We start from the raw sequence: 60948 nt of genomic DNA, 5'->3' as shown, positions 1-60948 counted from the left end.
CTGTGGCCCTGGCATATCCCTGCCTCAATTCTTTAATTTTCGTGCACACCTGTTCTTGGGTGCGCATGTGGCCTTTAGTGGCCATGGTGGCAGCTATGCGGCTGTAGACGGCCACATTCCTCTGTCTAGTGCGGAGATCATGGACGGTGGAGGCCTCCCCCCCAACCCTCAATGAGGTCCATGATCTACGCCCTAGTCCAGGATGGCGCCCGCCTTCTCCAGCCCCTGGCCGGCTCTTGGGAGTTGGGGGACTGGGCGGTGGAGGGCTGGCTGGATCTGGCTGCCCGGCTCATCTTGGGGCCGCTGTGTCAGGGTCAGTGACTACTGGCTCTGTGCTTGCAGGCCTGGAGCTGGCACATGCAGTTTGGCCAGAGTCTACCCCTTTAAGGGCTCCAGGGCTGGGGGAGAGGAGAAGAGTTTTCCTGGTTTGGCCCAGAGTGGCCACCAGGGCTATGTCTACACTGGCGGCTTCTTGTGCAAGGGTTCTTGTGCAAGAAGTCTTGCGCAAGAAAACGTCCACACTGCCATGTGTGAGCTGTGCTTTTGTGCAAGAGCACCCATGGCAGTGTGGATGCTCTCTTGTGCAAGAAAGCTCTGATGGCCATTTTAGCCATAGGGCTTTCTTGCGCAAGAAATCCCTGCCAAGCGTCCACATTGCCCTCTTGCGCAAGAGGACTTACGCCTGTTAAAAAAGAGTATAACTCTTGCACAAGAAGCCCTCCCTTACCATGCTACACTGTAAATTTCCATGCGCAAGAGGGGGCGGGCAGTGTGGACGCTCTGTGGATTCTTGCGCAAGAACGGCCATACTTGCACAAGAAGCCGCTAGTGTAGACATAGCCTAGGGCTCCCTAGGAAGGGCTGGAGGCACCCTATTTCAAAATTAGTATCTATACAGCACTTATTTCGAATTAGCTATTTTGAATTTGGCGTTATTCCTTGGAGAATGAGGTTTAACTAATTCGAATTAAGCGCCGTACTATTTCAATTTTATTTCAAAATAGCTGTTTGCCTGTATAGACGCTTTTAAAGTTAATTCAAAATAACGGCTGTTACTTCAAATTAACTTTGATGTGTAGACATACCCTGAGACTACATCTACACTTCTGCAAAAACTCTTCCAGAAGAGAGCATCTACACTGGCATGTGCTTTTGCGCAAGAGATGTGCTTTCACGCAAGAGCATCCATGCCAGGGAAGACACTCTCGTGCACAAGAAAGCTCTGATGGCCATTTTCACCATAGGGCTTTCTTGCGCAAGAAATTCATGTTGCCTGTCTACACTGGCCTCTTGCGCAAGAACAGTTGCGCAAAAGGGCTTATTCCTGAGTGGGAGCATCAGAGTTCTGGCACAAGAAGTCCTGGTTTCATACATTAGAACGTCAGTTTACTTGCACAAGAACACACGGCCAGTGTAGACAGGCAGCAAGTTTTTGCGCAAGAGCAGTCACTTTGGCGCAAGATCGCGCCAGTGTAGACACAGCTGAATGTGTAACCCACACCACTCCCTTACTGCCACACCGTCACTACTACTGGCTGGGTGCTAACTCCAGTAGAGTCAGCAGCTATGTCTACACTGGCAGCTTCTTGTGCAAGAACATCTTGCACAACAGTTCTTGTGCAAGAAGTCTTGTGCAAGAACACATCCACACTACTGTGTGCAAGCTGTGCTTTTGCACAAGAGCAGCCATGGGCAGTGTGGATGCTCTCTTGCACAACAAAGCTCTGATGGCCATTTTAGCCATAGGGCTTTCTTATGCAAGATACTCCTGCTGCGTGTTCACACTGCCCTCTTGTGCAAGAGCTCTTGTGCAAGAGAGCTTACAACTGTTAGAAAAATGTGTAGCTCTTCCAGAAGAAGCCCTTTCTTACCATGCCATACTGTAACTCTTCTTGCGCAAGAGCAGGCGGGCAGCATAGACACTCTGCGGAAGAACAGCTGTTCTTGTGCAAGAAGCCACAAGCGTAGACATAGCCAGCATGTGCACAGTTATCAAGCTAGGAACTTCTCCTCCCAAGGGCTGTGTGGATGTGCCTGCAATTGAACTAACACATTCTTAACTCACAGTGAGGGCATCCACAGCCACACATACACACTTGCACCAAAACCACAACAGATAGGAACTCTTAAAATAAGGGACAAAGGATCTTTCGGAAAAGGCTTTATTTGCCAAAAGATCTGCATCTACACTGGTGCTTTTTTCCGGCAAAAGTCTGTGCCGAAAAAAAGTGGCAGCCATTTTTATGCTAATGAAGTGGGGGAGATTTAAATCCCCGCTTCATTAGCAATTGTGATACGTCTAATTTGCCTCCCTTTTACGAAAAAGGGATGCAATCTAGACGTAGCCCAGATGTACAGTGCCTTAGAACCTAAGAATGGCCAGGCTGGGTCAGACCAAAGGCCCATCCAGCCCAATGTCTTGTCTGCCCACAGTGGCCAATGCAGGTGCCCCCAAGGGAGTGAACAGAACAGGGAATCATCAAGTGATCCACCAGGTTGCCCATTCCCAGAATCTGGCAAACAGAGTCTCGGGACACCCTCCCTACCCATCATGGTTAATAGCCCTGGATGGACCCAACCTCCATGAATGTATCTAGTTCCTTTTTGAACCCTGTTGTAATCCTAGTTTTCACCACATCCTCTGGCAAGGAGTTCCACAGGTTGACTGTGCCTGCATGAAGAGCTTTCTTTTGTTTGTTTTAAACCTGCTGCCTATTCATTTCATCAGAGACCCCTAGTTCTGATGTTATGGGAACAAGTAAATAACTTTTCCCTGATCAGATATTGTCCTTCCCTTTTAACTTGTGTACCACGAGGTTTATTTGAAATATTCACTTTAATGCGATATTTCAGTCTGTTCTTACCAGTTGAATATCGGCTGGGTTCTCCACCTCATCTGAGAACTTTATGTGAAATGATTTTTGGAACACAGAGGGGGTTTTGTTGTTGTTGGGGGAGGGGTGTCTGTTTGCCGTTCAGTTTATTACATTCAGCAAAATCAGGGAGAGGAGCCTGTGGATTCATTTCCGGACTCAGGCGCCGGAGCAGCGGGGCGCCTGTCAGCGCAGACACGCGTGGGCGGCCGGGCCGGGCTGTTTCTTTAAGCGAAGAGGGGAAGCTCCCCACGTGACCGGGTTTGAAAGTTACAAAGTCACTTTCACTTTCCATCAAGCGGCCGCCGCCCGCCGAGCGCTGCAGCCATCGGGTCCCGCGGGGCGCGCTGCGAAAATGCAGGAAAAGCCCCGAGAAGCGCCGCGCGGGGCCGGTGGCCGGGAGTAGGGAGCAGCTCGGCTCGGGGGGCAGCCCGGGGACATGTCGCTGCCCCAGCCACGGGCCTGGCGTCTGGCCGCACCCGCCCGATTTTAAGGTTCAGAGACGATCCCCCGGGACAGGTGCGTTTTGCTTCGGAGAAAAGCGGCTTCAAACCTTTAACGCGCGGTGCCCGGGCAGCTGGTTGGGACACAAGGGCTGGAGAATCCCGGATCGTTCGCTTCGCTCCGTCGGGAAACCGCAGAACTTCTGCGTCCTGGGGATTCCGGTCACACCGCGCCGGTTGCTTGCAGGGCCGAGTCTCACAGGAGACTCTTCCAGCTTCTTGAACTAGGGATCTGTGTCCTTTGCATTGTAGTCAGGATGAGTGCGCCCTGCACGGTTATCGGGGGAATTTTGTAACCAATAACTTCCGGTGTCTTGAATGCTGGTAATTCACTGAACAAAGCCAGTTTTCCGCCTCCAGACTGGGGAGATGAATCCTTTTGCTTTTGTAAAAACGAAAATCCTGCTCAGAATTAATAAGAAGAGAAAACTGCAGCGTGTTTATTTTCTTTCCGAAATCAGTTGGAACTAAGGATGTGCCTAATTCTGATCACTGGGTAGGGCCATACTAGAAAGGTGAAATGTACACCTCCTGTAACAGATCATTTCCCTCTGTATGCAAAGCCACTTAAGGAGCAATATCATAAGGAAACTTATAAGAGTACAGCTATTCAAAAATGTGGTGTGAAATAATATTTTATGCTTTTCTCTTGTGTAAAACACTTGGCTTATTTTTCAATTTTAATCGTATTATTGAACACATTTAGATTCGTTTTTTCTTTTTTTAAGTTTTCTGTTTTTCTCCCTTTTTCTATTTAGAAAGGATAAGGAATGGGTGAAATGTTTTTATTCTGCTTGATTAGGCTTTCTCACTTTGAATCAATTTGATTTTTTTTTCCATTTAGCATCAACTTAATTGAAAAATTAGTTTTAAAAAATTCTAAGAGTGGTGGTAGTCAATGGCTCAGGGCCTAGAACCAGAAGGGCTCAGCCAGTTTTAGAAAGCAGTAGCCTCTTCTGCAGGTGTGGAGAAAATACTTTCCTCATTTCAATGTACCCAGCTAGCCCAGTTCCATGACTCATCCATTCACTGATGAGAAGCCAGCTGGGAGCTGAAAAAGCAGGCAAGTTTGTTTTCATCTTCCAACCGATCAATAATAACAAGATAAGATCTACTTTCCCTAAAATTTTGAAGGACGTGGTGACCAGAAACAATCAGCTCAGTTCACTGACTAGAGAAAATAGTCCCTTGTCTAGCAGATCTGATTTAACTGCAAAATATGTTTTGCTAGAGCATTTTTTTCTTCCCTGTCCCCTTGCTCAGATCACGTGACAGTGAAGATGAAGGTTCTTTCATTCTGCAGTAGCTCTGCAGTCAGCTCCTGTCTGCCTGGTTTCATCATTTTCTTCATTACTTATCACATTCAGAAGCTGGAATCAGGTAGGAATCCCAGTGCTCCTCCTGCTGCTTATAGGGTCTATCTGTCTTGTAGTCTCTCATATATTTTGAAGAGTGAGTTTGTGCAAAATAATCATACTCCACAATTACCTACAGATACCAAACTTTGCATAAACAATCCCGCCACTTAAATTAGTTGGATGCACTACTTTTTACATTGGGATATGCTGGATGAAAGGTTTACATCAGTATTTCTCAGTGGTCTGCAAACCCACTCCGAGGAAAAACCAGAGTAGCCCAGTAGCAGCTTTCTCAGAGTAGGCTGTGGACTACTTTGAGAAACACTGCTTTAAATAATTATTCTTTTTCATCATGTCTATTATGATTAGAGTTCACAAATATCTGCTAACAAAACTAATATTGAGTCACTATCCTATACAACTGTCATTTTAGTGCAAAGAAAATGTTTACTGTTACAAATCACAAAATAATTCCAATTGGTTATAGAAAGAGTAATGGAAGCTTTACAAGTTCTCATTCAAATTTATGAGGTACAGTAATTGTTCAATAAAATGATTACTGTTTGAAGTTGAAATCCTACCAATTTAAACCAATTTTTACTTTTTGCAAGCACATTAATAAATAATTCTATTCTGTATATTTCATTTCTTGAACTTTCCTGTAAGTGTAATCTATGCAAAATAACTTTGCCTGATCAATGAAGGTTGACCAGGCAAAGTGATTTATAAATCAGGCCTTTTCCACTGTTTTGTACAAAATTGGGTAAGGGGGACAAAAAGAAACCAAAACCAACCAAACAAAACTCCCCCATCTCCAGATTGAATCAGTATCAGTAAAGATTAGGGGAACATCTACACTGCAACACTATTTCGAAATAACTAACTCTATTCCAAAATAACATAATCTACATCTACACTGCAGGCAGTTATTTTGAAATAGTGTCAATACACCATCAAGCTGGAGGACTTCTTACTCTGACTCCTGTAACCCTCCTTGCATGAGGAATAAGGGAAGTCAGAAGAAGAGGCTCTATTTCAAAATACCGTATTTTCCGGCGTATAGGGCGACTGGGTGTATAAGACGACCCCCTATCTTTTTAATTAAAAGATAGGGTTTCATCTTATACCCCAGCTCCCCTCCGCCTCCTTTGCTCCCGGTGTCCCTGGTCTGCTGGAGATGGTCCCCAGCAGACCAGAGGCACCGGGAGCAAAGCCGCCAGGAGCGCCTGGGCTGCCCCCCCCCCCCTCCCGCCGGAGCCCCTCCGCGGCTTTGAAAGCCTCGGGGGAAGCCGGCGGGGGGGCATCCCAGGCGCGCATGGGCTGCCCCCCCGCCGGAGCCCCTCCGCGGCTTTGAAAGCCTCGGGGGAAGCTTTCAAAGCCGCGGAGGGGCTCCGGCGGGGGGGCAGCCCATGCGCGCCTGGGATGCCCCGCCGCCGGCTTCCCCCGAGGCTTTCAAAGCCGCGGAGGGGCTCCGGCGGCGGGGCATCCGGCGTACAAGACGACCCCCGATTTTTGGGGGATGTTTTTTAACATCAGAGGTCGTCTTGTACGCCGGAATATACGGTAAGTGCTGTGTCAAACTCAAAATAAGCTACACAAATTGAGCTAAGCCCTGCAGTGTAGACACACCCTAAGGCTGCACTTTTCCTCCACCCCTTCAAAAGGAATAAATCTCCACCTGGTGCTTCTGAGGTAACTTACTTTGTCTATGCAGGTACTTGTATCACCTTAGTATCAGACTGTGAGGATGTATGGAATATGGGTAACCATTTGTAATATCATTTTTTTGTTTTTCACCTCCAAAAAGATATTTTGGCCTTGAAAAGGGTTCAGAAAGGGGGGCAGCTAAAATGATCAGGGATTTGGAACGGGTCCCATATGAAGAGCAGTTAAAGCGACTGGGATTCCTCAGTTTAGAAAAGAGGAGACTGAGGGAGGATATGACAGAGGTATATAAAATCATGAGTGGTGTGGAGAGGATGAATAAAGAAAAGTGTTTTATTAGTTCCCATAATATAAGGACTAGGGGACACCAAATTAAGTTAATGGGTAGCAGGTTTAAAACTAATAAAAGAAAGTTCTTCTTCACACAGTACACAGTCAACCTGTGGAACTCCTTGCCAGAGGAGGCTGTGAAGGCTAGGACTATAACAGAGTTTAAAGAGAAGCTAGATAATTTCATGGAGGTTAGGTCTATAAAAGGCTATTGGCCAGAGGATAGAAATGGTATCCCTGGCCTCTGTTTGTTAGAGTCTGAAGAAGGATGGCACGATACAAATTGCTTGATCATTGTCTTTGGTCTTGCTGTTTTTTTCTGTAAGGGTACGTCTACACTGCATCCCTAATTCGGACTAGAGATGCAAATGGAGACGACTGAAGTAGTTAATAAAGCAGGGATTTAAATATCCTGCGCTTCATTAACATGATCTCGCCTGCACGCTAGTTCGAATCACAGCTGATTTGAACCAGGAAGTGCGCGCCGGGACACGTTAGTTCTGACTAAAGCCTTTATTTGTACAGCACCCCCACTACATCTCACCAGGTCACACTGTGCAGTCATGGTGTATTTCAAATTGATGTCAATCAGGGGTCTCCAACCTTTTTAACCACACAATCACTTTTTCAATTTCAGTGCAATGTAAGATCCACTTCAGCCCAGATGCCCTGCCCCTGCCCCACTCCACCCCTTCTCTGAGGCCTCCCCCTGCTCACTCCATTTCCCTTCCTCCCTGAATCTCATTCATTTGCACCAGGCTCAGATAGGGGGTTGGGGTGCAGGCTCTGGTCTTGGGCCAAGGGGTTCGGCATGTGGGAGGGGGCACCCTGAAGGTAGGAAAGTGGGGTGTGTTCTGGAGTGGCCAAGGGGAAAGGGCATTTGCCTGGGGAAGGCAGGTTTATGGGCTGGAGTCCCACCCCTCGTCTACCCACCATGGGAGAGGCCTAACACCAGGGATGGAGCACTGGGGCTAAGGCAGCTTACTCCTGGCCTGGCCTGCACCACTCCTGAAAGCAGCTGGCATGTTCAGCAGCATCTCCATGGCACCATGTGCTGCCCGTCATCTCCAGGCACCAATCCCACAGCTTCTACTCACCACAGTTTCCCATTACTGATCAATGGGAGCTACAGGAGCAGTGTCTGCAGGCAAGGGCAGCATGTGGAAACCCCCTGCTCTGCCTTGCTCAGGGGCTGCAGGGACATGCCAGCCTCTTCCAGGAGCAGCAATTGCCACAGGGATAATCACTCCAGCCATGGCAGGTTAGGCATTTTACTCAAAGAATTACATGTAAGTGTACAAGAGAAATGAAAAGGATGAAATGCACAGACCAGTCAAAACCCAAAATAACCCATTTTGCAAGCAGTAAAAGTAACAACAGTCCCCACATGTGTGTTGGGTCGGGAGCTGAGGGAAGGTGTGTGTGTGTGTGTGTGTGTGTGTGTGTGTGTGTGTGTAATTTGCATTACCACACTCCCTCCACCCCCTTTTCGCTGTGTGGAGATAGGGTACAGGAGTGGAGAGAGGAGGGACATCCTGACATCAGCCCCCCCACTCCCACACCTTGCACAGCAAACAGCAGGCTGAATTTTTGGAAAATGTGAAGCTCTTGAATCAGTCGTTAATATTTTGTTTCTCCTCTGAGCTTGTTCTCTTTTTGCTTGGGTGTGTTTCACAGCCGAGTTCACAGTGCTGGGTCCTGCTCACCCTGTCATGGCTGCTGTGGGCAAGGCCATCGAGTTACCCTGTCACCTGTCCCCCAGGATGAGCGCTGAGAACATGGAGGTGAGATGGTTCCGATCGGCCTTCCTTTCCTTTGTGCATCTGTACCAGGATGGGAAGGATGAATATGAGCAACAGATTCCCAACTATCGGGGAAGGACGGAGCTTTTGAAAGCTGGTCTCTCAGAGGGCAACGTGACTTTGCGGATTCTGAATGTCAGACCAACGGATAGAGGACAATACCACTGTTTTGTTCAAGATGGTATTTTTAATGAAGAAGCTCTGTTGGAACTGAAGGTAGCAGGTCAGTAGCTCCTGTCTGTGTTACCATAGCATGGTCTGCAGTTTTTATTCCTTGCTACTGCAACAACTGTGACTAGCAACTTGCGAATTGTTTTAGAGTAACACACTGTTACAACCACATTCAAATCCTTTCCATGATATGCAGACAACTTTCCCAGTGTTTGGTTACAGACGTTTTCAGAATGGCCAGGAGTCTTCTTTGCCCAAAATAAATTCTTAATTGACATCACAAGGAATGCTTTGTTAGGAGGGCAAGGACTGCTGAGCAAAGAAGGTCTTCCAGTTTCTCTGCTGTCATTTTGTGGATGTGTGGCCAAAATGACACTGCCAGGTTTATATGGTTTTCTGCTCTGGTCACAGCTGGTTGTAATTTAGGGGGGCAGTCAAAATCAGCTGCAGTTTTCTGACTGACTGAGGGCATATAATGGTGATGGAAGAGTTGTGTACTTCTATTTACAGCTGAGCTATGGTCCCCTTCTGCTCTGACACTTTGACTATGGGGCAAGGTAGTGTTGTTTAAGCAAAGGAAAATAAACATCCATCCAGTACGCTGACCATCAGAGGTTTTTAAACAAAATGGTCAGGTTTCAACACTCAGGTACTCTTGAGTTGGAAGGATGGTATCTCTCTGTGATCCAGTGAAATCATTAGAAATACTCATTGACTTGTTTTCCCCTGTCTGTAAGTATTGGGAATACAGAGATTCTGGTTTTCATTTGTCCCATCTGCATGAGTAAGTGATCTCTAATGAGAACAAGGGAGCCACAATCTGGACCCCATCCCTTATGTTTGTAAGTTCACTCATGGAATTGACACATTTGTTGTTTTTCTGTAGCTTTAGGCTCCAGTCCTCTCATCTCTGTTCAGGGTCACCAGGATGGAGGAATCCGGGTAATTTGTCAGTCAGCCGGTTGGTACCCAGAGCCTGAGGTGCTGTGGAGAGATCACATCGGGAACCTTTTAACATCACTGTCAGAAGCAAAATCTCAAGTGGATAACGATCTGTTTAGAACTGAAAGCTCTATTATTATGAGAGAACAAGCAAACCAAAGCTTGTCTTGTTGCATCAGGAACACCTTTCTCAATCAAGAAAAGGAATCGACAATTTATATAGCAGGTCAGTTACCTTCCTAACCCCACACTTAAATTTACCACTACTAGAAACAAAACAAAATACAAAAACATTGAAACTCTGTGGTGCATATTTTACAACCTACATGCAAACAAAGAAGTTTGGTGGGGGGAGGCTGAAGTCTTCACAGGGGGTCACAATTCAGTCAGTTTGATTACTTAACTTTTGAATCAGTCCGTTGGAGATGATGTTCATCTGTTTGCACTTGGAGAGGAAGATGTTGTCTCTAAGGGTACGTCTAGACGACAGGGTTTTGTCGACAGAAGTTTTGTCGACAGATACTGTCGACAAAGCTTCTGTCGACAAAGAGCGTCTAGACTACATCCAGTTCTGTCAACAAAGCAAGCTGCTTTGTCAACATAATAGTGTGGACGCAAAGGACAGTGTAGATGCAATAATGCCTTCTATCGACAGAACTCTGTCAACAAAAGGCGTTATTCCTCGTAGAATGAGGTTTACATACGTCAACAAAACTGCTGAGTTTTGTCGACGTTGTGTCAACATAACTCAAAGGCAGTGTGGATGCAGGTATAGTTTTGTCAACAAAAGTCCACTTTTGTCGACAAAACCCTGTAGTCTAGACACACCCCTAGGTGTCTGTGCAAGTTTCTTCATGGAGTTGATGGATTTCCACTTCAGATGACTAAATCAGGGGTGGGCAAGATACCTCTTGTGGGCTGGATTCGGCCCACCAAGCCACCAGATCTGGCCTGCGGATCCCCTTGCTGGGACCCTCAGGCACACAGTAGCCACTGTTTTAAAGCAGAGGGGTGCTCTGTGTGACTCTCTACTCTCAAGAGAGGCCTTGGGTGATCTCCCCTCCCCCAGTCCAATCCTCAGATCCTATTGGCCAGAAACAACTGGCCAATAGCACCTGTCCCCAGCCAATCTCTCAGCTCCTATTGACCAGAAACAACCTGCCAATAGGAGCTAAGAGATGGGAATGGGAGCAGGGCAAGCCTCTTTCCCCTCCTGGAGTGTGTCTACACAGCAGCGTTGTTTCAGCATAACAGCCATTACCTCAAAATAACAATGCAAACGTCTCTACAGTAATTCTGTTGTTTTGAAATAATGGACGGATTATTCTGATTTCTGTAAACCTCATTCCACAAGGAATAATACCTTTTCCAAAATGGCTATTTCGAAATAGTGGTAGTGTGGATGTACCACTGCTGCTATTTTGAAATAGCTCCTCCCCTGGGTCATTCAGAGTCATTACTCCCCAGTGCTTCCTGGGGTCTAAATCGAGGTAGCGCGTCCACATTAGGAGAGCCTGTCTTGGTCTAATTTTGAAGCTTCCCTGTAGTACAGACATGCTCTTTCACAAAATAATCTATTTCAGAATATTTCTTCCATAATAACCTAGTCCCAAATAAGTGTGCTGTGTACACGTGCCCTCAGAGCTGAGAGCCACATGAAGGGAGCAGCCACCGTTTTAAGTGATCTGGGGCTGCAGCAGGCAGCCCACCTGCCTTGGAGGGTGCTGCAGGGCTGTTGACCAGGAGACACTTTACTTCACCTCAATGATTTTCTGAATGTAGTAATTTATTTACTTTGGTTTGTTTGGTACCTTTTCCATGTGTGAAATATCACTTCATTTGGGATGGTGCTGTGTCTGATGTTCAATGGGGCTTCTGCTCATACCTGACTTTGCCTATGTCTACACATATAAGTTGCACCGGTTGTCTAGTTAATTAGTGATGAAAGTCTCCTCGTCCAAGCATGCTTATTTCAGTTTCAGAGTGTCTTATACATTTTGCTTAAGTCAGTTTGTTACTGATTTATGCAAAGTGGACATAGATCACTATTAACCTGATTTACAATGGAAGGTTTTGATTGATAATCAATGTAGTTAAAATCCTGCAATCCTTTTATATGGTCAGTTGTGGAACCAGTTTAAGAATGACCACATGAGTGTTATACCAGTTCCACAATACCAGTGCACAAGTCATGTGTGGGGAAGGTCATAGGCATATTTAAAATCCCACCCTGCTTAGGTGACTTAAACATCATAAACAAAATAAAAACAAATCATAGAAACCTAGAATACTAGGACTGGAAGGGATCCTGAGAGGTCGAGTCCAGTCCCCTGCCCTCATGGCAGGACCCAGTACTGTCTAGACCATACCTGATAGACATGAAGATTAATTAATTTGCTGCACTTAATGTTTGATTTAATTGTGATCATGATTCAGCCACATGTTTGGTGAACATAGTGAGTTGCAAAAATATTCTAATAAATCCATCAATTTCTGAATGTTGCTGAACCCTGAAGGCCAAAATATTTGCTGGCATAACTCCACTGAATAGTCAACAGGGTTTTATGGGCTGAAAATGTGCCCCTGAGCTCTTTGAACTGTTGAGGTGCTGTGGAGAAATCACATAGGGCATTTTTTTAACATCCATGTCAGAAGCGAAATCTCAAGTAGGTAACAATCTGCTTGAAATAAATAAAACCTGGCCTTTTCACTCACAGGTAAATCCATGCTGAAGCTGTGTTGATCGGAATTATTTTTAAAATCAATTACTGGGTTTTTAAATCTAGTGTAGATGATGTCCTGCTTTCACTCTTCTCTCACACAGCTCCTGCTGTATTTATGTGCAATTAATTCTTTTCACCCCTGCTTCCAAACTAAGAGAAGTCCTCTGTTTTCTGTGTCTCAGATTCCTTTTTCCCAAGGGTGAATCCCTGGATGGTGTCTCTCAGTGTGATCCTGCCGGTTTTGTTTGGTTTCATGGGCCTCACTGCTTATCTATTTAAAATAAAAGGTAAATATCACAGGGGAGAATGCACAAAGTTAACAAGAAATTGTCTGCTAGGAAATAAAGAAGGAAGGACAGACACTTCACACTGGGCCAAGCAGGGGAAGCACAGAGCTGTACTGCCCTCCTGCCAGCAGCACAGGGAAGGATCAATTACAAAAGGTTCCCCCTCGCTCCAGGGGGCAGTGATCTGTATCTGCCCTTTGTGACAGATTCACACATAAGGGGGGTCTCCCTGGGGCTATCCCCCAATGTGGTCATCATGCCACTGAGCCCTCTTACCTGCCTTCTGGGGTATCCTACCACCCTGTCCCACAGGGCCAGAAGCTCTGGTCTGCTCCAACCAAGGTGCAGAGTTGGGATAACAGCTCCTCAGCAGAGAAACACAGATGCTGAACCAGCTCAGCACTGGGAAAGCTCAGCTATAGGGCTCTGAGAGCCCAAAGAGGACCAAAACCCTGAATAAATGAGATACACGCATCAGTGTCCTGCTGTTGCCTGCAACAAGGAAAACTTCATGAAGATAAGTCTCCTCCCATTTTGTTTTTAAGTCTAGAAAAAGATGAAAGCCCCGATGCTGCACCACTAACCTCAATGAGAGCTGTGACTTTGATCAAAGGGAGTGTAGGACCAAGCACTAAATGCACTTTTTACAAGTATTTGGACATCTAATACCAATTGTAATCAAAATGATTTCTGTAAAAATCCGGCCCCCCTTCCATAGAAAAGTCAAAATTTTCAGACCTCTAAACCCTTGAAAGTAATCTATTACATTTTGATACTTCAGCCTTGAGTAGACACAAAATGAATAAAATGTTTAATTATTTTCAAAGTTCTAGGAATTCACTGAAACCTCCATTTACTAAAAATATTCGAAATTACCTTTTGTTTATCTGTTTGCTTTATTTACTTTGTCTAGGGAACTATCCTGAAAATATTTAGTTCAAATTTTCTCCTAATTGAGCATTGACTATGAAGTAGTTTGCTGCTCTACTAATGTTTATAATTAACAATAATTAAGAAGACAACAATAAGTTTAAAATCACAAGACTTGCCAGACATAGGAACTGATAACAATTCAGTATGGAGGTAATGGAAAGCCACACAACTTTAAAATGTATCTTCTGTGAGGGTGAAATTCCCCGAGTTCTGGAGGAACATGAAATGGGCAGCCAAGGAGGACTCTGTGCCTCAATGTCCTTACCCTTCCTCTGACAAATAAATAATTTGGTCAGAATTGCATCATGCTACAGGCCACGTGTACTTTTATTTTGGGAGCTGTTGTTTCATTTCATTTTAAAAATAAATCCAGAGACTGAGCCTGGTGAATTTCTACTCCCCCACTGCAAAGTTGCTACGTTTCCCCTGTTGTTTCAGGGGCCAGTGATCTGCATTAGCCCTTTAATAGACACCGATAACTTCTCCCCCGGAACTGGATTGAATAAAGTTACTGCAGCATGTGGAGGAGGCAGGAGCAGAGCAGCCAAACCCATGCCCCCTCCCCATCCTGTTCCACCCCCTCTTATTCCATCCTCTATGCCAGTGGGCATAGGGAACAAGGAAAGGCCCTTTTCTCTCCTCTGGCAGATGGTGAGTGTGATTGCATTTATTGTTATGAAGAAACGTGGATGAGACCCAGTCTGATAAATGTTGCCCCCATAGATGTAATCTGGAAAAGTGAGATGCAGTAGAAAATTGGGGTTTGAACAGCAATGAAGCCTCTGCCCAAACCTGAGTATTGACAATAGTGTAAAAGCAGCACATAAGAGATCAACAAAATAAAAACCTTCTGCTCTGGGTGTTGACAGCAAGAAATCCATTGAAGACCCATGAATTGTAGACAGTCAGTGCTTAATGTTCACAAGTCAGATGGCCATGTAAAAATGGGAAAATGCCAGAGTTGTTGACTTGAGTCCCATGACTTGAACTCGAGTCCGACGTAAGTCGCCTAGGTGACTCGACTTGAGACTCGACTCGGGTTCATTGTTTGTGACTTGAGATTCAACTTGAGACTTGCTAATTTTGTTAAATTGACTTGGTGAAAAAATTGTCTGACAATGCCGATATTGATGGCTTATACAAAAATGACTTGACATTTTTTAAATTAAGACTTGAGATTCGACTTGGACTTGACATTGATGACTTGAAGGCAACACTGGAAAATGCTCCTAATAATAGCTTATATTTATTTCTTTTATACTTTAGTTGGTCAGGATTCAAAAATTGCTAAATGTTCTGATCTTCCCTCCAATGAGGAAAACTTTTGTATAAATATGTCCCCTCATAAGGGTGTCTATTAATTTGTGTACTATTTTGTGGGGAGTACTTTAACCATAAGATTAAATCTTTGCCATTGATTTTAGTGTGTTGGTTCAAGCACTAAATGCACATACCACCAAAACAATGCTGATTATCTGACATCCAGGAATACCACTCTTTGGATCCTCGGTGCTCCTGGCAAAGCCGATGGGAATGCATGAGAAATAAGGAAGCAGGACTAAGCTCTAGTGGCTAGATTGTAATAGATGATTGTTTAGCGAACTCTCTCATTAAAATCAGTTAGGTTTCTAAATGCATTGAATACCTGGGCCTGAATTCCATAAGGCATTCCAAGCTTTCCAAATTGTAAATGCCTGAAAATAATCCAATACTCCTGGACACTAAACTCTAGTGTAGCCACATGGTTAGTTAAACATGAATGAAATGTTTGTGATCCAGTTGCTAGGCATTTGTATCACGGAAACACTTCTTTAAATCTACATGAACTGAAATTATTCTTAACCAGCTTGTATTTACATCTGTTTGCTTCATTTCATTTCTGCAGGGAAACAGCATCAAGAAATCAGTAAGTTTATTTTTTTTCCATATAGAACCTTTTCTATTAAGTTCTTTGCTATTTTATTATTGATGATGATGATAAAAGAGATAGCAACTTAAAAATCACATGGAAGGTCAAAGTTAACATATGGATACTAATTCAGTATGTGGGTAGTGGAGAATCATAAAGAAACTATTATCTGAAATGTGTCTTCTCTGAGGGTGAAATTCACACCGTGCCAGAGGAATGTCATGCTCTTTCCTCTTACAAGGAAAACATTTGTATAATTTTTTTCACATCATAAGGGTGTTTATTAGTTTGTGTACTATTTTCATTAAAATCACAGAGCTGGAAGAGACCTCAGGTGTCATCAAGTCCAACTCCCTGCCCAAGGCAGGACCCACCCAACTCAATCATCCCAGCCAGGGCTTTGTCAAGCCGAGACTTAAACACCTCTAGGGATGGAGATTCCACCCCCTCTCTAGGAACGCCATTCCAGTGCTTCACCACCCGCCTAGAGAAACTTGTTTTTCCTAATATCCAACCTAGACCTCTTCCACAGTGCCATCTGTCACTACTGAGAACAGCCTCTCTCCATTCTCTTTGGAATCTCCCTTCAGGAATTTGAAGGCTGCTATCAAATCCCCCATCACTCTTCTCTTCTGCAGACTAAACAGACCCAATTCCCTCATCCTCTCCTCATAGGTCATTTTGGTTGCCCTCCCTGGACCCTTTCCAATGCGCCCACATTCTGTCTGTAGTGGAGGGTCTAAAATGGGATGGAAACAAGGTTTTGGATCCAAAGCACCTGCCCACTTCCCATTCTGTTCTGTCCACTCCCCACCTACATATTCATTTGTTCCTGAGTAGATCCCAGTGGATTTTAGGAATTAGTAAACATCACATGGGCTCTTAGCTCCCGGCATGGCTGATCAGCAGGTTCCCAGGCTCGAGCTCCAGCTGGTTGGCTTCTTGGGGAGCAGGAAGCTGAGAGACCAGGTGGCAGCTGGAGCTGAGCTCCTGGGTGTAAGCAGGCTCCCAGGTTGGGCTCTCAGCCCCACACTGCTCCTCTGTAGTCAGGGTGAGCGCTCCTGGTGAGTTTGTGCACCACTGGCAAGAGGGCAGCGTGCACATGGAAACTGCAGTAATTACCGTGGTGGCTGTAAGTCGACCTGATATAACTTCCTTTTTCAAAAGGAACGTACTGCTCTGTCGGTTTGCAGGGCCAAAAACCACATGGCCACAGTTTCCCCTCCCGCTGTTGCCAGAGGCTCCACAGAGCCCCAGCCTGAGCCACAGAAACGTGCATCAAAGGGAAGTCTTTCGTGTATAGGTTGTAGGGTGGTGGCTATGCAAATCACTTCCTTGGCTTGTTCGGAGGTGGCTTGTGGCTCTGCCCCACTCAAACCCGGCCTTTTTCCTGGTTACACGAAGGTAGCAGAAATCTCCTTGTGCCCCACTGGGGATTCGGTCTATTTCTAAGATGTATTCCTGTATTGGGATGATCAAAACACTTGCTGTGAATGGGGGACCTGGTCCACTGCTCATTCGCACTTGGGTGCGCACAATGAGTAGTCCCGTGGCACCTTAGAGACTAACAAATACACAGAATCATGAGCTGTGATGTGCAAAATATACAGGAGCATGAAATTCTCATCCCCGGATGGCTTTTATCCATGACTGCTCAGGATTCTGTATATTTGTTAGTCTGTCAGGTGCCACAGGGCTACTCATTTTTTAAAAAATTTTTTTTAAAGTTACAGACTAACATGACTACCCCCACTGAGAGATGTTTCTCTTCTGCAAGATAGAATCCCAGGGCTGGAAGAGACCTCAGAAGGTCATCAAGTCCAGCCCCCTGCCCAAGGCAGGACCAATCCCAGATAATTTGACACTTGACTCAATTCTCCGTTTTGACAAACTCCAGGTAGAGCTCAGTAAGGGTATGTCTAGACTAGAAGGTTTTTTCAAAGAAAATTGCCTTTTTTTTTCGAAAAAAATTCCCGTGTGTAGACTGCTGCCACGTTCTTTCGAAAGTAAATTGAAAGAATGCATTCATTTTTTCGGCCATGGTTAAACCTCGTTTTACGAGGAATAACACCTTTTTTTGAAAGTGCTCTTTTGAAAAAAGGCGCTATGTAATGCAAACTGTGCTTTTTTGAAAGAGTATCCAGGGTGCCCTCTTCCAAAAAAGTGCCCTGCTTTTTTGAAAGTACTGGTTGTCATCTAGATCAAGGGTTCTTAACCTTTTTACCTTCACATGTCCCCTGAAAGTGAACTTCATGTTCACACCTCCCTGGGAGTCATTTTATGCGCCCCCTCACCTGACAGGAAGCTAAGGAGCGTGGCTAGGACTATAAGAACTCTGCCAGGGAGCTCAGTCGGGGCCCAGCCTCTGAGGGAGACAGAGGCCTGCCCAGAGCTCCTGGCTGATGAGGCTGAGACCTAGCCAGGCCTCCCACAGCCACCTTCCCTCAGGCCAGCGAAGGCTTCCCTGCCTGGGCCACCGATCTCTAGAAGTTAATAAGAAATTAATGTTTATAATTTTAATTCATAATATTAATTTTGAAGAAATCTAAACTTTAGAATTTTATCCAGTGAGAAGGCAATTGCGATAAATTTTCGGGGAGGTACCTCACACCTCCCCTGTATCCCCTCACCTCCCCTGGGGAGGCGCACCTCACTGGTTAAGAACCCTTGGTCTAGATGCTCTTTTTTGAAAGACATTTTTGAAAGTATCTTTCAAAAGAGGCTTGCAGTCTAGATGTAGCCTTAGTTCCATCCCCTCCCCCCATACAACCCTTGTCTGATGCTCAGGGTCAGGGACGTTCTCACCCCTCTCTCTGTGTTTGGTTGCAGGGTGGAGATGCGCCCAGCTGTACGCAGGTACTGTACACATTGCTGGTATTTTAACCATGGAGAGACCCCCCCCCCCTTCCCCTGGGGTCGGCTCCTTTCCCTCCCTGGAGCAGTTTCCTGTGACATGCAATTCTGAACACATCGCAATATCAGCAGGCGACACCCTAGGTTTGCTCAGAGTAGGAACATGCCCCCGTTGGGAATGGGCTGATGTAAGGAAACGCTGCCGCTTGGTGTCACCTTTCCAGAGCAGTACATGGGCTCTGCAGGACAGATACTCCCAGCCGCCCATCACTGGCACCAAGCAGCTCAGCTCTCTGCTGCCAGGTTCAGCTCAGAATGGCCCACAACTGCCTTCCAGCCTAGCATGCCCAGGCAGGAGCGGTTCAGGGTCCTTGGGGCTCTGGGAGAGGCAGGCCCTGTCCCACAGACGGGCAGACAGGCTGTTTAACCAGCTGTGACACTGCCCTGCCTTCCTACAGTAACCTGCATCCCCAGAGCAGCAGCTTTTTCGCCCCACAGCGCAGGCGGAGCAATGTGGGTGTTCACTCCCAGCCTGCTGGTGGCTGTGTGAGCCCGGGGGCATGCTGGGAGGGCCGGGGCAGCTCTGGCAGGGATCAGAGAGCCCGGGGGCCCTGCCACACACATTGCAGCAACACTGGCCCAGGGGCTGTACTCTTGGGGGTATCTTACTGCCCAGAGCAGGGCACCCAGGGCAGTTCACAAACACCAGTGAGGGGCCTGTGAGGGTCCCCTGCTCCATGTACCTGCCTGTCCCTTTCCTCCCCCCTCCCACCCACCCAGGGCTCTGTGTTTCCATCCCACACTGGCTTGTGTTCCCAGGGCTGCCTCATACACCATCCTCACCAAGCCAGACAAGATACCAGATCTACCCAGCTCCCCCAGTGGTGATCATCCCTCCCCCTCCCCAGCTGGTGACTGCAGTGTGACTGGGCCCTGCAGCCTCCAGCTCCCCATCTCCCTGCTCCCAAACTGCTGGAGCCAGGGCAGCCTCTGTGCAGGCACCCCCTTCCCTCCCTCCTGCTTCCCCCCCCCCCCCCCCCAGCTCCCCTGCTGCAGCTACTGACATGCCCATGTAATGTCACAATTCCCAGGGGAGCATCCTGAACAAAGGGACAATCCTGGGAAACCTGGCCTGTCCTCACAGCCCAGTGACCCCAGCTGAGCCAGGAACAGGCAGCCACATGCCAGCCCTGAACCCTGGTGGGGACATTGAGCTCCCAGCTGTCAGGGTCACTAAGGGTGCGTCTGCACAGCAGCATGACTCCCAAATCACATAGTCCGTGTGTCCACTACAAGCATTTATTTTGACATAATGTTAAACTGGAGGACTCCTGTGCCCCTCATTTTCCCAGGAGGAAGTGGAGTGGGAGGACGAGGGCTCTAACTCAGACATCCTGCTGTGTAGGCAGCACCAAAAGTTGAAATAAGATGTTCTGACTTCAGCGACGCAATTGGTGTAGCTCAAGTTGCGTCGTTTGTTTCAGCTTTAGCCCTGGTGTTCCTGGGCCACGAGCTGCAAGAGATCCAGGGTGGGAGGGGGATGATCCCCAGCTGTGCATGTGTCAGGTGTGTAGAGTTCTCTGGGGGAGATATTTTCACGCTGACCTAGGAGCTGTGGCTGCGAGTCCCACTGCCCAGGGGCTGAGGCTCCCTGCCCTGCCCTGGGGGTGAAGGAAGGGGCCCTGGGGCTGCTGCTCCCCATCCCAGGAGTGGGAGGAAGGTGGACACAGATGATGTGCCCGTGCGCGCTGTGAGGGGCAGACCCAGCTCACCCCGACCATCCCACCTCGACCTGGGACATGAAACTGCTTCTCCCCGACAGTTCCCACCCTAAGTTCTCTCTGCAGCCTGGGGAGAGAAGTCTGAGGCTGGGCTGAGTGAGGCTCTGAAGCCTGAGAAGGGGGCTCAGCAAACGTTGTAAAACTGTAAGGGTGTGTCTAGACTACAGGGTTTTGTCGACAAAACTATACCTGCATCTACACTACTGCTGAGTTCTGTCGACATAACATCGACAGAACTCAGCAGTTTTGTCGACGCTGGTAAACCTCATTTTACGAGGCATAACGCCTTCTGTCGACAGAAAGCGTTATTGCATCTAAACTGTCCTTTGAGTCTACACTGCCATGTCGACAAAGCAGCTTGCTTTGTCGACAGAACTGAATGTAGTCTAGACGCTCTTTGTCGACAGAAGCTTTGTCGACAGTATCTGTCGACAAAACTTCTGTTAACAAAAGCCTGTCGTCTAGACGTACCCTAAATGACGGCTGGTCGGAGCCCTGTCTGCAGGGCTATTCTCAGAGCTGTGACTCAATCCTCAGTCTGTCCCCAGCTCTGGGACTCACTGCCTGGCTGTGTGGCCCTGTTTGCAAAGCCAGGGGCTACGAGGGGAACTGGGGGGGGGCGGAGCAGGGGTTGGGGCAGTTGCACTGGGAGACGCCGGGGCAGCAGCAGAGGGTCTGTGCCGCTCACAGGGCCCAGGGGACACGGCGCTCTGGGCAGAGAGCTCAGGCTGGAGCTGTGTCTCCACTGGCAGCTGGGTCTGTGGGCTGAGATCAGGGCTGGGGGGATTTTCCTGGCCAGGGCACATTTCACAGCTGCTCTGGAGTGTCCCAGCTGGTACCCTGAGCCCGGCCTGCCCGTCACCCTGTGGGGCTGGTGACGCTCCCTGCCGGTCACTGGGGCCTGAGCACCTCAGCTGCTCAGGCAGGTTTGCAGAGGGGCTGGGGAATTGGGTGCAAACAGTTTATTGGCAGAACAATCCGATTTTGGATCTAATGAAACCATTCCCAGTGCCAGGCTGAGTTTGCTGGCGAGTGTCCATGGACAGAGCCAGGTGCCGCCGTTTCCCTTCCAGCCTGTAGCCCAGGGGCTGGGACCCAGCTGGGAGCCCCAGGTCCCATCCCTGTGTGGGGTGGGGCAGGGATGGGAATGTGGGTCCCCCCTCAGGTGGGGGCTGGAACCGCTGGGCTCCGGGGGTCTGACGTGGGGTCCCTCAGTCTCTGCTGCTGCAGATGCTCCCTGGGTCTAAACACGGCCCTGGGCAGAGCGTGGGGGTGAGACTGGCTCTGCAGCACAGTGGGGCAGCCCCACCTGGGAGCCCAGAGTCCAGCCCCCAACCCCAGTGACCTGCAGTTACTGACCCATAACTCAGTGAGGGGAGGGGCGCGGCCCCGGCACAGCAGTGTCTGAGGCCGTGGGAGCCGGGTTCCCTTGCACCGATGCAGCTGCCCCCGTGCAAACCCCCAGTGCAGCCACGTGGGTGTGAACTGGGACTGGCCCCAGGGCAGCTTCTCCCAGGTGGGAGGGGGGCAGGAAGTGGAGAAATAGCCCCTCGCCTCCCCTCCCCACTGCCCTCATTAGCAACAGCCCATTGGTTTGCAATTGCACCCCCGCCCATCCTCTGCTGCCCTGCCCCTCCTAGGAGCCCTCGGGGAGGCGCTAGGCCGGGGAAGTGGAGACCTGTCCCTCCCCTCCCCTTCCTATGTCTGTCCTTGTACTCCACCCCTTGATTGCCCTTCCCCTCCCCTCCCCTCCCCACCCCACATCCTCCTGATGCCTCTTCCTTCCCCCCACTGCTCTCCAATGCCTGACCCCTGCCTCCTTCTTCTCTGTGCCCACCCCCTCACCGCCCTCTGCCTCAGTTCTCCTCACAACCCTCTGCGCCCTCATATGTGACTTGGGTCATGCCCCCCCACACCCCATCTGCCCCGGCCCCCACCCCCCCTCGCCTTCCTCTCCCTTTTGTCTGCCCCTCCCTTCCCCCTTCTGTCCCCCGGCACCTTGCCCCATCTCCTGCCCCTTGTGCCCTCTAGCCCCTGGCATCTGCCCCACTTAGGCCTCAGCATGAGCCCTTCCCTTGCCCCCCTGTGCCTGCCCCTTCCCTCACATCCCCACCCCCTTTCACCTTCCCTTTAATTCTGCCGCTCCCCCCTGCCTCCCAACATCTGCACCCTCCCCCTCCTGAAACCACTGGTGCCAGCCCCTTTGTGCTCCTGTCCCCTGGCCCCCTGGGCCCACCTCTCCCCACTGCCTGCCTGGTGCAAGTCCCCATCCTTGGCCCCCTTTGAGCCCGCTAATGTGTGTCCCTTCTCCTCCCTCCTCTTCTAGCCCATTGGCACCTTCCCCTCCCCTTCTCCTAACCTCTGGGTCCTGCCCCCCAAACTCACCTTCCTCTGCCCCCCTTGCGCCCTCCCTTCTCCACACCCAACTCTGCCCCCCTGTGCTGCCCTGTTCCCTTGTCCCCACTCTGCCCCCTGGCGCCTGCCCCTCTGCTCTCTGCCCTGCTTGCCTCTGACCCTCTGCTCAGCCCTCCCCCCTGGGACTGCTCCTTCCCTGGCCCATCTCTGTTCTCCTGGCACCCACCCCCATGCCCCCCCCTTGATAACCACCCTCCCCTTGCTGCCCTTTTGCCCCCTGGGGTCTGCCCCCCATCCCCCTCTCAGCTCTCTTTTTCTGCTTGTCACCTGCCCCATCTCCTGCCCCCTCCTGCCTCTGGGGCCACGTGAGGCCTGGAGAATGTGGGCAGGTGAGGAGAGCGTGAGTCAGGAAGTGTCATTTCCCCTTCACTGCACACAGGAGCCAGGGGCACCCAGTGACGTGACCAGGCAGCGAGACTGACCCACACAAAGGCAGCGTTTCCTCGTGCAGCACAGTCGGCCGGCGGGGCTCTGCCGGGGGTGGGGTGAAGGCAAAAGTGACAACATGGCTCAGAAAGGGCAAGATCCGTTTACGGGGGGTCACTCCACCAGTGGATCTGAGCCCGGATGGGCAGGGATGCGCCTGCCTGATCTGAGTGTCCCTGACCTCTGTGTGCCAGATGCTGGGACAGGGGAGGGATCACTAGTCAGTTCCCTCCTCTGCTCATTCCCTCTGGCTGCTCCAGGTGCTGCAGTGGCAGGAGGCAGGACACTGGGCAGAGGGACATAACAACATAGTCAACACAGAAACTCCCCCAGCTACTGGCCTGTTGAGCTAGTGATGTTGTGACACAATGACCCTGGCAAATAATGGATTTTAAAAGTCTTGGCCTCCTAGGAAACGTGTTTTTCTATCCGGTTCCCAGGCACAAAGCAGGGCGAAGTCACTGACACACAGTCCCATAGACCCATGTTCTGGCTGCTACTGTTTCTGCGCCACCGTTCCCTCTACTGCTCTGTCCCCAATGGCCCGGCCCTGGCACCGTCTACTGCCCCCCCTCCACGTGCCTTCAGCCCGTCCCTCAAGGTCTCACCAGCTCTGGGTGATGGCAGCTTTGTGTGGGGAATGTTGTGGCTAGTGCAGGCCAGGCTGCCCCCACCCTCCCATACACACTGTTCCCAGCAGGGCTCAGTCCTGAGAGCTCCGTGGCTGCAGCTCCAGCCGTCACTGAACCAAGCCAAAGGCTCCGTCTGGCCCAGGCAGCTCTGACTCTGCATGGGAGAGAGGGGCCGGCAGACCGGGCCTGTGATGCTAGGAAACCCCTAGCCCTGTCCTCACCTTGGCAAATGATGGATTTTAAAAGTCCTGGCCTCTTAGGAAACTTGTTTTTCTACCAGTTTCCCAGGCACAAAGCAGGGTGCTGGAGCAAAGTCACTGACACAGTCCCACAGAGCCATGTTCTGGCTGCTGCTGTTTCTGCGCCACCATTCCCTCTACTGCTCCATCCCCAATGGCCTGGCCCCGGTACCTTCTGCTGTACCCTCCATTCCCAGTGCCCTCGGCCCGGCCCTTTGAGGTCCCAACAGCTCTGGCTGATTGCAGCTCTGAGTGGGGAACCTCACAGCTAGTGCAGGCTGGGCTGCCTCCCCCCTCACACACACACTGTCCCCAGCAGGGCTCAGGCCTGAGAGTTCTGACTGCAGCTCCAGCCGTCACTGACCCAAGCCAAAGGCTCGGTCTGGCCTGGGCGGCTCTGTCTCTGCACGGGAGAGAGAGGCTGGCAAACTGGGCCAGCAAAGCCCTGGGCCATCCGCCCTCTCCTCACCAGCACCCGGCAGCCCCACCCCTGTTCTACAGCACAGAGCAGCTGGGGTGGCCAGGGCTTAACCTGTCACCGGAGAGATGCCGGGCTCCAGCATGTTTGTTGCTTTCCTAACTGATGGGCCGAGCCCAGAGGTGCCAGGGCTGGGAAGCGTTGGGCCCAGAGGGGGCCAAATGCGTCTGTATCTTAAAAACCCTCAAAAACCAATGAGTGCTCCTGTAGCACCTGAGAAACCAACAACAAATCTCTGTTAGTCTGTGGGCGCTGCAGGACTTCTTAAGCCAAGAGGGGCCGGAGCTGAGCCCTGGGCAAGCCCCAGCACAGATTCGGTGTTGAGAGATCCCCTCCCCCAGGCAGGCCCAGCGCAGCTCTGCTGCCGCCCGTCACTCAGACACTAAAAGGGTCCCGGCATTTCCTGACCCCTCATGGCACCTCAGTGGTTTGTGCCCAGCCCCAGGCAGAACGGATCCCGGGCAGCCCAGCTCTGTGGGCCGGGCCCCAGGCAGGGCAGGCGTGTCCCTGGCAATACAGGCTGGGCCTGGCATCATCCCAACCTGGCTCCTTACGAGCTGCTGGGGGGGGGCTCCCTCAGACCCTGCTTACACACTCGTGGGTCGTCCAGGGCAGCCGGAGCAGTCCAACTGGCACCGGCACAGACAGCAGCCGGGAGAGCTCTTCCGGGCCCTTCTGTCACACCTGCCCCGCGCTCACGGGAGAGTCAGGAGCTGCCCAGTGGATCAGCAGAGCGTTCACATGGCCACAGCCCGTGTCTCTCCTGAGCGCGCCTCAGTGCACGTCATAAAATATATTCCACACATGGCTAGGGACAGCTGGAGGGAGCACTGGGGTACACCCCCCCAGGGCTCCTAGGGAAATCCTGGCTGGAACCTGCCCCTCCCTTCACTTCCCTCTGTCCTCATCATGCCTGCTCCTCTTGCCCCCCCAACAATCCCCTTCTGCCCCTCTCATCTGCCCCTCCCCTTTCCTCTCCCAGTATCAGCCTGTCCCCTTCCCCCACCCCACTGAAACCTTCCCATCCCTCCCCCGTTCCTCCTGCTCTTTCTCCTCACTGTCTCCCCTTTGGCCCCTGTTAGCCCTGGTGCCTACTCCTCCCCCTGCCCCATTGCTGTCAGCCCATCTGCTCCTCCTCTTCCCCTGCCTTTAACCCCTCTCCAGGTACCTCTCTAGCCCCCTGGCACCCACCTTTCCCTCACCTCCCCACCCACTGAGGATCAAACCTTCCCTCCCCCCAATCTGCCCTGGTGCCTTCCCCATCCCTGTCCCCCGGCATTTGTCTCTCCCGCACTCTGCCTCTTGCTTCCCCTTTCTCCTCCTGCCCTGCCCCCTCCCCTCAGCACAAGCCCCTTTCCTCTCCACCACCCCCACCCTGGTACCTGCCCCCTCCTCTCACATTTCCTCCACCTTCCCCTTAGTTCTCCCTGCCCCTCTCCCTCCCTCATCCTGCACCCCTCAAGTCCCTGGGACCAGCCCCTCTGGTCACTTTGTCTCTGCCTCCCTGAGGCCCCTCTCTGCCTTCACCTCCGTCAGAATCACAGAACTGGCAGGGACCTCGAGAGTCATCGAGTCCAGTCCCCGGCCCTCACGGCAGGACCAAGCACCATCCAGACCATCCCTGACCGGTGTGTGTCCAACCTGCTCTTCAATATCTCCAGGGATGGAGACTCCACAACCCCCCAGGCAACTTATTCCAGTGTTTCACCACCCGATCAGGCAGGAAGTTTTTCCTCATGTCCAACCTAATCCTCCCTTGCTGCAGTTTAAGCCCCATTGCTGCTTGTCCTGTCCTCAGAGGCCAAGGAGAACAGTTTCTCCCTCCTCCTTGTGACACCCTTTTAGATACTTGAAAACCGCTCTCATGTCCCCTCTCAGTCTGCTCCTTTCCAAACTAAACAAGCCCAATTCCTCCAGCCTCCCCTCCTAGCTCATGCTCTCTCGACCTTGCATCATTCTTGTTGCTCTTCTCTGGACCTTCTCCAATTTCTCCACCTCTCTCCTGAAATGTGGGGCCCAGAACTGGACACAAGACTCCAGCTGAGGCCTCTGTCTGTGCCCCTCTGCTCCCCCTCTCCCTCTGGTGTCCACCCCTCCCTCTCTGCTCTCCTTGCATCTGCTCCTCCACCCAGCCCTCCTGAGGACTGCCCCTTCCCTCACCCCTCTGTCTGTGCCCCTGTACTCCCTTCCTCCCCCTCTGCTCCCTAGTGTCCACCCCTCCCTCTGCCCTCCTTGCATCTGGCCCTGCACCCATCTCTCCTGGGGACTGCCCCTTCCCTCACTCCTCTGTCCCCTTGTGTCTGCTCCTCTTGCCCCACATTGGCCCTATGGTTGCTCCCTCCCCTCCCCCTCTCTCCCATCATCTGCCCCTCCCCTTTCCTCTCCCAGCATTACCCTGCCCCTCCCCCCACTGACAGCTTGCCACCCCTCCCCCACTCCTCCTGCCCTTTTCCCGCCCAGCATTACCTTGCCCCTCCCCCCACTGACAGCTTGCCACCCCTCCCCCGCTCCTGCCCTTTTCCCGCTCTTTGTCTGCTCCCCGGCAGAGGGGCCTGACTCCCTTCAGACAATAACACCCCCCCCCCCCGCACAGCAATTAACAGGGGGAGCAGGTTAATTTCCTGCTGACCTCAGGGACCCGCCCCTGCCCCCGGCCCTGACTCTGTGACTCTCTCCCCAGTGGACGTGACACTGGATCCAGACACGGCTCATCCCAAACTCATCCTGTCTGAGGATCGGAAACGTGTGAGACGTGGAGACACATACCAGGATCTGCCCAACAGCCCCAAGAGATTTGATTATTGTCGCTCTGTGCTGGGCACCGAGGGGTTCGCAGGCGGGAGGCATTACTGGGAGGTGGAGGTGGGAGACAAGGCTGACTGGTACCTGGGGGTCTGCAGGGAATCTGTGCGCAGGAAGGAGGATGTCACACACACACCTGGGAGTGGATACTGGGCCATGTGGCAGAGCTATGGTAAATATCAGGCTTGCACCTCCCCCCCGACACCCATCCCCGTGAGTGCTAGGCCCAGCCAGGTGGGGGTTTTCCTGGACTACGAGGCGGGTGAGGTCTCGTTTTACAATGTGACTGACAGGTCCCATCTCTTCACCTTCACTGACACCTTCTCTGGGATGCTCCGCCCGTATTTCTATCCTGGTTACGACGAGGCTCCCCTGACCATCTGCCCGGTGCCAACCCAGGCGGGAGGGAATCCCTGCCCTTGACAGTGACCCCGCAGCACCGACTGCCCCCCCCCCCCCCCCCAGCGCTGCGGCTCTTCCCTCAGGGCAGGGCTGGTTTCTGCAGGTCCCTGGGGGTATGTCTACACTACAGCACTAATTCGAACTAACTTAATTCGAATTAGTTAATTTGAACTAAGCTAATTCGAACTAGTGCATCTAGACCTAAAAACTAGTTTGAATTAGCATTTTGCTAATTCGAACTAGCATGTCCACATTGAGTGGACCCTGAACCGGGGTTAAGGATGGCTGGAAGCAGTGCCGGCAGGGCATCAGGTTAGGACTTAGAGCGTGGAGATGCTGTCTCAGGCTAGCCGAGGGCTGTGCTTAAAGGGTCCCAACCCCCACCCCGGACAGACAGTTCTCAGGGGTTCCCCGCTTGCAAAGCAGTCCTGTCTTGGAGTGCCCGGAGTGCCCACACTGGGCACATCACAGCACTCAGCCATCAGCCCGACTGCACTTGCCACAGGCTGCCATCCGAGGGGGGGTCAATCGGGGGCTGCAGGAGAGTTTCCACCCCGAGGAGCCTGCAGAGTCAGCCCAGTCCTCCCCATTGGGGGCTTGTACCCCATTCCTCCCTCACCTCCTTCCACTTACCCCTCCCTAGCCCCTCTTCTTGATGTACAAAATAAAGGACAAGTGTGTTCAAAAATAGAAACGCTCTTTATTGAACAGAACTCGGGGAGACTGGGAAAAAGAGGTGGGAGAGGGGAGGGCAACTAAAATGATCAGGGGTTTGGAACAGGTCCCAGATGAAGAGAGGCTAAAAAGACTGCGACTTTTCGGCTTAGAAAAGAGGAGACTGAGGGGGGATATGATAGAGGTCTATAAAAGCAAGAGTGGTGTGGAGAGGGTGCATAAAGAAAAGTTCTTCATTAGTTCCCATAATAGAAGGACTAGAGGACACCAAATGAAATGAATGGGTCGCAGGCTTCAAACTAATAACAGAAAGTTGTTCTTCACAAAGCAAAGAGTCAACCTGTGGAACTCCTTGCTGCAGGAGGCTGTGCAGGCTAGAACTATAACAGAGTTTAAAGAGAAGTTAGATCAAGTCATGGAGGTTGGGTCCATGGAGTGGTATTAGCCAGGGGGTAGGAATGGTGTCTCTGCCCTCTGTTTTGGAAGGCTGGAGAGGGATGGCACGAGACAAATGGCTTGGTCATTGTCTTCGGTCCATCCCCTCCGGGGTAGCTGGTGTTGGCCACTGTCAGCAGACAGGCTACTGGGCTAGATAGACCATTGGTCTGACCCAGTACAGCCATTCTTATGTTTTCATGTTCTAAGCTTAGGGCTCAGGGTCGGGGGTCTCACTGGACCACCTTGATTTTCATGCAAACCTGCTCCTGGGTGGCCAGGCTGGCATCTCTCCTGCCCTAGACGGCCACTTTCCTGTGCCTAGTGCAGAGGTCGTGGATGAGGTCCAAAGCGCAGCTAGTTTCACACACACTCAGCCTCACCCACAGCTGGGAGGCAGTTTGCAGAGAGCTGAAAAGAAACTGGCTGGTAAAACCAAGGCTCAGGATGCTTCTGTGTCCAGATGTGCAAACAACTGGCAGCCAAGTGCTGGTCTGTTCCTGCCCTCCCCAGGCAAGTGAATCCCCTCCTCTGGGTGTTACAGGCTGGACTTTGCTGGTCTGGCTTTTAGCCAGGGAACTTTTCTATGCCCGGCAAACGTGACACCCCCTGCACTGCAGAAACCAGCCCCCTGCTTATTGCAAAGAGGCCCCTAAAAGCACTTAGCCCCCTTGTGGTCTCTGCCTGTAAAACAAAGATCTATCACTGGAGACTGTGGGTATTGATCCCACTGCCGCTCACATGCAAAGCGAGCGCTCTACCACTTGGGCTAATTTCCCTGCCTGTGACCAGGTTTCCTGCCCCACCCACCTTGTTCCAGAGCCCACAACGTCCCTTCTGCTAAACCCTCATCTAAAACTCAGAAAATCTCCAGAGAAGTTGCGGTTCCCTTTACAAGACTCTGCACAGCTCAGTTCCAATCAGCCGGTCTTCCCTAGAGCCCGGAACATCGACCGCGGCAGCGTCGCTCTCACGCCCAGTGTAGACACGGCCTTAGAGTGTCACAAACCAGCCCCGGGCACATTCCTGGCTAGGACCAGTCACAGTCTGGGCTCAGTGAGGGTCCGTCCTGCCTGAGACGTGTGTGACACAAAAGCCTCCTGTTCCCTGCCCAGTCCCCAACACTGGCTGCAGACCCAGCGATATTTGGTGCCTTCGCTGCTGTCCCTGTGGCACAGGACCTCAGCAGGGGGCACGTTTGATGCTGAATTTTCAGTCTTCTGCTCTTGAGACTCTCTGTTGCTGTCTGCAGCCACACGTAGACCTGCCCCTGCAACTCCAGAGCCCCAGCCCCTCCCAGACTGCCAGACAAGAGACAGAGCTGCCAGGGGGCAGGTGTTTTCAGACTCGCAGCAGGGGGCACAAATCCCTCTCTAGGGAGCCCGCAGGAAAGGGAGCCAAAGAAGGTGGATTTTGAGGACTCTGCCTCCCCACAGCCAGCCCCACGCCACAGGATTTGGCAGAACAAGGGGGGGGGGCTCTGCTCACCCCACTGAGCCCCACTGAGATGTTGAGCTTTTGTCCTGCCCCCCTCAGCTTGGCCTCCCTCCTCTGCCCCATTCCTGCCTCACTTTCTCCTTGGGCAAGTCATACAAGGGAGGCAGCAGGAAGAGCCGGCCCCATACACCTGCTTCCGAGGGCAGGGGAGGCCAAGACACAAGTGTCCATCAGGTGCCTGGCCTGACCCATCTGACTTCCCCAGGCTGGCACCAAGGGGCATTCTCAGCTGATGTCACCCGCCCCCCCCCCCCCCCGTTGCATGTGAGTTGGGCTTATCCCAGGCACAGTCTGAGTAGCAGGAGCTGCACTTACCCGGGGCACCAAGGGGAGTGGCAATAAGAGAAAACCCTGTGTTTCTGCCTGGCTTTGAACCAGGGACCTTTTGCGTGTTAGGAAAATGTGATAACCACTACACCACAGAAACACACACCAAGAGTGAAACTTGCTGGTGGAACTTGTCTGACTGTTCTGTTCCTGGCTCTTTCTAACACCCTGCTCTGCGGGGGAGGGGATGCACCTTGTGAACACTCCACCTCTTGTTCTCAGGGAAGCCACTAACCGGAGCAGCCAGCTCCTCATTTCCTCACCAGCCCCTTGAGATCTGTAGCTCAAAGCTGGAGCTGCTGTGGCAGGAGGTGAAGCTACAGAAGCTGACGGGGGACAATCAGCGGGCGGAGGGTTATTTTTCCTCCTCCCTGAGCTACCTTTACCATACCTCAAACTAGCTGGACTAGCCAGCCCACATCACAGTGCGTCGTTAGTGGACCTATCAGAGCTGCCCTCGGCAGCTGCAGAAATGTCGGTGGAACTGTCTGAGGTGCCTTTCTTGAAAGGGCCACTTGTGACCTGTGTTGCCATAGGGCTGGCTAGCTCTGTTGGTTAAATTCTGGTTATAATAACTCCAAAGTTGTGGGTTCAAGCCCTATGCTGGCCATAGGGGTGCTTGGTTTGGTTACTTCTCTTCCTTATGTCACACAGTCAGCTGTCCCTGTGGAGAAGGGTTGTTTGATTTGTTGACTTGCTCTGATTCTGCCTCTTGCTATGGACAGGGAAGCAGAAACAGGGGAAAGGCTGAGAGCTTGGCAGGACTCAGGCCAGAGAGCTGAGCTTATGCTCACAACTCTTCTGGAGGCCACCGCTGGCCACCACCACTTGGGGGATGTTGGACTTGCCAAGGTCCAGCCAGAGGAGGGGCTGGGGTGCCAGAGGCAGGCTCTGGCTGGGAGACTCACCTGGCTGAGCCCTGGCCAACAGCCCAGCACATTTCCCACGCAGCTCCTTCCCTGCACAGGCTGCAGGTGTCGGGTGCCTGGGGCAATAAGAGCCTGAGTGGAGGGGGGCTTCAGGCAGGCAGCTCCCACTGGCATTGGAAACACGCCAGAAAAGCACAACAAAAATAATGAAAGTTTGAATCAGCTGCCACATGAGGAGAGATTGGGACTTTTCACCTTAGAAAAGTGGAGACAAGGGGAGATAAGATAGAGGTTTATACATCATGGCTGTTGTTGAGACTGTAAATAAGGAAAGGGATTGTTCTTGTTCCCATAACAGAAGAACTAAGGGTGCACCATGATATTAGCAGCTTGAAAACAAACAAAAGGAAGAATTTCTTCACACAAGCTCAGTCAACCTGTGGAACTCCTTGCTAGAGGATGTTGTGGAGACCAGAACTATAAGGGCATGTCTATACTTGGAAACTATTTTGAAATTGCTTAAATTGACTTAATAACTTCCAGTCTAAGAAAATAGAAACAGCATGTCCTCAGTATGGGGAAGCCTCACAATTAGTCCGAGGCAGGCTCTGTTAATGTTCCTTCCTGGGGGCATGGAATTAAAAACAGAGAAGCATGGCTGGGAGCAGCTGAAGCCAAGAGCCCTGTTCTTCTGTGTCAACAATCTCTGAGGTGGCATGAAATCCCCTCTCCAGTTTCTAACCCTGAAATACCATCAGTTTTATGACGTCATTCCTGGCTTCTTGGTTCAGCCTTTGAACTCTGACTGTAGATGTTTGCTTACCAGAGATGGAGAGATGCAAAAAGAGACTAAGCCATATTGGCAAAGGCTTCTGCCAAAGCCCGGGATTGAACCAGGGACCTTCAGATCTTCAGTCTAACACTCTCCCAACTGAGCTACTTTGGCAACTGTTTGAAGAAGTCTGATGCTGTCTCTTCTCTCAGGCATGTTTTTCTCCACAGCAGTATACAAGAGCGATGCTGCTGCCAGTGGACCTGCAAGGCAAGATGAGCTTTGCCTGCCCCCCTCAGCCTGACTTGCACTTGGCCCCATTCCTGCCTCTCTTCCCGGGGTGTCCTAGTGGCTGAAAGGGACTGTAGCTGCCTATGTGGAGGGAAGAAGATGGGCAGGGGGGCCGTGTTCCCTGTGAGATTTTCCATCCATGGGAGGAGTTTCATAATGTGCACCACTAGTGAGGTCATTTGCGCTTGTGCGGATGTGGGCTACTGTGGTACCCGCCAGTTACTCACAAACAGCTTAGCTAAATATAGTTTCATAATTTTATAGAAGAAAAAATACTGAACAAAGGGATAATTAACAAGGTACATGACTTCATGTATTTAGTATGAAATCAACTACAAAGAACATTAACACTGCAACACATTCCATAGCCATTCGGTATCTTACACGGATCTGTTCCTTTGAAGCATAAAACAAAATTGTCTATTTTCTTGATTTAGCAAACAAGCTATGATGATTCATATCGCTACATGAAATGAAATAGTTGTTACACTTTATGATGGAACTTAAATATTCTGTTATTTAATGGGCTCAGTTCGGAGTGCTGTTTGTGTACGTCTACATTTGCTTCCTACTTCGGACTAGGGATGCAAATGTAGGCGACTGAAATTGCTAATGAAGCAGGGATTTTAATGTCCCATGCTTCATTAGCAAGATCTCGCCCGGCGCACTAGATCGAATCACACCTGATTCGAACCATGAAGTGCACATCGGGACGCGGTAGTTCGAACCAAAGACCTTGGTTCAAACTAACGTTACGCCTCATTTTTTGTGTAAAAGGTGTTGTCGTGGACCATAAACTGAGCAACCCTGTCTGGGGAGGGCACCATGGCTCAGCTGGCTCAAGCACCTGCCTTGTGAACAGGAGATCCTGGGTGCAACTCTCAGTGGTGCCTTGTTGTAGCCTTTGCTCACATTTTCCTAGGTCCATCTGGGACAAAGAAGAGGCCTCCCCTGGCCACCCATGGAGCTGCTGGTTCAGGAAAAGGCTGATTGGGGAGGAGTCAACCACAAGCCTGAGGCTTCTTGCTGCCATGTTGGGTGGCTTCATGGGCTGGATCCAGCCCTCTGGCCTGTATTGCCCAGGCCTGGCTTAGAGGGAACCTTGGCTCTGGGCTGTGGGGGAGGGGCGCTGTGGAAAGGCCAGTCTCGCCTTCCTGGGCAGGGCATGACGACAGGCTGCCAAACATCCCAGACAGAGAAGTACAGGCCAGAGAACTCCTTGTCCAGCAGCCAAAGTAGCTCAGTGGAGAAAGTGTCAGACTAAATATCTAAAGGTCACTGATTCAATCCCAGGCTTTGGCAGGTGCTGGTATGTGGCAGGAACCTCCCTGGTGTTTGATCCTTATCTCACTGTTTTTGATCACAGCTTGGCATTGACAAATCAAGATCATCTCATTAGCTCAGCCCACGACTTCTTCCTGTGAGTCGCTGCCTCTTTGACTACTGCCCACCCAGTGCTGGCCCTAGATATGGAACAGGGCAATGGGCTGCTGGGGAAATGTTGATTTGTGTAAATCCTTGAGAATTGATCTTCTTGCCCCTCTGGCTCAATTCTACCTTGTGCTTCTTCACTTTCTCAATGTAAGGACTTTGGAGAAAACTCTGAAATGTCTGCTCCAGTGGTGCCATGGGTCAGTGCACAGTATTGATAAAGCAGTGTGTATAGGAGACATGCTGAGGTTGTGAATTCAAACCTCACCTGGAGCAGTGGTTTTCAGTCCCTACTGGGCTGCCCCTTTCCAGTGATCGCTGTGGGATCTGGAATTCTAGCTCAGAGGAGACTGTCAGTCAAAATTCCCCCTTCAGACTTGTCAGACTGAATGGTGGGTGGCCAGGGAAGATCCTTCTTGCTTCCAGGGTCTTGTTGCTGCTCTTCTCCCCCCACCCATTAGCAGCTGCTGTCCCTTTCAGCCATTGGGTCCCTTTCAGGCAGGGAGGCAGGAAATGGGCAAAGTAGCCAGACAAGCTGAGGGAGGCGGGGAAATTCTTATCTCTGCATCTCCCCTATGTGAGGGTTTGTCTGCACGTCATTCCTCTTCCCAGAGAGAAATGCAAATTCAGCTGAGTGACATTGTAAATGAAGCGGAGATTTGCATAATCGTGTTTGGCTGCTATTTCAAAGACGCACTACAGGCCCAAGGTCAGGCTGGAGCCAGGGGAAGCAGGAGGCAGGAAGAGCCCCAGTCTATACAGCTCCTCTTTGTGCAGAAGCCGCTTGTGCAAAAACGGACCCCAATTAATTATGCAAGGAAAATCCCTGGGCTGCAATGCTTAGTTACACACAATAAGAATAATCCACCAGCTCAGACGTGATTTCTAAACCGTCAAACAAGGAAAATAATAAAATCTGATGGACTAGGTAGTCCCCATGGGCTTTGCCCGCACCATGCTCAGGGCCTGGGGATTGTCTGTCAGTTTGCCAGACCAAAGAACTAGTCCCCCACTGCTCTGGAGTCTCTGCCTCTCATGGGCCTTCTCATCCTCAGGCTCCTCTTTGTCTCCAGGCAGACCCTGCTGTCACATTACTGAGTTGGAGGGAAGCAGCCAGATCGCTGCTGCACCCCTAGGTGGGGGTGTTGGCCCCAGAAATTGGTATGAAAGGGAGCCATGTGGGGTATTGAATGGGAGCTTGTTGTTTTCTGATCCTGTGTACACTGTTTATGTGAGTGTATAATGTCTGTGTGTGTAGATCTGTAATCTGTGTAGAAACTGAAGATTTCCCTGCATGTGGTTAAGCATTGGGCAGGGCCGAGCCTGTGGAGCCTGTGGACATGCTAATTACCTGTGGAACAATGGTTCTCAATGGGCCAAAGACACACCCAAAGAATGGGGGCTGTCCTGAGAGCAGCCAGCAGGGAAGACAGAGAGGCTGAGGACCAGGTGACCTGCTACATACTGGAAGAGGCCAGGAAGGGGTATAAAGAGGCCATGTGGTCGATGCCATTTTGTTCTCAGCTCAGCACTTCATCCCAGAGGCAGCACTGCAGGGATTAAAGAGCCCGGAAGACCTGGGAACCCATCCTGATCGTAGGATGTGCAATAAGGACTTTTAACCAGCAGCTGCAACATCTCTGCTAGAGCCTGCATCGAGAACTGGGAGATTCGGTGCATGTAACGTACTGTACTTTAATAACCTTACTCTCAGGCTTTTCTTTCTTGTAATAATAAACCTTTAGATATAGATTCTAAAGGATTGGCCCAGCGTGATTTGTGGTAAGGTCCAGAGGGTAAATTGACCAGGGATCTGTGGCTGGTTTCTTGGAACCGGACAGGACTTGTTCGGGGTAGGTGGGATTGGGTGCTGGGACCCCCCACCTGTGTATGAGGCCCGGGGCCATCTGGGGCACGGATATTGCTGGGGTGTCGGAGGGGTTTTGCTCGGGGGGCTTCAGGCAGGCAGCTGAAGCGCTCTGTGAAACTGGTTTGTGGCCTGTGTGGAGAGGTCGCCAGTCGGGGGCTGTAAGGAACCCCGGATTTAAGCAATTCGCCCTGAGCGGATGCCCTTAGCTGTGCCCAGACACGGTCCGGTCCGTCACAGTGGCGTAGTCGGCAGGATCCACAGATCTTGGTCAATTGAACTTTGGGATCAGGACCCCACGCTGTCTAAATTTGATTTTTGGTGTTGAGAGTTTGGTTGATTAAAGAGCCGCTGCGATGATCCCGGAATTATATGAGAGTCTGAGCAAAAGTGCTCTGAAGGATTTGTGCTTGGGGAGAAGCATTGCCTTTAGGAAAAGGGCCTCTAAACTAGATCTGGTAGTGTTGCTACTAACCAGAGATGTGGATGAAAGGGATCAGAAGCGAGCCAAGGAAGCTGCTGAAAGAAGGCAGAAGGCAGATGAAGAAATTGCTAAGAGACAGAAGGAGCTGGATCGGGAACTTGAGATGAGAAAAGCAGAACTTGAGGAGAAAAAGGCAGAATATGCTGAGAGACAGAGGAGGGAAGAGGCAGAGCATGCAAAGAAGATGGCCCTAGCCAAGGAGGAACATGCTAGACTTGACCTCCAGCTTAAGAGACTAAAAGAACAAGAGAGACTGTATTCTCCTAAAGGTTCAATGTGTAACTCTGTGGGTATGTGGTGCGTTTATGGTATGGCAGACGTATTTTGCCCAGCTGATGTGATGACCCAACCCCAAAGCATGTGTGAATGCAAACCTTTTGTGTTACCTGTAGCTAACAGGGAGGTTTGGGAAGGGGGTGCATGTGGGTATGAAAAGTTTCCTGGAGCTGGTCAGTCTCCCTGTAACCAAGGGGAAAGTGTCTCTACATGTGTGCCTGTGGCAGATGGCTGTGTGTCTGTGCAGGGGGGCAGTGAGCCTGTGGGTGAGGGCCCGTCTGATGCCTCAAAGGTGAGGCTGGAATCAGAACCGGGGCAGGAAGAGCCCAGAAGTCAGGGAAATGTTTCTCTGGGGCAGCCTGGAGTGGCTGGCCAGAGTGAAGTTTTAGTTGAGGAGTTGGTGGCTGGTGAGGTTTGTGGAATTGAACCTGCACAAGCTGAAAGTGATTTGTGTGAAGAAGCACAGTGTGTGCAAGCTGGCAATTTGGAGGGTGGAAGTAGCTATGGGGAAGGGAAGGAAGCTGTCCCAGTGGCTAGCTGTATGCCTAAGATTAGCCAGGGGTGTTGGGACAAGGGAGAAGCTGTCTCTGGTGGTCTGGCTGTGTGTGGGGAAGAGTTTCTTCCTTTGTCTGAGGAAAGTGCCCCACAGCCTGGGTTGGCTGAGAGCAGTGGTGTTGTCCCAAAGTTGGGTCTGGATATGGCTAAGGCCCAGGAAGGGGGTGGCCCAAGGTTTGTGTCTGCTGGGGAGAGGGATGAGGTGACTCGGGGAGAGTCAGTCAGTGTTTTACCAAAACCCCAGAGACCAGACAGTGGTGACCCTGATATTGTGCCTGATGCTGCTGTGTTGCTGGCAGAGGGGGGAGCGACTCTGTGGGAGCAGGGAGACCCCTTAGCCCGGGCACAAGGAGAGAATGAGGGTGTGTTAACTCTGGTGCCTAATGATGGTGTGGACGTTTACAGCCATCTAGAGAGTTGCACAGGGAGTGAAGGTGCTTCTGACCCTGTCTCTTGTGGGTCTGTCTGTGTGCCTGAGAGGGGATTGTCTATGAATCCACCAGAGGGGCCAGAGATGACTCAGGGAGTAAGGGAATTGCAGGAGGAGTTGGTTGTGGCTCAGCAGGGCAAGGCTGCTGCAGAGCCAGAGACGGGTAAACTGCTGCTTAAGGAAGCTCATAGGGAGGAGAGTCCTGGCAGTGCTTGTAGCAAACAGTTTGCAGTGACTGAGGGAGGTGACAGGACCTTGCTTGGAAAAGGCATTCAGGAGAAAGCTCTGCCTGTAAACGGCAGCAGCTTCTTGTGTGAGGCACTTGTTTTGGTGCCTGACAGACAGAATTTGTCTGTTAACAGTGACTCCACTGACTTGGGTTTAGGGAAACCCAGTGTGGATGGTGGTGGAGGGGTCTCAGAGGGACTGAGGGTTGTTCCAGATGAGGCAGGAACATCCAGAGAACTGGAGCAGGCTGCTAACCCAGTAACTGTGGGTGACCAGCTTGCTGGGAAGTCAGTGTGTGTGGGACAGGATTGTTCCCAGGTGAGTAAGGAGAGTGGGAAGTTAGTGTCTCAGATTCAGGAGAAGGGCTGGGTAGCTAAGTATGCAGAGCAGAACAGCTGTGTGGTCACTCTCCCTAGGATGCAGGAGATGGCAGTTATGCTCCCATCTCTGGACACTGTGGACACTCATACTCAATCAGGGAAGTTGATATCTGGTTCCATGTGGAAACAGAGGTTAGAGAGGGACAGAGGAGAGACTTGGGAGTCTACAGCTCACTGCTGTTACCCCACTGAGTGGGGGAAGCGGGAGAATTCCAGGGCCATTGTGAGCCAGGGAGTCACGCCCAGCCAGCCCATTGTCTTGGTCAGGCCAGAGGTTTCAGGCCTGGAGCCCAGAGGACAAGGGGGAGGGGCAGGACTTGCTTTGACAAAGAAGATTTGCAGGTTGAACCTGAAGGGAAAAAACTGCAATGGTGTGAGGCCAGAGAAGGGGCATGATGGGGAATGTCAATATACACCTGATATAGGATTGTTTTTGTTACTGATGTTAATTCTTGTAACCAATGTATTATTGTTGCAGAGAATTGTAACGGTATACAGTGTGCATGAGCTTATGAAAATACCATGTAATCTGTCTGGAGATGTACCAAACGACAGACGGTATGTAAGGGGACATTGTGATGTTGCTATTTCGTGGTTAACACTTGTAACTGGTCTTGGAGCTTCTTACAGTACAAAAAGGGTTCCAGCCAGAAGGTCCTGTGTAAGAAGGGAAAATGAGGCACACCATATTTTGTTGGGGGAGGCCTGTGATGCCCTCAGTGATGTTACTGGCATCACTTCCTGCATCAATTTTGCGTTGGGGGTGTCACATTACTGAGTTGGAGGGAAGCAGCCAGATCGCTGCTGCACCCCTAGGTGGGGGTGTTGGCCCCAGAAATTGGTATGAAAGGGAGCCATGTGGGGTATTGAATGGGAGCTTGTTGTTTTCTGATCCTGTGTACACTGTTTATGTGAGTGTATAATGTCTGTGTGTGTAGATCTGTAATCTGTGTAGAAACTGAAGATTTCCCTGCATGTGGTTAAGCATTGGGCAGGGCCGAGCCTGTGGAGCCTGTGGACATGCTAATTACCTGTGGAACAATGGTTCTCAATGGGCCAAAGACACACCCAAAGAATGGGGGCTGTCCTGAGAGCAGCCAGCAGGGAAGACAGAGAGGCTGAGGACCAGGTGACCTGCTACATACTGGAAGAGGCCAGGAAGGGGTATAAAGAGGCCATGTGGTCGATGCCATTTTGTTCTCAGCTCAGCACTTCATCCCAGAGGCAGCACTGCAGGGATTAAAGAGCCCGGAAGACCTGGGAACCCATCCTGATCGTAGGATGTGCAATAAGGACTTTTAACCAGCAGCTGCAACATCTCTGCTAGAGCCTGCATCGAGAACTGGGAGATTCGGTGCATGTAACGTACTGTACTTTAATAATCTTACTCTCAGGCTTTTCTTTCTTGTAATAATAAACCTTTAGATATAGATTCTAAAGGATTGGCCCAGCGTGATTTGTGGTAAGGTCCAGAGGGTAAATTGACCAGGGATCTGTGGCTGGTTTCTTGGAACCGGACAGGACTTGTTCGGGGTAGGTGGGATTGGGTGCTGGGACCCCCCACCTGTGTATGAGGCCCGGGGCCATCTGGGGCACGGATATTGCTGGGGTGTCGGAGGGGTTTTGCTCGGGGGGCTTCAGGCAGGCAGCTGAAGCGCTCTGTGAAACTGGTTTGTGGCCTGTGTGGAGAGGTCGCCAGTCGGGGGCTGTAAGGAACCCCGGATTTAAGCAATTCGCCCTGAGCGGATGCCCTTAGCTGTGCCCAGACACGGTCCGGTCCGTCACACCTGCTCTGCTACAGCCACCTCCCTCTGCCTGTCACTTCTAGAGCAAAATGCATCCCTTCATTCTGACTTTGTACACCTAGGCTTTTAGCACTCAGATCTGCACCTAACACCAGCATTTGCTAGGGAGGGGTCTGAACAGCTTCTATAGAAAGAGAGAGAGACACAGCCACTGTGGAGCATCTTTGCCAACTGTCTCAGAAAGCAGAGCAATGTAAATTCTTTGTCAGTGTGAGGAAACTGTCACCCCAGGTGGGACATTCCCGGAGACAGAAATTCACCTTCTAAATGTTCCTTCTTCAACTTTTAGCTCCTGATTAAGCCCCTTTGAAGAAGCCAGATACACAGGAAGGGCTGATCACACCCCTCTGAAAATCAGATTTCCATGGGTATCAGTAGCCAGCTCTGAGTCATGGGCCTTGACGTCTCGTCTCCCTCCCAAAACCAGGGAAGTGTCTCCCACCGCTGCAGCCTGCTGAGGCTCTATGGCCCTGTCTGTACTGCAGGGACAGCAACACTCACAGCCCCACAGGAGGGCCCCTGGCCTAGCAATGGGGCCCCCTGAGCAGCCTCTGATGTTCCCTGCGTGAGCCCCAGAACCAGCCCTGAGTGAGGGGGGCACAGGGAGAGCAGCTCACACATGCCAAGGGGCTGGCCAGGGGCTAGACATGAGCCTGCAAGGGAGCAGTGACATCACAAGGAACTTTTGCAGCACCTCAGCTCATTGGCTGGGAGGCAGTGACTTCACAGAGGGGCCATGACAACTGCCAGGTGGGACAGGCTGCAGGGCTGGGGCATCACAGAGACCCCCATGGCCTGGCTGCCTGGAATCTCCTTTGTGAGGTTTCCCCTTGAGGGCAGAAGGGACTGAGGGTCCCAGCTGGGAGTGTCTCGGTGGAGATTTCCCCTTTCCCCAGGCTGCAGTGGGAGGGGCTGGGGCAGGCAGGGTTTCAGGAGGGGCTGGCACGGAACCTCTGGGAGAGGCAAGAGAGAAGGCTGCTAACACTCAATGAGAATGGGATTTGAACCCATGGGTGCAGAGCACAATGGATTAGTAGTCTATCGTCTTAACCACTCAGCCACCTCATTTGAGCTATTGTACTTTGTTTCAAATCACCTGAAGTCAGCACTTCAGGGAACCTTTGTGCCACTTGATGACTGGCCAGGGACACCCAGGGTACAAAGGTTTTGGCTTTTCACAATGTTCCCTGGGCTGTTGTACAAAGCTCAGTGCTGGTAACAAACCCAAACACCCCCTGGCTACATCTACCCTGCAGACTTTTTGCGCAAGAACTGTTTTGTGCAAGAGTTCTTGTGCAAAAGGTCTTGCGCAACAGTGTGTTCACACTGCCATGTGCTTTTGCACAAGAGAAGTGCTTTTCTGCAAGCGCGCCCATGGCAGTGTGGACGCTCTCCTGCGCAGGAAAGCTCGGATGGGCATTTTAGATATCGGGCTTTCTTGAGCAAGAAACCCCTGTTGCCCGTCCACACTGCCTCCTTGTGGAAGACTTCTTGCACAAGAGGGCTTATTCCTCGTGGGGAGAGCAATAACTTCTGTGCAAGAAGCCCTGTTGTCTGATGCTGCACTATACATTTACATGCGCAAGAACGTGCCTGCAGTGTAGACGCTCTGCAAGTTTTTACACAAGAGCAGTTGTTCTTGTGCAAAAAGCCTGCAGTGTAGACGTAGCCCTGCAGTGTAAACACAGCCTGAGAGACACGAGGAAAGGAAGTGGCCAGAGCCTTCCCCCAGCAGGCTGGCCCTCAAAAGAATGGGCACGTCTACACAGCACCCTCACCTCCAAGTAAGCTGTGCAATGTGAGCCCCCAAGGGAAGGTTTGCGGGGAGTTTCCAAGGCAACAACAACTACAAAGTTTCATAATCTACACTCATGTGACTGTGATTTATTCCTCCACTAGCAAGTGTCTCTGAAGGGATGAGAAATGCAGGGCCCAGGTGCAGGGAGCCGGGTCACATTCTCCTGCCTGAGTCTCAGTCCTGGCTGAAGCCTGGCTACAGAGAGAAGAGGCCAATGCAAACAGCCCCATGGCAGCGAGGGAGTCAGTACGTGGGTGGGTGGAGCAGGGAGCTGGGGGCAGAGTTCAGCTCTAACTCACTAGGGGTGCGTCCCATAGCTCAAAATAATCAATGCGCCTATTTTGAAATAGCTTATTTTGTAATTTGACGCTGGCTATACAAATAAATCACTATTCCAAAACATCCCTCCCTCCTCCTGCCATGCAGGGACTTCAGAATAGTGAGCCCGTTATAGCTTGAAATAAGGGGCTTGCTCTTAAGACTCGACAGTGTGATATGAGCACCACGTCCTCTAAACCTCCGAGCTAGCCGGCCCACGGGTGTCAGTCTCACAAGTGGCCCTTTCAGAAAGGAGCTTTGGGCAGCCGCAGGGATGTTGTGGGCTCTGGAACAAGGTGGGTGAGGCAGCAGGGCCTTTCGCATGCAGGGGAATTAGCTCAAGTGGTAGAGCGCTCGCTTAGTATGTGAGAGGCAGTGGGATCGATGCCCACATTCTCCAACTACAGCTCAGATCTTATCCTTTAATTTCAGTGGCCCCCTTCCTCTTCCTACCTCCTCTCACAAAAGAGAGACACGCCCAGCAATTGCCATACTGCGGAGTGGAGATATCAAACTCAGCAACCCATCAGGTTCTGTGGTGCAATGGAAAGCATGTAGGACTTCTAACCTGCACTGGTTAATGTAAGTCCACCTAGACATTCAAAGGTTGTGTGTTCAAGTCCCACCAGAGTCACTTTAGCTGCTTCCTCATTTCCAGGATGCAGTTTTTACAGACCAGTCAATCCTTAGGCTGACACTGGGGTGGGCCGGCATCCAGGCAATTCCCAGCAGACCCCAGTAAGGGGGGAGGGAAGGGCTGGTCCTTGGGGTTGGGGCTGGGGGTTGTTCTGAAAGGCTGCAGGTGCCATTAGACCTACCAGTGCTGAGCAACACTCAGGCTATGTCTACACTGCACTGTTCTTCTGGAAAAAACTACGTGATTTTCTAAACCCAATTTGTGTAGCTTTTTCTTCTGCTATTTTTGGAAGGGGCTTTTCTGACATTTGGCCTGTGGACACTGGGCAAGTCACACAAGGGAGGCAGCAGGCAGAGCCGGCCCAATGCACCAGCCTCCGAGGGCAGGGGAGGCCAAGCCACAAGCCTCCAGCAGCTGCCTGGCCTGATTCATCTCCCTTCCCTAGGCTGGCACCAAGGGGCATTATCAGCTGATGTCACCCCCTGTGTCATGTGGGGAGTTGGGCTCATCCCAGGCACAGGCTGGTCAGCAGCAACTGCACATACCTGGGCACCCAGGAGAGCAGCAATAAGAGAAAATCCTGTCTTTGAACCAGGGATCTTTTGCATGTTACACAAACATGATAATCTCTACACCACAGAAACATAACTCAACATTGGTGGAACTTGGCTGACTGTTCTGTTCCTGGCTCTTTCTAACACCCTGCTCTGCAGGGGAGGGGAATGCACCTTGTAAACACTCCACCTCTTGTTCTCAAGGAAGCCACTAACCCGAGCTGCCAGCTCGTCATTTCCTCACCAGCCCCTTGAGATTTGTAGCTCAAAGCTGGAGCTGCTGTGGAAGGAGGTGAAGCTACAGAAGCTGACAGGGGACAATCAGCGGGCGGAGGGTTATTTTTTCTCCTCCCTGAGCTGATGTGGCTAGAACTGAGGAGAAGAAAATCCTCTTCCCTTCTCCTCAGAAGATGGAAATTGCAGTTGGTTCTCTCTCTGGTTCTACTAAACCTGGGCCCCAGGACTAGACTTTTTCTTTCTAAAACCGTGGTGAAAGCTGAGAGTGAATTGCCTTTAGATGGAGAGTGTGAATTAAAAATGGGCATTACCCAGCATGGGGCTTGAACCCATGACCCTGAGGTTAAGAGTCTCATGCTTTACCAACTGAGCTAGCCAGGCTGTATGTAACAGGCCTCCTCATACCCCATCACAGCATAACAGGAGCCAAGTGTTCTCCACTGCCTGACTCAAGGCTCTTTCTTGCCCCTAATGGGGGGTTCTTGTGTGTGGGGAGGTTTGAGCTCAAATCCCCCTCCTGACACACCCACTTCTTTCCCCTCAAGGAAGGGCCTCATTTCCATCTCTCCAGTGACAGGTGAAGGGGCCGGGTTCAGGGTTTCTTTTAGCGCAGCAGCAAGGGGAGATGGAGGGAATTCAAACCTCTTTGCAGGCTTTGTTCTCATGGCACCAAGTGTGACAGGAGGGATGTGAGCTGGGGAGGATGCCCCCCCTTCCCTGAAGGGGCATTTGGGTGCACCCAGTGGCAGCAAGAATTCAGGCCCTCAGGCCAGTGCATTGGGGACAACCTGTGAGCTCTTCCATGAGCATTTTATCCTCCAATTGGGGAAGGCAGCTGGGCAGGACCAGCCTGCAGCCCACGTCCCTTTCAGCCCCAGGTGCAGGAGGTAACAGAGAGGGGAGGAAAGTCCATGGCCAGAGCCTCCTCCCAGCAGTCTGGCCCTGCGCAGAGTCTGTGCATGATGGAGCCTCTCCCAGCAGGGCTCTGGCCTGTTCTCTGCAAAATGCTCAGCCTGTTTCATTTACTGCAGGAACAAGTGGGATCCATGCGCCCTGTTCCCCAGTGAGAGGTCTGCCTTTCCTTCCCTTCCTACGTGGCCTCCTATAAAGTCAGGGTGAAAAGCTGTTGGGTCCCAGCCCTCCTGGGCCAGGCCGTGGCAGGAGCACTGACTGGAGACAGGTTGCAGGTGGAGCAGAATTAGCTTAAGTGGAAAAGTGCAGCCTACCCAGTGGTTGAAAGGGGCTGCAGCTGCGGCTGCTGCTATCAGGGAAGAAGCTGGGAGGCAAGGTGCTGACAGCAAGAGATTCCGGCTGCCTCTTTGCCCTGGGTCTCAGTGCGCAATGTCAACTGCCAGCCAACTTGACCAAACCTCAAACCAGCTGGACTAGCCAGCCCACGTCAGAGTGAGAAGATCCATTGGCAGCTGCAGTTATCCCAGCAGCTGCCGGAGGCGCCTTTCTGAAAGGGCCATTTGTGACCTATCGTTTTGTGCACCAGCTAGCTCAGTTGGTTAGCGTGTGGTGCTAATAACACCAAGGTCATAGGTTCAAACCCTATGTTACCCACCCCTTAGCAGCCTGCTATGGACAAAGAGGCAAAAGGCTGAGACCTTTGAAGGAAACAGGCCAGAGAGCTGGTAAAAAGAGGCTCCGACCTTCACAGCCCCAGTAACAAAAATGGCCTTGTCTTGGCTGGCTTTCCCTAATGGCAGAATTCTTCTCTTCCCTCCATTGTCCCCAATGGGGTGACCTGATGCCCAAATTCCTGCTGCTGCAGTGGCAGGCCCAAGGCTCCCTGCAGGGGGCAGGCTCCTCCATCCCAAGCCACAGAGACAGATTCAATGGCTGTGTCTAGACTGGCAAGTTTTTCCAGAAAATCAGCTGCTTTTCTGGAAAAACTTGTCAACTGTCTACACTGGCCGCTTGAATTTCCAGAAAAGCAATGATGATCTCATGTGAGATTGTCAGTGATTTTCCAGAAATACTATGCTGCTCCCATTCGGGCAAAAGTCTTTTTCCGAAAGACTTTTGTACAAAAGGGCCAGTACTGTTTTCCGCAAAAAAGCCCCGATCGCTAAAATGGCGATCAGGGCTTTTTTGCGGAAAGGCACGTCTAGATTGGCCACGGACACTTTTCCGCAAAAAGTGCTTTTGCAGAAAAGCATCCTGCCAATCTAGACGCGCTTTTCCGAAAATGTTTTTTAACATAGCCAATATGTCCAGGAGGCTGGGCCCACAGCACTGCTGCCAGTCACCTGTGTGAGTGTGGCCGTGTTCTTGCGCAAGAAGCCGCCAGTGTAGACAGAGCCTTCGTGTGCAGAGCCGTTCCGCTGCTTATTGTCACGGGGGGTTTCTTGTGCGTGAAGGAGCAGTGTGATAGTCCATGTTTAGCCTCATTTGCATATTGCTTGCACAAGAGCCCGCTAGTGTAAACGTGGCCCCTCTGCTTTCTGTCTAAGCTTAAAAAATTTTGTGTGAAGCAGGGAGATTCTAGCACCTTCCTAGGCAAGTGAGTCTGAATCCTGAACCACGACCTCAGTGGGACCTGCAGGTGAAATGTTGGTTTGCTGCAAATCCTTGGTAATGCCAGTGTTTGGCTTCCTTGGCTGTGTCTACACTGCACATTGTTGCGCAATAAGATATGCAAATGAGGCATGGGGATGAATATTGCCACACCTCATTTGCATACCTAATGAGCCCTCCTTTTCGCAGCACAGGCTTTTGTGCAAGAAGGAGCTGTCTACACTGCTCCTTCTTGCACAAAAATACCTTCTTGTGCAGAGCTGTTCCTCTACTTATTTTCAGGAATCCTCATGCTACTTGGCAGGAAAATCCAGTTCTGACCAGTCTCTGAGCTGCTGGTGCCTGAGGGGATCCAACACGGATCCCTAGGTCACAGGCTCCATTTCGTGGCCCCAGTTATTGACCTAAACACTGTCATAACACGATGGCTACATCTACACTGCAACCTTCTTGTGTAAGAACTGTTTTGTTCAAGAGTGCTTGTGCAAAAGTCTTTCACAAGAGCACGTCCACATTGTCATGTGCTTTTGCACAAGAGATGTGCTTTTGTGACAGAGCCTCCATGGCAGTGTGGACTCGCTTGCTCAAAAAAACTCTGGATATTTTAGTCATATGGTTTTCTTGCACAAGAAATTCATGTTGCCTGTCTACACTCCCCTCTTGTGGAAGAGCTTATTGCTCATGGGGAGAGGAATAACTCTTCTGGAAGAAGCCCTGTTTTCCAATGCTGTACTGTAAATTTACTTGTGCAAGAACAGTCGTGCAGTGTAGATGATGTGCACATTTTTGTGCAAGAACAGTTTTTCTCAAGAAACCTGCAGTGTAGATGTAGTTTAAGGGTTTATATTCATTTAAAGGGTTCACGTACAATGGAAGTCCAGGAAAGGTGAATTTCTCCATTAAATAGACACTCTTACAGGGGGCACTTGGATTTAAATCAAGGACTACTTGATCTACAGTCAAACACTCTAACACTGCGCTACACCCTCATGCGAAACATATGTCTGCAGCCGGTATTGAGAAGTGGGCAGGGAACAAGAGGCTTTTGTAGACAACACATCTCAGGTGGGAGGGACCCTCACTGACCCCAGGTTGTGACTGGTCCTAACAAGGAGTTTGTCCTGAAAGCAGCAGAGTTGGGGCAGGACAGAGGTTATGTCCACACAGAAAAGTTATTTTGGAACAATGGCCGTTATTCCAAAATAACAATGGAAGAGTCTACACAGCAATTCCCTTCTTTTGAAATAACTCTGAAATAACAGACGGCTAATTCCAACTTCTGTCAACCTCATTGTACGAAGAAAAATAGCTATTTCAAAATGAGGCCTGTGTAGATGCTCCACTTCTGCTATTTCAAAATAGCCCCTTCCCAGGGCCATTCTAAGTTATTCTTCCTGGGGCTCTATAATGGAGAAAACTTGTCTACATTAGGGAAGCCTCCTCGGACTCATTTTGAGGTTTCCCTGCAGTGTAGATGTGCTATTTTGGACTAACTATTCCAGAGGAGCTTATTCCAAAATAAATGTGCCGTGTAGACGTAGCCAAAGAGTCCTGAGAAATGAAGCAGCCGGAGGAAATACAGGAGTGCAGAGGCCAGGCTGAGACCTGAGTGTGCCAGATGTCCACAGCACCCCCCTCCCCCTTCAACATCTAGGTGCTGTGGTGTAAGGGACAGCACTCAGGACTCTGAATCCTGCAAGCTGAGTTCAAATCTCAGTGGGACTGGGGTGGCTGCTGGGAGGTCCTCAGGCATTTCTGCTTCCTTGTCCTGAGGTTCACCAAGGGCAGTTTTCTTCATCTCAGGCCCGATGGAGCCTTGTGCTCAGGTACCTGATGCCATCACAGCTTCAGGGCAAGTCGCCCATCTGACCCCTGAGCTCAGCCCATGCTGGAGGCAGCCAGAGTGTGAGCAGAACAGAGGAGGGAGGGAGGATTTGTATATTTTGGGAAGGGTCCTGGCTCCCAGCCACATGCCTTGGGACAAAGACCAACAGCCCCTGAACAAAGTGCATTGTGGGAATAAGAGTTGGGGCAGCAGGAAAGGGGCCGGCCCCTCAGCACCAGCAAGCAGGTGGGAGAAGATGGGAGTGAATCCTGCTACCTCTCAGGTGCAAAGGCAGCACTAACCCACCTGCAACTCATCTCTCGTGCTCTGGCCTCCAGCAGCTTTGTGCCCCACTAGGGTGGGGTTTGTCAGAGACCAGGGAGGAAGAGGGAGGGGTCTCTGGATGCGTGGATCCCCTGGCTCTGCCTGTGAAAAGAAAGAACAAGGGCACAGGCAGAAACTTCAATTCCACTTTGTGCTTCTTGACTTTTTCAATCTAAGGACTTTGAAGAAATGTTTTAAATACTTGTTCCAGCGGCGCAATGGGTTTGCTCACAGTACTTATGTGACAATATTCATAGGAGATATGCAGAGTTTGTGAGTTCAAACCTCATCTAGAGCAGTGGTTTTTAGTCCCTCCTGGGTTGTCCCCTTGCAGAGGTTCCCAAACTTTTTGGCATCACGCCCCCCCGCCCCTTTTTGATTTTTGAAAAAACCCTCATGTCCCCCTCCAAAATAGCAGCAAACATGTTGAGCAAAAAAAAAAACAAAAACCACCAACTTGATGTGGGGAGGGCTGGGCCACCTCATGCCCCCCCTGGAATTTCTTCACGACCCCCAGTTTGGGAACCCATGCCTTGCAGTGAACTCTGGGAGAGGTGGAATTCCACCCCAGAGGATGGGATCAATGAAAATTTGCACTTCACATATTATGGCTTCATCACAGTGAATGCTGGGGGGCCAGTACTTGGTTCAATGTCATGTGCCTCCTTAAAAAGTTGATTATCCTAAGTGAAGCATTTGCACCTCCAGGTGTGTCACGTCTTAGCTTTTGATTGAACAGGGATTGTTAAAATGTCAGCAAACCCCTCGTGTGCTCTTGTGCCAATGCACATAAACCAGGCAGATGGGTCCCTCAACTGAAACCAATTCAAACCTGCTGGGTGTCTGGTTTCTATTCCTGTTAGTCGAGAAAGGGGGAGATCTGAATGCCCATTGGCTGTTCTGTACAGAAGAACAAGACCCACGTCCAGCTGCAGAGGAATTGCTGTGATCAATCTTCTGGAACTTGATTCAGCCACTCAAACTAAGACTCACTAAATCAAACCCAGAGGGCACCCCACCAGCTTCCAGTACTCCTGCTCTTTGCTCCCTTTGGCTTCCCGCTGTGGGGACATGGCCAAGCTCAACTGAAGGAAGTCAACTCCAGTTACATATTGAGGGATGGTAGGAAAAGCAGACACATTGGCCAGACACCACTGGGGGCTGCCTCCCCCATACTTGGCAGGTGCCTTGACCAGCTTAGTCATGGATCTTTTCTCCCAGCTGCTCCACATGTTGCCATTGCCCATCCCTTGGGAGGGGAGAAGAGTCACCCTCCATGGCTGTAGCAGCTTTGCACTTGCAGGATCTCTGGGCGCTGACTCCCACCCACCCCAGGGCATCACAAGGGCATGTGTTCCTGGCTTTTCTGTCCCAGCAATTGCAGCAAGAGCCCTGCCTTGCCAGTGCCAGTCACAGCCACAGCAGCCTCTGTACCCGTTCCAGGCTTGTGGTTTTCTTCTTCCCAATGCTCCTCCCCAGTCAGCCTTTTCCTGAACTGGCAGTTCCCTGGGTGAACAGGGGAGGCCTCTTCTGTGTCCCAGGAAGACATAAGAAAATGTGGACAAAGGCCACAGAAAGGCACCCATGAGAGTTGAAACCAGGATCTCCTGTTTACGAGACAGGTGCCTTAGCCAGCTAAACCATGGCGCCCTCCTTGGAAAGTTTGGGGAAACTGTTCTATTCTATGGTCCCAGACAACACCTTTGACTCCCAAAGTGCAGCCATTCCCCATTTCCCTCCAGCCCTGGCAGTGTCTGGCGCCCTGGGCACAGAAAGCTACAGCTCAGTGGGCAGAGGCTCTGACATGCACATCTCCCCCAGCCGCTGGGACTATAGAGTTTACCTTGAGATTTAGTGTTGCTGGAGGGAGGGAAAAGTGAAGCAAACATTGATCATCTGGATTAGAAACCCCCGTGTCTCAGGGTTTGGGTTGAAGTCTCCGGGACTGAAAACCACCCCTGAGATCTTATCTGCCCAGAGCAAGGGCAGCAACTGTGAGTGGGGTTCAGAGAAAGTTTGGGCACGTGAGTGGGACACTTACATGGCTGGACTAACATTGCTGGCAAAGGACACTGCTCAATCCTCTTGAGCGGGTACTTACTTGTGGGTTGGTTCTGAACCCTGCTTGTGCCTAGGCCTGACATAACCTGCCCCACAGAATTCACACAGCAAATGGGGCTCTCAGAACATAGGGGAAGTTTGGGGGCTTATTTCCGGGCTGTGGGCTGAAGCATCAAACCAGCCCCCTTCTGTGGGGCCTGTGAGTGTTGCAGAATCTGGGCCCCCTGAGCCTGGACAACAGCAAAACAAATGTCTCGGGGCCCCACAGAGACCCACCTGGACTGCCTGGGCCTGGGCCATGAAGCAGGAAGTGGCTGAGGCTGCGACCAGCCAGGGAGCTCTCTGGCCCCTGCGATTGCCGGCATTAGGGTTGCCAGATGGTTCCACAGAAATACTGGACTCACTTGACACCACCTCACAATCTACATTCCAGCTTATTTAGAAAATACCCGACATTTCTATTTCCTCATTTACACTTTCTCAGTTTGTTTCCTGAACAGAAAGCTCAAATACTGGACAGTCCGGTTCAGAACTGGACACCTGGCAACCCTAGCCAGCATGGAAGCAAAGCGTAAGGCTGTGAGAGGAGGCCTCCTGTCACCTCCCCCGGCCTGAGGCAACAGGGCTTCCTCCTCCCCTCTGAGGAGGGAGCAACAGAGGCCAGGCTGAAGGTTTTGTGCTGGGGCTGGAGGCTTAAGCCCGAGCTGTCGGCCTCAGTGGGACTTCCTTCTTCTCCCCACTCCTGCCTTGCTGCCTCCTTTGGCCAGCAGCGCACAGGGGGCAGCCGGGAGAGCCGGCCGCCATGGGCAGAGGAGGCCAAGGCACAAGTGTCTTGGGGGTGACAGGCCTGAGGCCTCTAGCTTTCCCAGGCTCACGCCAAGGGGCTTTCTTTGGTGCTGGTAGGAGAGGGATGCCAGGCCCAGGCCAGTGGGAGAAGGGGCAGTGCCTGCAAGGGCAGAAAGGGTTGCTGCAGAACGTGAGACATGGCGTGAGACAGGGGACCTTCCCTTTCTGCTACCGACTCTTCTCCTGTTACCTGAGAGACTGAAATGGGGCCATTCTTGTGGTAAAAGGCCAGTGTGCCCAGGCCTCCCCACACAGACCAGAGCGCCCCACTGGGGACAGGACAGAGCCTTGAATCAAGCATTTGAGAACACGCTGATCCTCTGTCCTGTGACAGGGTATTGCAGGAGGGGCTCTGCACACAGAGTGGCTAGCTCAGTTGGTAGAGTATGTGACTCTTAATTTCAGAGTCATAGGTTCAAGCCCCATGCTAGACAATGCCCTCCCTTCAGTTACATTCTCTGCAAAGCAATTCAGTCTTAGCTTTCTCAGGTAGGAAAAGTCTCTGATTTCTCTAATAGAACCCAGGAGGAAGGACACTAACTGACATGTCCAGCCTCATAGGAGAGAAGAAACAAATTTCCCCCAAGAAGGGGGGGGAACCCCTCTCAGTATCTGATTGCTCCCCTTCAGCACTCTGAAGCTTCCTGTCCTTTGGCATCAGCTCTGTGATGGGACAATAAGAGCATGTCTGCACTGGAGTGCTATTTGGAAATAAAGTGCCTGTCTACACAGCAAGCTGTTATTTCTAATTAAGTACAAATTGGCAGGCTTCCTACTCTGACTCCAGTAACCCCCATATCATGAAGAGTAAGGGAAGTCAAAGGGAAAGGTCTCTTCCTGTCAATAGCACCCAAAGCCAAGTTAAGCTATTTTGACTTCAGCTACACAAGTAAGTAGGTGAATTTGTGTATCTTAGTTTGACTTTTGCCCTGCTGTGTAAACATGCCCTAAATGAGCTACTAGTTAAGAAGCTGGCAAAGGATCCCTTCCCATGGTATTATAGCGCCAGGGAAGGGTACACACCGGGGCAGAAGGCAAAGCAGCTGGGGCTGCGTGAGAGACTGGAGTGGGCCTGAGGGTGCAGAGAAGGAATTGAATGGAGAAAGAGGGGGGCTCTTTCCACCTGGGTTTGACACAGACCTTTTGCATGGCAGACAAATAGGATAACACCACAGAGCAGAAACAAAAGGCAGAGGAAATTTTTCAATGAAAGCTTCAAACCCCTCACTTGCAGGAACCGTTTACATCCATCGACATTTACAAAATGCTTCCCCACAAACATCTTTCCAGCCTGTGTGTCTCTGGGAAAGATTTCTGCCAAGCCCGGTCCCAGCCCACTGGTCAGAACCCCCTGAGAAACAGGACACCCTCACTCCCAGCCATGTCCCCGCCCAGGTGAGGAAGGTGAAATGAGCCAGAGGCTGCTGCCCGCTGGGTCAACAGAAGAGTGGGTTGACTGTTCTCAGGGACACCACAGCAACATCCCTGCTTCCCCCTCGGAGGGGGTTTCCTCAGGGCCAGACAGAGCCATTCCAGCACCCTGGGTAGTCAGGTTAATTGCACCCTGCGTTGGGGAAGGGCGCAAGCATGGCCCAGCCCTTGCCCGGAATGTGGGAGAGGGCGCACGGAGCTGGCGGTGGCAGGAGGCATGTGCCTTGCCTGGCCACCGCTGCTGGTGCTCAGCCTGGTGCCACAGAGAGCAGACCGAGCCTGACCGTGCAAGGGCCTCGTAGCCGTGGGGGGAAGGGTGCTGCTGGCCAGTGCTGCGGGGATTAACACAGCCCCTGTCTTGGGCGGCCGCTGTAGGGTGACTGGTGGGAGCTGCTGCAGCTTGCAATACGGGCGCGTGGCACCTGAAGGCAGTTATCAGCTGTAAGGGTTGCACAGCACCCCTTATATCAGGCGCCCCAGGCAGCTGCCCAGCTAGCCCATGCCTTAATCCGGCCCTGGATTTCCTGCATAGAACAGCACAAGCCCCAGCCTCCAGAAGAGGGGTTCCCAGTTGGGGATCTCCGGTAGCAGCCATGGGATGGTGGGAGCCAGTTACTGCAGAACAAAGGACACCAGGGCTATGTCTACACTCGTGGCTTCTTGCACAAGTACAGCCATTCTTGGGCAAGAATCAGCAGTGTCCACACTGCCTGCCTGCTCTTGCTCAAGGAAATTTACAGTACCACGTGGTAAGAGAGGGCTTCTTATGCAAGAGCGACGCTCTTTTTTAACAGGTGTAAGCCCTCTTGCGCAGGAGCCCCTACTCAAGAGGGCAGTGTGGATGCTCGGCAGGGATTTCTTGTGCACGAAAGCCCTATGACTAAAATGACCATCAGAGCTTTCTTGCGCAAGAGAGCACCTACACTGCCATGGGCGCTCTTGCACAAAAGCACAGCTCGCAGATGGCAGTGTGGATGTTTTCTTGCACAAGAACCCTTGCACAAGATGTTCTTGTGCAAGAAGCCATGAGTGTAGACATAGCTCAGGAGTGGGAGAAACTAACCATCTGCTTTATTTGCAAAGGAGAAACAAAGACAAACTCTTGTCCCCATCTCCACCCCCCTCAGCCTGGCACTTTGCACCCCAGCCAGGGCCGGATTAACGCATGGGCTAGCAGGGGTGCCAACCTATGAAAGCACCTGATTGCAGGGGTAAGGGATGCCGCATCAGGTGCCCCCATAGGTTGCCACCCTGGGGCAGAGATGTGCATGCAGCACGCGCCCGCTGCCCAAGGTGCAAGAACCCTGCAACCAGCCCAACTCTCCCAGGCACCCCCAGAGAGCAGCACTCACATATGGGGGGCAGGAAAGTGGAGAGACTCCCTGAGACACCAACTCAAAAGGAATCTTTCTGGGTATGTCTGCACTGAGATAGCAGCCCAGTGGCCAGGCTGTAGCTAGCCCAGCTCAGCTGTACCTGGCCTGGAGAGTTTTGGTTGGGAGATTAGAAACCTACAGACAGGGGCATCTCTGGGAGGTGGGGGGGATGTCACCATGTCAGGGCAACTGTCACGCCCCCCCATCTTCCTTTGCTCCAGCCCCACCACTGAGATATACTGACCATTGTCATTGCTTAAACTGCACACAGAGCTTGTGGCAAAGGCTAGCATATGGTTAAAATACAATGAACATTCTGGTAAATTATCAGAGGGGTAGCCGTGTTAGTCTGAATCTGCAAAAGCGGCGAGGAGTCCTGTGGCACCTTATGCTCCAACACTTCAGTTAGCCTATAAGGTGCCACAGGACTCCTCGCCGCTTTTATTCTGTTACGTTCTCGTTTGTGTTGTGCTGTCTGCACATCTAACTAACCAGAGATCAAAGTGCATGACCCGATGGCCTTCACAGACAGACAAAACCCACAACACAGGGTAGGTTATTCAACACGTTCACATTTATAAGAGTGAAACATAAGGAAATCTTTTAAGCCTCAGAATCTAGGAAATAAATAAACTTACTCGTTTTCTTCTGCAGTGGCTAAACCTGCTTTATTTCTTGCCTCATTACATGTCTGTGTTAGTTAAAAAGTTCTATAGGTCATTGTACTAAAACAAAAACACAAGTTCACCTGAACAAATGATCTGGAGTAGTCCAGAAAAGCCCAGCAGGAACTATACCCAGAGATGGAACCAGGGCTCTGAGATGGGACCAGTCACACTCTGCTGGGAGGTTCATTGGGATTTCCCTGTCCACACCAGGTCTTTCTCCTGCAGCCCTCAGACGCCGGACTTAGGACCACAGAAACCACACTGGGATTCCTGAGTATGGGGAGCCCAGGCCACTGGTCAGTGACCCTTGGGGTGCATCTACACAGCAGCCTTATTTCGGAATTACAGTGCATGTCTACACCGCAAGCCATTATTTGGAAATAACATCCACCTGGAAGACTTGGTCTTTTGACCAGGCTGCATCTGAAGGAAGGAGCCAAAGACCCCAGGGTGGGGGAGAGCCCTGGTTTGGAGGGGTAGCTGGGAAAGAGGTTTTAGGGGGAGTTTGTAAAAGTTTGTACTGAAGTTTCAGTGGAGCACTAACAAAACATTGTTTGTTACCTTTGAGTCTGTAACCTGCTTTGCTCTGCCTGTTCTCACTTATCACTACTTAACTCACAGAGCTTGTACTTAATAAAACCACTTTTACTTACTATCAAGCCCAGTGTAAACAATTACTACCTATGGGAGCAATCGGTGTGCACTTTCCCCTTTCATTACTAAATGGGGCTTACCCCATTCTTTGGGGTTTGATCCCATTTGGGGAGTGCTATCCCAGGAAGCTGGGCCCTAAACAGCTCTCTCCTCAGACCTGAAGAGGTTCAGCATCTGTAGCACTGCTCAGAGGCGGGGGTGGGGGCAGGAATCTCAGCTCAGGGGAGACTAAGGAGCTGAACCAGCAGGACCAGGTGGTGAGAAGCCCCAGAGAGTAGAAAGGTGAGTGGCAGTGGCCAGGTCAGTACCCCAGGAGGCCCTTCCAGAGAGGTCTTCTGAGACCACAGCCACTTGGCCAGGCAGCTTAAAGGGAACTCAGGTTATATGTTTCTCCCCTCTGTGGCTCCTCCAAAGGCTAAGAAGATTTGAGCTCTGACTGAAGCTTTCCCCACAGTCAGAATAACTGAATGGTTTTCTCCCCTCTGTGGACTGTCTAATCTTTAACAAAGTCTGACCTGTGTTTGAAGCCTTTTCTGCAATCAGAGCTTTTATAAGGCGACACTCTTGTATGTATTCTGATAGCTAGTAACGCAGGAGCACTGACTGAAGCTTTTCCCACAGTCAGAGCAATTGAAAAGTTTCTTTCCTGTGTGGGTTCTCTTATGGTATAAAAGGCTTGAGCTGCGACTGAAGCTTTTCCCGCAGTCAGAGCAACTGTAAGGTTTCTCTCCTGTGTGGATCCTGCTATGGATAACAAGGTCTGCGTTTCTTTTGAAGCTTTTCCCGCAGTCAGAGCAATTGAAAGGTCTCTCTCCTGTGTGGGTCCTCCTATGGGCAACAAGAATTGAGCTACTACTGAAGTTTTTCCCGCAGTCAGAGCAAGTGAAGGGTTTCTCTCCTGTGTGGGTCCTCCTATGGTTAAGAAGGTGTGAGCTTCTTCTGAAGCTTTTCCCACACTCAGAGCAGCTGAAGGGTTTCTCTCCTGTGTGGGTAATCCTATGTCTAACAAGGTCTGAGCTGAAACTGAAGCTTTGTCCACAGTCAGAGCAATGGAAAGGTTTCTCTCCTGTGTGGCTCTTCCTATGGGTAACAAGGTTTGACTTCTGACTGAAGCTTTTCCCGCAGTCAGAGCAATTGAAAGGTTTCTCTCCTGTGTGGATCCTGCAATGGTTAATAAGTTCTCCATTACTACTGAAGCTTTTCCCACAGTCAGAGCAGTAGAAGGGTTTTTCCCCTGTGTGGGTCCTGCTATGTCTAACAAGGGTTGAAATCTGACTGAAGCTTTTCTCGCAGTCAGAGCAATTGAAAGGTTTCTCCCCTGTGTGGCTCCTCCTATGGGCAACAAGGTATGAGCTACTACTGAAGTTTTTCCCGCAGTCAGAGCAAGTGAAGGGTTTCTCTCCTGTGTGGCTCTTCCTATGGGTAACAAGGTTTGACTTCTGACTGAAGTTTTTCCCACACGCAGAGCAATTGAAAGGCTTCTCTCCTGTGTGAGCCATCCTATGGATAACCAAGTGTGAGTTTGTACTGAAGTTTTTCCCACAGTCAGAGCAGTTATGGGGTGTGTCTCTTGTATGTATTTTCTGATGGTTTGTAAAGTGTGAGTGCTCACTGAAGCTTTTCCCAGAGTCAGAGCACTTGAAGGGCTTCTCTCCCGTATGGACCCTTTGATGTTCAGTAAGAGTTTCACAGTCACTACACGTGCAGGGTGACTGTTGATGGGGGATTTCCTGTTGGACGGTTTCTGTATTTCTTTTCTCCCGTGTGCTCCTGGAGGTACCCTGTCCCTCTCCTAGATGATTTCCCTGCTGCTTTTCTGGGCTATGCTGACTCTCACAGCTCTCTCCTTGCTCACGTATCTGGAAAACATGTCCTTCAGATCGTCTCAATAATAGTCCACATGGAGACACTTGCTCCAGTTCTTCCTGCTGAAGACTCTTTTCATGGTTCTCAGTCAGTGTCCCGTCACCTGTTGGAATAGAGGAATGATCCAGACAGGAGTTATTCTCCACGATGAACTGCAAGGAAACTCTAAAAGAGGAATAGAAAAGGGGACACACGCTCAAATAATGGTCAAATTATCATGAGCTGAGTTCGTTGTCCTCCTTCACAACCTGTCCACAGAGAAGAGAACCCAGCCTTTCCTCGCTCACTACACTCTTACTGGAGTTGAAGACAAGCTGAACAGTCAGTCAGACTTCATGAAAACACACAAGTTACATCTGCTATAAGGAGACAGAAATTGGTTTCTGAGTCAGTTTAACTGATTGCTCACCTGTCTGGGTGTTGCTGATGATCTCCCCTTCCTCACAGCTCGGAGGATCTGGGATCCGCAGCTCCTCTTGCTCCACCCAGGAGATCACATCAGCTTCAGAGACTGGAAATGCTGTTTGAAGAACAAAAAACCAAGTGCTGATCTTGTTCATTAAGGTCTTTGCCATTCCTGCTTTCAGAGCCAGGATCCGAGTCACCGACCCAGAGAGGCTCCGTTCCCCACCTTGCAGAGACTGGGCTCTGGCTGGTACAAGATCCCAGGACACACTCACCTGCAGTAAAGATGCATCACTCACCCATCTTGGGAATGGCCCAGCTCATTCCCCAGGGCAGCTAAGCGCTCTGCTGCACTCTCTAGGGTACAACTCAGACCCCCTCACAGCCCGGTCTATCCGCCCGGAATCCCACAGTTGGACAGGAACACACTGCTCAGAAGGGGAGCTCTAGTGAGGGCATGAAGGTGTGACACCAAAGTCCCCAGGTAGGGCTCAGACAGCAGCTGCCACATGGCAGGTCACTAGAACTTGGAGATGAAGGACCCCGCAGATGTCTAGCTCCCCAAGCTCTGTCCACAAAACCCCTGGCTGGTGGGCTGGGCTTGCCCTGATCTTTGGCTCAGATGTTCTACTTGGGCCAGGAGGAGGCAGAGGAAGTTGCCTGAGCATCTAAGTGAATCCTTGGCTGGTTGCTTCACGCCCTGCCTATGTGTCACACTCCTGATCCCAACGGCCTGTGTATGGGTGGGCCCTGCCAGCTGCCCACAACAGTTGCCATTCCCATGGCTGCCCAGGGTGGCGCTGGGCTTCTGTTGGGGCAAGCCAGGGCGGAGCTGGGCCGTGCTGCTTCCCTGGTGCTTGTGACTGTTGCTCAGCTCCCCCTCTGCAACCTCCATTCTACTCTGCCAGCAGCAGCCTTTGTGTGGTTTCCCAGTCTGGCTCTTGTGGCCAGCCTGGCCTTTGATTTGGTGCCCCTCCAGGGTTGCACTGAATCTATCACCTTTACACCTTGTGAGTGTGTTTCCCTCAGCTTTGGCCCACCCCTTCTTGGAACTTCATTTTCTGTTCAGAAGATCCACCTGGGACATGACCATGGAGATCACTGTGCTACTGCTGTTAAATAAGATAATCATAGTCATCACATCAGAACATTCCCATTGACGTGGCACCCAGCACACTTCGCAAAAGGTTTATTGCAGCTGTGTATGTCCATTCTTTTTGAACTAGAACAGGCTGGGCTTTGGCAGAATGGTGGAACACTGGGGACCAACTAACCAGGAAAGAACATTCCTGAGCAGGAAGAGGCCAATCAACACACATCTCCACAGTAACTGGAAAAACAGTCCTAAGAGATGGCTCAGAAAGACACTGACCCTTATGCACAAGAGCGGGATGAGGGGATAATGGATACGGATGTTTTGTTCAAAATAAACAGGCAGGAGGCTAAGGGGGTAGAACACATGGAACATGCATCTTGTTTGTGTCAATGTATGAGAAGTCACAGGAGGGGCATGTTGATGCTGGCTGAGGGGCAGCATTCTCACTGCTGACTGACTGGTACCGTTATTGGGTTGGGACAAGTCTCACTATACCTGTGCCTAAGGAGCTGGGACACTAGCATCCTGCTCCTTTTCACAATAAACTTGGCCGAGTGCCTTAGCCTCCAAATGGAGCCTGAATCTTTCTTAGCAGCAACCCTGAGCTGTGCTGCATGGATAAGCCGCAGGCTCTGACAGTGCTGCTGGCATCAGAGCTCCAGAAAGAGCCACACTGAACAGCCATAACAACGCTCTGTGGCATTAGCAGAAATTCTAATGGCACTGCAGTCACTGTGGGAAGAAAAATTATCAATCACAGCAGCACTGGGGAACTCTGGTGTAAATCAGGACCTAACTGTGCTATTGGGGTGCACATATGAAGCTAAGCATTATCACTCTTTAATGTAGGTATCTTTCCCAGCTCTGAGAAACAGCTCTCTCTTTAATAGCTATTAAAGAGAGAGGTGACTGCACACAGAGGCTGCGTCTAGATTGGAATGATTTTCCGCAAATACTTTCCAACAGAAAAGTTTTTCCGTTAAAAGCATTTCTGGAAAAGAGCGTCTAGATTGACACGGATGCTTTTGCGCAAAAGCATGTGTCAATATAGACGCGGTTTGGCACAAGACAGCTCTGGTGGCCATTTTCGCCATCGGGGCTTTTTTGCGCAAAACAGTTTTTACCTATCTACACTGGCCCTCTTGCGCAAAAGCATTTGTGCAAGAGGGCTTTTTCCCGAGCGAGAGCATCAGTGTATCTGCGCAAGAAAGCTGACAATCATACATTAGATAGTCAGTGTTCTTGCACAAATTCAAACGGCCAGTGTAGACAGCTGGCAAGTTTTTGCTAGCCTAGACACAGAGAGAGAGTTTGAGGGACTTGATTAAGGTCACACAGGAAGACTGTGACGGCCAGAGAACTGAACACAGGTTTCCTGAGCATGAAGCCAGACATACACACAGGAAGAAAAAGTCCCTACTCGAAAATATTTCACTCTAAAAACACAACACAGATGATGTGATTTATCTCCACTGCACACAGCGGCAAGTGAGCCCCAGAGAGAATAAAGCTGAACTCTTGAAAGGAAACCCAACCTGTGCCTGAAATGCAAGAAGAGCTCTGCTCACGTTTCTCTACTACAGAGCTACTTCGGACAAAATACTCACAGAGCGTGAACTGCCTCATCCACCCTCCCTCAGCCCCAGCATCCAGCCCCTGTCACTGACAAGAACAGCATGTCACAGAGATTAGCTACAGGCAGAAAGGACTTAGGGAACTGCACCCACCTTATACTGGCTCAGCCCACTGCCACAAGGGGAACCTGCAGGCACAAAGATCAGACAAACCAAGAGCCAGACCCAGACCTCTAGTACCTGCTGTTCCTGCCTGAGCCCTTCTACTCACACCTCCAGTCAAGGCACAAGATGGGCAAGATAGGGGGGGAAGCGCACTGAGACGTTAGCTGTGGGAAGAGCAGCTCCACTCTTACGTCCCTCAACCTGCTTTCCCTGGGAGGCAGTATGGAGGGGACAGTCTTTCACAGAAGAGCCAGGATTATTGGGGCAGATACTCATGATATTGGGGGCAAAGACAATGAATGATATTGAACCAAACCCAACCCAGCTACTCCAGAGCCCACCCAGCTTCCGATACCCGAGGGGACAGGAATCCTTACTCAGCCAGTTCACAGCCTCATAATTCTCCTGCATCACATCCCTGTAGAGGGATCTCTGGCCTGGGTCCAGCAAAGCCTATTCCTCCTCAGAGAAATACACAGCCACCTCTTGGAAGCTAACCAGCTCCGCCACAGCCATTTCCTGTCCCTGGCTCTGAAGGCCAGGGGCTGAGCTAGAGACAGACATGGGTGTTCTGCAGCCTGGCAGGGGGAGAAGGTGAATTGGAGACATTTCAGAAGGGGCTTTAATCCTTTCCACACCCCCATTCTCCCCACACTCTGTCCCTAGTGACGTGACACACGTGTTAAACTTTTGTCCACAGTGGTAGAATCTTAGTCTAGATATTCCATTAACAGCGCACGGGAT

At 51.0% G+C, this 60948-nt stretch overlaps 2 protein-coding genes and 2 non-coding genes across 5 annotated transcripts; 2 read left to right on the top strand and 2 right to left on the bottom strand.

Annotated features, from left to right (window-relative positions):
* Positions 1 to 3256: 3256 nt before the first annotated feature.
* LOC149522382 (butyrophilin subfamily 1 member A1-like) lies at positions 3257 to 27599 on the top strand. The gene is made up of 8 exons (XM_089771141.1): positions 3257 to 3392; positions 4640 to 4756; positions 8407 to 8754; positions 9589 to 9870; positions 12550 to 12654; positions 15473 to 15493; positions 18326 to 18352; positions 27001 to 27599. The coding sequence occupies exons 2-8, from the start codon at positions 4657 to 4659 to the stop codon at positions 27543 to 27545; spliced, it is 1428 nt and encodes a 475-aa protein (XP_089627267.1). The 5' UTR covers positions 3257 to 3392; positions 4640 to 4656; the 3' UTR covers positions 27546 to 27599.
* A 4601-nt stretch (positions 27600 to 32200) lies between these two features.
* Positions 32201 to 32273, bottom strand: TRNAF-GAA (transfer RNA phenylalanine (anticodon GAA)). The gene has a single exon. It is a non-coding gene; the product is annotated as a tRNA-Phe (tRNA).
* A 10016-nt stretch (positions 32274 to 42289) lies between these two features.
* TRNAT-AGU (transfer RNA threonine (anticodon AGU)) lies at positions 42290 to 42362 on the top strand. Its single transcript has one exon. It is a non-coding gene; the product is annotated as a tRNA-Thr (tRNA).
* An 11966-nt stretch (positions 42363 to 54328) lies between these two features.
* LOC149522380 (uncharacterized) lies at positions 54329 to 60347 on the bottom strand. Of its 2 annotated transcripts, none has more exons than XM_089771072.1 (2): positions 57374 to 60347; positions 54329 to 57067 (listed from the first exon to the last, which is right to left on the bottom strand). In XM_089771072.1, the coding sequence occupies exons 1-2, from the start codon at positions 57537 to 57539 to the stop codon at positions 55647 to 55649; spliced, it is 1587 nt and encodes a 528-aa protein (XP_089627198.1). In that variant the 5' UTR covers positions 57540 to 60347; the 3' UTR covers positions 54329 to 55646. The 2 variants fall into 2 exon arrangements, 1 of the variants encoding a protein (XP_089627198.1); XR_016347331.1 differs by having other exon boundaries at positions 56995 to 57129; positions 57374 to 57486.
* Between the last annotated feature and the right edge of the window lie 601 nt (positions 60348 to 60948).

The sequence above is a fragment of the Pelodiscus sinensis genome, chromosome 19 (assembly GCF_052426305.1).
Source record: "Pelodiscus sinensis isolate ZL-2025 chromosome 19, ASM5242630v1, whole genome shotgun sequence".
NCBI classification, from domain to species: Eukaryota; Metazoa; Chordata; order Testudines; family Trionychidae; genus Pelodiscus; species Pelodiscus sinensis.
The sequence above is the reverse complement of the archived record's forward strand: the minus strand, read 5'-3'. Positions and strand labels throughout refer to the sequence as shown.

What these genes read in the sequence shown, in the direction of transcription:
- LOC149522382 (XM_089771141.1), top strand. Translation starts at nt 4,657, where the DNA reads ATGAAGGTTCTTTCATTCTGCAGTAGCTCTGCAGTCAGCTCCTGTCTG. An exon ending in CATTCAGAAGCTGGAATCAG is followed by an intron (nt 4,757 to 8,406) that starts GTAGGAATCCCA and finishes TGTGTTTCACAG; the next exon opens with CCGAGTTCACAGTGCTGGGT. An exon ending in ATGCGCCCAGCTGTACGCAG is followed by an intron (nt 18,353 to 27,000) that starts GTACTGTACACA and finishes CTCTCTCCCCAG; the next exon opens with TGGACGTGACACTGGATCCA.
- LOC149522380 (XM_089771072.1), bottom strand. Translation starts at nt 57,539, where the DNA reads ATGGCAAAGACCTTAATGAACAAGATCAGCACTTGGTTTTTTGTTCTT. An exon ending in CATCAGCAACACCCAGACAG is followed by an intron (nt 57,068 to 57,373) that starts GTGAGCAATCAG and finishes CTATTCCAACAG; the next exon opens with GTGACGGGACACTGACTGAG.